This window comes from Oryctolagus cuniculus, chromosome 4 (assembly GCF_051225735.1).
Source record: "Oryctolagus cuniculus isolate XC-2025 breed Fujian yellow rabbit chromosome 4, ASM5122573v1, whole genome shotgun sequence".
NCBI classification, from domain to species: domain Eukaryota; kingdom Metazoa; phylum Chordata; class Mammalia; order Lagomorpha; family Leporidae; genus Oryctolagus; species Oryctolagus cuniculus.
This window is the reverse complement of record NC_142870.1, coordinates 83,864,521-83,935,202: the sequence shown is the minus strand read 5'-3', so window position 1 is coordinate 83,935,202 and position 70,682 is coordinate 83,864,521. Positions and strand designations below refer to the sequence as shown.

The window sequence follows — 70,682 nt, the reverse complement described above, 5'->3', positions numbered from 1 at the left end:
AGGAGAGCAGGTGGAGCCGGTGGTTGCCCATGAAACATGGCTGGATTTTTTCTCCTCTGTCCTGTCCACTGTGTTTGAAATTGTGCTGCTAAACGTTAGCATCTAACCTACTTGGTTTTGAAAGGACTTACAATTTTTTTCATCTTTTTTTTTATAAGATTTATTCTTTATTTATTTGAAAGGCAGAGTTACAGAGAGAGAGGGAGAGACAGAGAGAAAGCTCTTTTGTGCATTGGTCCACTCCCCAAATTGCCACAATGGCTGGGGCTGGGCCAATCCAAAGCCTGGAGCCAGGAGCCTCCTCCGGGTCTCTCACATGGGTGCAGAGGCCCAAGGATTTGGGCCATCATTAGCTGCTTTCCTAGGTATATTAGCAGGAGGCCGGATCAAAGTGGAGCAGCTGAGACTTGAACCGGCACCCATAGAGGGATCTGGTGCTGCAGGTGGCAGCTTTACCTGCTATGCCACAGTCCCAGGCCCCAAATTTTTCATCTTAAGGTTTCCCATTAATATGAACTTTGGGGGGTTGACTACTCTTTAAACAGCACAATTTAATATTTTAAAAGCCATTCACAAAGGAATCTAAAAATGAATCTTTACTGTGTCTTCTAGGCAACTGCACATGAATGAGGTATGGCACAGTCCTTATTCCATTGGCCCAGACAGCTTCACTGATTCTGACATCAAGATGCACATCTATAGTCCCCAACTCCTCCATGGCAAAATTCTGGATCCCTTTGAGGGCCTAAAGGGTAAACTTCTGGAAGCCCATTGCAGGGACATGCTGGTGAACATTGAGTGCATTCTCTGTGTACCACTTCTTGGGTAGTGGAACGGCTCTTTTCCTTTTTGCCAGCTGCTTTTTTTTTTTTTTTAAGATTTATTTATTTATTTATTTATTTATTTGAAAGTCAAAGTTACACAGAATCACTTTTCGGCCTTTTGGCTCAGATCAAGTGCAGAGTTACACAGAGAGAGGAGAGGCAGAGATAGAGATAGAGATAGAGATAGAGATAGAGATAGAGATAGAGAGAGAGAGAGAGAGAGAGGTCTTCCATCCGATGGTTCACTCCCCAATTGATTGCAACAGCCAGAGCTGCACCGATCCGAAGCCAGGAGCCGGGTGCTTCCTCCTGCTCTCCCATGCGGGTGCAGGGGCCCAAGGACTTGGGCCATCTTCTACTGCTTTCCCAACCCATAGCAGAGAGCTGGATTGGAAGTGGAGCAGCTGGGTCTCAAACAGGCACCCATATGGGATGCCGGAGACTCAGGCCAGGGCGTTAACCCACTGCACCACAGCGCTGGCCCCTGCCATCTGCTTTTGCCATCACCTTTCTGCTGGGCCTGTTACAAGGTTATGTCTGCTCTTGCCTGCTCTTCATCTTAAGCATCAAAACCTCAGTGTGATAGGTGAAAAAATGCTCCTCCAATCAGGTCCTAATAATCCCCGAAACCTGTAAATGTAAAATCTGGAAAAAGAATCTTTACAGATAGGATTAAGATCTTGAGATGGGCCGGCGCCGTGGCTCACTAGGCTAATCCTCCGCCTAGCGGCGCCGGCACACCGAGTTCTAGTCCCGGTCGGGGCGCCGGATTCTGTCCTGGTTGCCCCTCTTCCAGGCCAGCTCTCTGCTGTGGCCAGGGAGTGCAGTGGAGAATGGCCCAGGTGCTTGGGCCCTGCACCCCATGGGAGACCAGGAAAAGCACCTGGCTCCTGGCTCCTGCCATCGGATCAGCGTGGTGCGCCGGCCGCAGCGCGCCGGCTGCGGCGGCCATTGGAGGGTGAACCAACGGCAAAGGAAGACCTTTCTCTCTGTCTCTCTCTCTCACTGTCCACTCTGCCTGTCAAAAAAATAAATAAATAAAAATAAATTAAAAAAATTAAAAAATAAAAAATAAAAAAAGATCTTGAGATGGGCAGATTATTCTGGATTATGGAGGTGGGCCCTAAATGCAATCACAGGTACCCTCACAAGAGGAAGGCAGATTCTCTCTCTCTCTCTCTCTCTCTCTCTCTCTGTCTCTCTCTCACACACACACACACACACTCACACACACACACACGAAAGCTTTTTGAACACAGGGCAAAATAGATTAGAAGGCTGGAGTGATGTGGCTGCAAACCAAGCAATGCCAAAAGCTGGAAGAAATTAGGAGCTGATTCTCCCCTAGTGTCCCAGAGGGAGTGCAGTCCTGCCCACATCTTCATTCCCAATCAATGATACTGATTTTTTCATTCCTGGACTCAAAACAGAGAGAGAACAAGTTTCTGGGGTTTTAAGCCACCAGGCTTCTGATCACTTGTCACAGCAGCCTTAGAGACCAATATGACTACAAATGCAATGAAAGTCACCCTTGTTCTCTGACCCAACTGTGATCCCCTCCTTCCACTCTCTGGAAATAACTAGGACCTTGGATTCGGTATTTATTTTTCACTGAATTTCATTATACTTCTATTATATAGGTTTGCATTATAAAATAATGCTATTTTAAAAAGATTTATTTATTTGAAAAGCAGAGAGAGAGAGGTCTTCCATCTATGGTTCACTCCCCAAATGGCTACAATGGCCAGGTCTGGGTCAGACCGAAGCCAGGAGCCTGGAACTCCATCTGGATCTCCTACATGGGTGCAGAGGCCCAAGCACTTGGGCCACCATCAGCTGCTTTCCCCAGTGCATTAGCAGGCAGCTGGATTGGAAGTTAAACAGTCAGGACTTGGGGACTTGAACCTGTGCTCATGCAGGATGCCAGCATTGCAGGCAGCGGCTTAATCTGCTTCGGTACAATGCTGGACCCTGTCATTTTATGTGTAGTACATTACTGTATTCTTTGTATGCTATTTTTTGCTCAACTTGTTATAGACGATACGTGTTGATACATGTAGCTCTAGTTAGTTTTACTGTTGCAGAGTATTCCATTGTGTGTGTGCATGTACCACAATTTTTAAACCAATTTTTCTGTTGATGGACATTTAGGTTGCTTCCAGATCTTCAGTATTTCAAGCAGTACTACAGTGGACAATTTTGTGTGTCTCCTTCTGCGCATGAGCATAGGTGTTCCTAGGATGCTCATCTGAGAAGAGACTAGGTCATCCTCAGCTTCACCAGATATGGCCCAACTGCTCTGTGTGGTGGCTTGGAGTTTGACAGCAGGATAATTCAGTATGAGGAACGATGTAGATGATTGGTGCAGAGACAGCAGACACAGGGCGTGGTCATCAGTTCTCCTGGAGAAAGCAGTGGTCCTCAGTTGAGGCACAGGACCCACTAAGGGGAACGCTTTTGGAATCTTTGGCCCCTTTTGCCTCTCTCCCCATTCTGGGGTGTCTTCTCAAGGGACTGAGATAAGGGGATGATGGTGCTTTTGTTTTCTGGCAGGAGCCAGGAATGACTGCTCCTGCTCACAGCACAGTAGCCGGCCTCTCGGGTGAGCGTGTTGTGCCTTGGTTGGGAGCCTGAGAAAGAGCCAAGGGGGAAGAGGCAGGACAGCTGCACTGGGAGGACGGAGCTGCCCGGCCAGGGGTGCGCCTGTCAATCAGGGAGCACAGACAGTCTCTAAGCAGAAGCCGAGCACCTTCTCCCCTACAGGTACCCAGAGACGTCAGTAAGGCTTCAGCACCTGAAGGTTAAGAGACAGGGAACGTTTGCCTGATTGACCACTTGTATCAAGGGCCATGTTGTGGTGGCTCTTGTTCAAGTTCCTTCCCAACCTGGTTCACTGAGAGAGTCGTGTAACACAAGGAGCTCTTCCTCCTCCTAGGTGTCTGCCCGTACGGAGGTTGCTGAAGATCGGTTTAGGGGAGGCATGTTTATATTTTGAGTCTTATGATCAGACTAGGAAAGCTCGGTGTGATACTTCCAGGGCACTCATAGAACACAACCTGTAGTATGAGCAGAATGCAAATATCTCCACAGCAAGTCCCAGACAGCAGAACACCTATACCTTGACACAGTTCAGAAGAGGAAACAAAACAATGGAGAAGGCGGGTCTAATATACCAGTTGATGGCTTATTGTCCTTAAGACAACAAAGGTATACACACTCCTCCCTCAAGGTACACACTCTCTTCCCTCCCCCACACTTTTTCATTTATGTGCACAACTGTGATGTCACACGTGCTTGACCTGGAAGAGTCCCTAGAGAGACCTGCTGGACTCACTGGTGGCAGCTGGACCACCAATGGATCCCACTCCCTGCTTCCCTATATTTCCAAACCATTCTAATCACATTATTCTGCCTGAAAATGTTACATAACTCTTGGGTCTATTTTAATCAAAATAGTGATTTTTGCCTAAGTCTTGACCATATCTAACAAATATTGAAAATGATGAAGTTTCTTATATTATGAAAGTGAAAATTACTGCTTTTTTGGAGAAATCTGTTGGAAAATAATGTTTAGGCAACTGTGAGAATAAAATTTTTCTACATTCTACTAGGTATGTACAGAAGACTTTGTTTTTAGTAAGTAAGGGTTGCTCTAATACAGAAGTTTCAAACTACAACAGATCATGGCAGTATCTCAGATGAGTTATGGATATGATAGGATGGGAGAATAGTTCAGAGATGTATTTTTTAAAGATTATTTATTTGTTTTGAAAGTCAGGGTTGCAGAGAGTGAGAGGGAGAGACAGAGAGATATCGTTCATCCACTGGTTCACTCCCCGGATGACTGCAATGGCCAGGACTGGACCAGGCTGAAGCCAGGAGCTAGAAGCTTCTTCCAGGTACTCAATGTGGGTGTAGGGGCCCAAGCACTTGGGCCATCATCTGCTGCTTTCCCCAGGCACATTAACAGGGAGCTGGATCAGAAGTGGAGCATCCGGGACATGAACCAGTGCCCATAGGGGATGTTGGCGTTGCAGGCAGCAGCTTAACCCACTACACCACAGTGCGGCCCCCAGAAAGGCCTTAAAATCTGAGGTTGTTGTTAGAAGAAGAGGTGCATTGGGGGGCTAGTCTTCCCAGAGGGTCAGATTGAACTAAAATGAGGCTTCAAGGATCTAAAATTTTAAGGCTCCCACTACAAAAAGCAATAGCAAAAGTGAAAAAAAAATCATCCAAATTCCACCACCCTAACACATTAATTGCTTTCATTTTCTCTGTTCCCTTTTAGTCCTTGATTTTATGCCATTACTTCATGTAGCTGCTATAAATACAGCATACTTGAAATGCTACATTCTTTTTTTTTCCACTCAACTTGATATTGTGAACACTTTTTGTCTTGGGACTATTTTGGTTGCAAGGAACATTTACTCAGTCAAGTTAAAGTATCTCAGAGAAAAGTTTTGTGTGCATGTGTGTGTGTGCCTAACCTGACAGAAATCTAAGGACAGGAACCTAACGTAGCTAAGCTCCACAGGGGTAGGAGCTATCAGCTACAGAGGCTGCCCTGTCAGGCACTTGGCAGCGTGGGAGAGTGAGTCTCTGCATTTCTGCCGTGCACTCTCATAACTGCAGGTGCACGTCACTGATAATGGTCACCACAAACCACGCGACCTCACTGTTCAGAGCTTTCAAGCATCCTCTCAATCTCTCTCTTTTTTTAATTTTAATTTTTCATTTTATTTGAAAGAGAGAGAAGAAGAGAGAGAGAGAGAAATAGAGACAGAGAGAGAGAGAGAGAGAGAGAGAGAGAACACTTCCATTTGCTGGCTTATTCCCCAAACACCTGTAGCAGCCAGGGCTGGGCCAGGTTGAATCCAGGAGCCCAGAACCCAATCTGAGTCTCACAGGTGGGTGACAGGGACCCAAGTACTTGAGCCATCATCTGCTGCCTCCAGGATGTGCATCAGTAGGAAGCTGGAATTGGGAATGCAAGCAGGACTCAGACCAGGCTTCTGTCATGGGATATAGTCCTCAAAGCAGTGTCTTCACCACTGTGTTTTCCCGTTCTCTTCAGTCTCTTGAAAGTCAGATCCTGATTTATGTTTCCATCCAGGTAGGCCACAACAGCCAGAGGCTTCTGTTCGGATTGTGGGTTGGATGTCACTAGCTCAGGTGGCCACAGCTTGGTCCAGTAGGCGTGCCTGGGAAGGTGGGGTCACACCCTCCAGACTCCAGTGTGCAGGGCAGCAAGGCCATGGGTGCGGACCCCCTCAGCACTTGGGCCGTCACCCACTTCCTTCCCAGGCTGTTAGCAGTGAGCTCGATAGGAAGCAGAGCAGCCGGGACTCAAACCAGCACTTTGATATGGGATGCTGGTGTCACGAACTGTGGCTTAACTTGCTGTGCCATAATGCCAACTCCAAGAACCTTGAAATTTTTTTGTTTAAAAAGTATCTCATTTGCTAGAAATTTATGCTAAGACAGCCATGGGCACGTAACAGGATGTAACATGTGGGGACTTGCTCAAGGAAGAAAACTGGGTAGACGGCGGGTGACAGCTGAAGCGAGATTGGGGAGGAGTTGACTGTTGGAGCTGGCAATGGGTACGTGGGGTTACACTATGGACTACTGTCTGTCTCAGCTTGCCATTGACTTCCCATCTTCTCTCTCTTCCTCTACTTGCTGGATTACTTGTTGTTTTCCCCTAGATGCTTGGTAGCTACCTACTGCCCTCTGGATTCCCAAAACTTTTTCTCAGGTTCAATTATGTCTGACACCTGCTTCATGGGTTCCTTTCCCTTCTTTACTAAAATATTCGAGTCCCTCCATCTATCCGCCCATTCAGTAATGAATTCACATAGGCCTGTGTATTGGAAAAGACACTTTAAAAAATGGAAAGTGAGGGCCGGTGCTGTGGTGCAGGGGGTTAAAGCCCTGGCCTGCAGCGCTGACATCCAACATGGGTGCTGGTTCAAGTCCCAACTGCTCCACTTCCAATCTAGCTCTCTGTTATGGCCTGGGAAAGCAGTAGAAGATGGCCCAACTTCTTGGGCCCCTGCACCCTTGTGGGAGACCTGGAAGAAGCTCCTGGCTCCTAGCTTTGGATCAGCACAGCTCTGGCTATTACGGCCATTTGAGGAGTGAACCAGCAGATGCAAGACCTCTCTCTCTCTGGCTCTACCTCTCTCTGTAACTCTGTCTTTCAAATAAATAAAATAAATCTTTTTTAAAAAATGCGAAGTGAAGTCACTTTCGTTGTTTCTGACTTCACCTCACAGCTGTTAAGAGGAACGAAATCACCATTTATTCGCACCTTGTTGTAAAGGGCAGACAGCCAGCTTAACTCTCTTTGGAGTCACTGTGTGTGAGAAGAGGAGCCAGGTGTCCTGTGCTGGGGTGGGCCGTGTGATGATACAGAGGTGCAACTGCAGCCAGAGCTGGGAGAGACACTCTTCTGCAACCCCTCCCACCTTCTAAAAAGATTTATTTATGTATTTATTTATTTAAAAGGTAGAGTGATAGAGAGAGGGGGAGAGACACAAAGAGATCTCCCATTTGCTGCCTCATTTGCCAAATGACTGTAACAGCTGAAGCTTGGCCATTACAAAGCCAGGAGCAAGGAACTCCATCCGGGTCTCCTATGTGGGGAGCAGGAACCCACTTGACATCACCTGTTGTCTTCCAGGCACATTAGCAGGAAGCTGGATCAGAAGCAGAGGTGGGACTCGATCCTAGGCATTCCAATATGGGATACAGGTGGGTGTCTCAAATAGCTTAACACTCTGCACCACAACACCTGCCCTTCTCTCTCACCTTTTTGCCTGTTTTTTTCTTTTTTAGCTTCTTGGAATTTTAAATTGGAAGCTACATTTTTGAGGTCATATTTAGTTAGTTAAATGGAAATGATATGTACTATAGTTCTTGGAATTTTTATAACTTTAATATAAAGCAGGAAAGAGTCTTAAGTGCTCAAGGAAATTAATATTTTATGTTCATGCTTTAAAAAAGCAAAAATCTAATAAAATAGCTTAATTTTCTATTTATTTCCCCAGACCTTAGTGGATTATAAATGGTTTGTGAGCCAAGTAAAATTGTAGGGAGGTAGTTCTGAGGTCTTTCTGATTTTTAAAGTCACAATGTAAATAAAAAACAATTCAAGGTGGTTCCTGAGCACCGGTTGGAACTGGAACCATGCCTCCAGCTCCGTAACTGCAGCCCTGTGGTCACCTGGGTTGGGCAGGAGGTGGTGCTTCCTTATCACTCCCTGGCGCTCCCCCTGCCCCCACCCCTGCACTTGGCATCTTGGAATCCAAATGCATCTTTACCAGCTTGTCTCCCACATTAGCCTGTGAGCTTTGGCGAGAACAGGGATTCTGAAGTTTTCAGCATCTAGGGTACAGTTGGGCCTCGGTAAATATCAGTTGAATTAAAGGCCAAAAACAAAACAAAACAAAATATTGCCTTAAAAAAATCCCTACTGTCTCCCTCCAAGGTTGTCTTCTTGCACTGAGAAGTCTGTGGTTACAAAATGATCTCATTCTATCATCTGAGGGTGAAGACTCCTGAGGAGAAAGTAAAAGCTACTTCAGGGAAAACTTCCCAACAGAGACTGTGAAACCCCAGGAAATTGCCCCTAAACAGGGATCTCCTGCAGGCTGGGGGCCCCCAGATTCAGAACATGCCTTTGCCATTGGCTTCCACCTTCCAGAAACAGGATTTGCTACCTGACACTAGGACAGGTCAATGCTTAGTGTTTCTCCAGCACAACTGGCCAAGGGTTTACAACCAAAGCTTATAATTTAAAACTCACAATAATTGATCCGAGTCGGAGTCTACTGTGAGCACAGCAGGTCAGCAACACGTTTATTAGGAGGCCAGCAAGACAGCAGAGTGGGGCACGGCTAAGTGTTGGGGGCAAGTTTCCTTCAACTGCCCTTCATTGGCTCCATTGCCGTTAAGCCTCCCTTCTGGTATTCACACATGTTTGTCTGGCCGGGTGGTCTGTCCTTAGGAAGGGTAGAGTGGGGCAGGGGAAAGCGAAGCAGGAGAAGTGACATGGAGCAGGTGCAGCCTCCCCTTTGAGCCTCATTACTAGAACTCGGGGCAGTTCACCTGATCTGTGACAATCATCTTCTCAATGTCGATGTTATTGGCAGTCAGGATATCCTTCAGATAGGTCACTGTTTCAGGAGGGAGATAACGGTTTCTTCCCAAGATCCAAACATGATCCATGTGAAAAAGCCAGATGATTGTGGTACAGGAGTACACGAGTGCGTAGTTCTCATAGTCGGTGGCCAGGACCCAGTACGGGGCCGTTGGCATCACTGCGAAGGGAGACAGGCAGCATTAGGAGGGACCAGGGCAAGAGAGAAAGCTCATCTTCAGGATTCTGGAAGTTCTATTCCTTCTAGACTTAACTTGGCTTTGTGTGGGACTTGTGCAAGGACTTTGAAAGATACTAAGGGGATCTTCCCCACTCTTTCCTGAATTTGGAGGGGGTGGTGGTGGTTGGTGCTTTAAAAGGCTCATCAGTGATGCCAATAGGCAGCCAAAATTAAGAACCATCGTTGTGGTCCTTGTTCCTTGTAGTAGTGGTCTCCTGGGGGTAACTGGGAGCTTAGCTGAACCCCTGGACTGACAGGCTACACTTAGCATTGGTTCCATGGAGGTATCACTTAACCAAGTGGAGTAAAGAACATAAGGCCAGGAACCCCAGCCCTTCTGAGTATCAACCACGCAACTTCCTTTAGAAGCTGCCTCATGGAAGAGGCAGAAGCTAGAATTTTTGCTCTTGTTTATGTCTTCCTGAATAATCTTCAAAATCCTTCCATGCTTAAGAACACGGTAAGCCAGTTACAGTGTCATAGGCTCTTACTCATCAAGTGCCTATAAAGATTCATTGATCAGAGCTGGCGCTGTGACATAGTAGGTTAAGCATCCACCTGTGTGCCAGCATCCCACATGGGTGCCGGTTCAAGTCCCAGCTGCTCTGCTTCTGATGCAGCTCTCTGGTATGGCCTGTAAAGCAGTGGAAGATGGCCCAAGTCCTGGGGCCCCTGCACCCATGTGGGAGACCCAGAGGAAGCTCCTAGATCCTGACTTCAGATTGGCCCCACTCCGGCCGTTGCAGCCATTCTCTCTCTGTCTCCCCCTTTCTCTGTAACTCTGCTTCTCAAATAAATAAATAAATAAATAAATCTTTTAAAAAAGATTCATTGATCGACATCTGTAAAGTGTTAAAAGTCAAGATTAAGGGTGTCCTTAAGAGGAGAGATGGAGGATTTACCCTCTCCATTTGCATCTAAATACTGTGAACTTGGCCTCCACAGCTAAGGTCCAAGCCAAGGAAAACCCATAGCCCAACTTGTTAAGTAGAAGTTGCCCCCAAGTGGGAGAAAGCTGTGTGTTGATCCTCTAAGCACAAAAGATTTGGGCCCATATGCAGTCTCTAGTGATTTTCTTTCCAGTTTTTCAGTCTCCCAGCTCCTCCACTCAAAAATAATTCTTATCAGATCAGAACCAGAACTCAACACTTGTGAATGACCTGAGAAGCCACTGGCTATAGGGGACAGTGTGTGAGTGCTTAGAGCTTGGCTGGGTGTCAAGGGCCCAGCTGGTGTGCAGGACAACACAAGAGGGCTGGCCCAGATGACCAGCCACCAGGGCCGTTCCTGCCCCTGACTCTCTGCTTATAAATAGGGAAGGAGAAGGACACCTGGCAGAGTGTGGATGGACGCCTAGACTGAGTGGAGTTTCTGACTCCCTTTTATAGCACTGTTGGTGCCCTGCCTGCCTGCCTCACTCACCCTGATAGAGTTGTGTCCATCACTCATCTGCTGTCTGTAATCTAAAATGGTTTTGTATTCTCAGATGGCTGAGAGCTCTTTGGCACTGAGTGATTTTGGACAGATACCTTCAGCAGCAGCATCCCATCCCATCTGCATATCCCAGGCGTGAACACTCTGCTTCCTCTCACAGGGTCCAGCTCTCCAAAATACACATAGATATCTCCTCTTAGGCATGGAAAGGTTCCATCTCTCTCTTTACTAGAAGATGTAGGTCTCCTATTGCTTCCAGAAGAAATTCCAAACTAACATGGGATTCAAGGCACTCCCTAACCTCCTATTCCACACACCCTCTCATGAACCAGGCTTCTTTATCCAGCCCTTCTCCTGTGCCATTCCCTCCACTTGGAACACCCATCCCCATAATATTCCTTACAGGCTTCAAGGCCCAGTGAAAACTACCAGTCCCTCCAACTCGAATAAATCTCTCCCTTCTAGACCTCCCCAGCCAACAGCCCATGTCTCTCTTTTAATACCTGTCCCAGGTTTCCCTAAGAAGATTGGGCACATAACATGCAACCTGCATTGTAATACCTTCCCCTGATTCATGTTATGGGAGAAACGCTCAGTTGAGGGTGTGGGGGCCTGGATTTAAGACCCAGTCCTACAACTAGTTAGTTCAATGCCTGCCCACATCACTCAGCCTTCTTGCACACCAGCCTCCTTCTTGGTAAAATGAACAATCGAGGCGCGAGCAAAGCCCTCACGGTCACAGAGCAGGTGTTAGCCAGTAGAGGATCATAGTTACCCTGGTTGGTACCTGCCAAGTCAGTTGCCCTCAGCCTTGTGATTTCTTTTCCCTGCTCCTTTCTTGGTCTATAAGAACCTCCTCTCTGCTCCACTCTGGGGACTTGGCTGGTGTGGGGTGGGGGAGTGCGGGGTGGGAGTGGGGGTGGGAGGAGGAGGGAGTGCTTGCTCTCCCAGCTGGGGATTTCAGTGTCTGCCCTATGGGTGGGAAGAGGGGCTCCCTAGCGTTTCCATCATTAGAAAATCTCACAGCCCTGAGCTAAATTTGCTAGTGTATCTACACCAGCCATAAAACTAAGATTTGGTGCTTTCTCTGTCGCCTGTGTCCATTCCTCCGTTAGCTCAGATCTCAGAGGGCAGATGCTTGTGATGCAATATCTTTCAGGGTCTCCAACCATTGACTAGACAGTGGCAGAGCCAGGACTCACACTTGCCTTCATTGCTATCATCTCCTGCCTCCAGGCTTTTGCACATGCCATCTGTTCTACCAGTTTGGGGGGGCCTCGGGTTCCTTTGGGAAACAAGAGTGGACCAGGTCTCTGGCTGCTCATGCCTGTGCCCTTCCATGTGAGCCTCACCTACTGAAATGCTGACCACAGTTTTATGGCGAACCTGCTGGTTACTTATCCGTATCCACACTGGAGTGTACGATCCATAAGGACAAATGCTGGCTCTGCCTTGTTCATCACAGCATCCCCAGTGCCCAGCCCAGTGTGGGGGAGTGCAGGAGGCGCTCAACAAATGACTATGTTTTGAATCATTGTGGATACACTCCCAAGAGACAGGCATGCTCCAACCTACAGTTCCAACCTTCAGTCTTTATCTCCCATCCTCGAAACCTCACGCTAGGTGTGGGTACTCACACTGGAAAAACTTCACTCCCAACTTGGCGGGCTCCGTGAGGTTGCTCTGGGTGGCTTGGCCTTCAATTTGATTCACAGTTCCATCAGGTCTGCGATGAATTCAAACAAAACAACAACAAAAACAAAATTAAAAATCAACCTGAACTCCTGGAAAGCCAAGAATGAATGTGTGACATGGTGATATCATAAATATTTATTTAGTTTCTGCCCCCAGTTCCTGGCACACAGCTCCTAAATTTCTCAGAACGTCCAGAGTGATGAGTGTCTGTTATGTGCCAATGAGAAGACAGGTGGCTGGGGACCCCTCATATCTTCAGGATGGAGCTGATGGCCGGGAAGATCAAGGCATGATTAGAGGGCTGGGATTTTCAGCTCCAGGGAAGAGAGGCAGGACTGATCACCAATTGCCACTGATTGAGTCATTGCCAGATCATGAAGCCTCCATAAAAACCCTCAAGGACGGGGGTTCAAGTGCTTCCAGATTGCGAGCTCATGGAAGCGTGTGGAGGGTGTTGTGCCTGGGAAGGATGTGGAAGCCCCCACGTCCCTTCCCACAGACTCTGCCCTCCACCCATATCCTCTGCAATGTATTTTACAATACATGGGCAAATCTAGGTTCTGTGAGCTGCTCCAGGACATTGATAGAACAGAGGAAGGGGCTGTGGGAACTCCAGTTGGTAGATGGTCAGTCAAAAGCCCAGGCCACAGCTGGGGGCTTGCAGCTGGCATTTAAAGAGGGGACGGCCTTGTGGAACCAAACTGTTCACCTGTGGATCTGACACTATCCCCAGGTGGGGAGTGTCGGAACTGAACGACAGCGTTCCCAGCTGGTGCCTGCTGGAGAGCCGCTTTTTGGCTGGGAGAAATCCCCACCCATTCTGGTGACAAGAGGTGAAGTGTTCTGTGCTGTGTTGAATGTGTAAAAAGAAAGGCAAAAGACACCAGGGGCCCTGGCGGCTAACACTGTGATTTCTGCCCTGAGAGGCTCCCAAAGGCAGCCTAGACCCTGGCTCCGTTGTGGAATCACTTGATTTGGCCCTGCCAAGGCAACCACAGGCTGGACTTGAGATTCAATAAACATATAGCAGGCCAGTTTTTAAGTTGGTAATTTCTTATGGCCTGCAAATGGTGTTATGAGTATCCAAATGGCTCTTGGCAGGAAAAGGTTGCCCATCTCTGCCTCAAGTGGCTGCAACAGCTAGGACTGGGCCAGGTGGAAGCCAGGAACCAGGAACTCCATCCCGGTCTCCCACATGGGTGGCAGGGGCACAAGTATTTGGGCTGTCCTCCACTGCCTTCGCAGGTGCATTAGTAGCCAGCCAGGCTGGAAGCAGAGCAGCTGGGCCTCACACCGGTACTCTCATATGGGATGCCAGCCTCGCAAGTGACAACATGCTGCACCACACCCTGGTCCTCTTTTCTCTCTTTTGAATAAACAAAAGCTTTAAAGAACGAGAAGGGGCCAAAGGAATGAAGAAGGACTAATTTGGACAACCGAAAATAATGCGAAATAGAGAGTCTGGAGATCCACAAGCCTTCCCCGGCTTGGGGCCTCGGTGACATCCGCCCCAGCCGGGGGCCTGAGCGCTGAGGCCCCTTCCAGCTCAGCAAGCATCTGAGCGTGGGGGCTTTCTTCGCAGGCAGTGTGAGGAGACATTCACCTTATCTCAGTGAGTATCGGCTGCGCCCAGATCTCAGGGGCATGAAATGTACAGAAATGCGCACTTTCCATTTGATTCCACCCGACACCGTGGGCAGGGCCTTCTCTGTCTTCCTGCTACGCGAGATGGTCGTGTATCCTAGCAGCGATGGCCTTAGGTTATATGAAACATTTACACCCTCTCAAAGGGACCTAGTCACATTTCTGGATAAGTCCCAACCATCCCACGAGCCCAGGAGAGGGAAGAAAGGTCTGGAGAGGGGCAGAGAAGTGCGGGTGCTCAGGTATTGCGATGTGACACTCTTCCTAGCAGACTTGTGGAGGAGCTGCCTGCCCTTCCGTCCTCAAACCGCACAGGCAAATGAAAACTGGAGAAATCGTCCGTGTTAGGAAGTCGTTAGGTTAGTGCTGTACTTAGCGGTGCTGGATGGCCTAGAAACCAGAGGATGGTAGCAGGCCCGGGAGGTGGGGAAGCGGGCGCTCCCACTCCTGGCCACATCTTCTGTTTATTACCAGGCAGGTCTGGGACCTTGCCTTGTCCTCTCACCTAGAACTCAGACAGCTGCGGAAGACCCAGGGTTTCTGTCTGCACACGGTAACTTAGCAACAGGCCAGGCTCTGCCCATTGTCACCTGCATTATTTTCCAGAACTGTTCTTAAAAAAACCTCGCTCTGATCACAAACTCACACCATGTTCATGGGGAAAACACATTTGTATTTTCAAGGGTAGCAGCAGATTCCCAGTAACAGGCAATACTTACTCAATGATTATTACACACCGGACCCTGTTTTGCTGAGTGCTTCACACGTATTACCTTAGTTAACGCTCAAACAGCTCTGTGGATGTAGATTCTACTATCACTGCCATTTTACAGATGAGGAAAACTGAGGCCTAGAGAATTGTTACATTTAATCTAAGATCACAGAAGAAGAGGCAGAACTAGGATTTGAAACCAGGCAGCCTAATTCTAGAACCTGAGCCCTTCCTCTCCCAGCCCTACACCAGCTGTGTCGGGCCTCAGATTCTGCACTGGACAAGAGAGAAAGTTCCAGCTTAGCCCCCTGCTGTGCCCCCCACTCCTGCAATCCTCTGGAAGGACAAACTCACCATTTTCCTGAACTAACAAACTTTTTCCCAAGTGCCCCAGGGTCTGAAACCCGAGTAAGCCTGGAGGCAGAGCAACCTAACACTTGGGACACAGTGAAAGAGGACTCCTGGCCAGCTCCCCGGGAGAGGTGGGGGCAGGGGAGGGAGCTCCTGGGCTTCAGGGTCTGTGTCACTGGCACTTGTTCTTAGGATGTGACTAACTATGTGCAGTGGGGTTGTGGTAGCTGTGGCCCATCAAACTCTTGTGAGATCTTCTGGGGAATCTGTGTCTGGGCGCCTGCAGCCCTTCCCTGGGGGTCTGAACTGAGCTGGGTTTTTCTCTAGAGGTGCACAAGGCCTTTACTTGCTTCTCTGGTGTGTAGGGGGGCCTGGTTGCCACCCACTGGGGTGTGGCTCATAGGAAGGCTCCAAGGGGCCACAGAGAGCCTCTCGTGGCCTGGGCAGGCCAGACAGGGTCTCCTTGGAGTTGAACACAGTTCAAAGATCCTGTAGGGAACAGGAAGGACACCCTTCTACCCCAGCCTTTCTCTCATTTGTTTCCTGGTCTTTAAAAATGTTGGTAGGCACCAGCACTGTGGCGTAGTAGGTTAAGCCTCCACCTGTGGTGTCGGCATCCCATATGGGCACTAGTTCGAGTCCCAGCTGCTCCACTTCTGATCTAGCTCTCTGCTATGGCCTGGGAAAGCAGTAAAAGATGGCCCAAGTCCTTGGCCCCTGCACCTGCGTGGGAGACTCAGAAGAGGCTCCTGGCTTCTGGCTTCAGATTGGCCTAGCACCGGCCATTGCGGCCATTTTGGAGAGTGAACCAGCACATGAAAGACCTCTCTCTCTCTGTTTCTCCCTCTCTCTGTCTGTAACTCTACCTCTCAAATAAATAAATCAATCTTAACAGAACAGAAAAAAAAGTGTTAGTAATAGTACCTACCGCAGGGTGGTTGTGGGGATTAAATTGATGTGTATTACACACACACACACACACATACAAAGGGAGAGTGATGCCTGGCCCACAGGAAGGGCATAAAGGCCGGTTATTGTTGCTGAGATCTTTGTTGGAGGAGGGTAGGGAGGAAGGCACTCTTGCAGGGGCTTTTTAAAAATTGGCATTTGCTTGCCAGGGTGTAGATCGTTGGCTCATATGTTACTGTTAGAAGCCCTCTGTAATGGAAATCTGCACTTCAGGACATCCTGTTATACAACCCAGAATGTGAATGCACATCTATTTGGTTTCTGCTTGCAAAAAAACTAGGTAAAGCCACCTGGAGATGAGGTCACCTGTTATGGAAGGCAATGAACCCCCAGTTCCCGAAGTATCCAGCAAGGCTGGGCGTCCCCTGCCAGTCACTGATGTGGGAGGGGCTTCGGGCCTGGTTTGAGGTCACACAAGACGCTCCCTGAAGTCCTCTGTGAACAGAGTATTTATCTGCTATGATGGCACGCACCTGTCAGTCTGGGTCACCGTCAGGGTATACAGAAGGTGCTCAGCAAGTGAGTATGGAAATGAGGGAGTGGGCTCCGGTCCCCAAGGTCCCTGCCTGCACAGGATTGTCTCAGTGGCCACAGTGAGCAGCCGTGGAGACCCCGTGGTGTGCGCCTCGGCCCTGGACGCCCTCCGGGACGCCGCTGGCCACTCACCTCAACTCCTGATTCAGCACTTTGATGTTTCCATTCTCCATTAGTGAGTAGTTGGCCTGGATGCAGTTTCCTTTCTCAAAGCTCACCGGGATCTTCTCAATTTCGTACCATCGTCCGAGATACTGCAGAGACAACAAGAAGCAGAGCCAAGCCCCGTGCTGGCCGGGGACCTGCAGACTCTTCCCAATTGTGGTCTCTCAGAAGCAGAGCCCTTCCCCAGGGGAAACCAGGCAGAATGGGCTGCTTTGTTCCCCGCGGCCAGCGAGCAAGACACCGAGGGGATGGCCCATCTGTGAACCGGCTGTGCGGGCACCGGGTGAATGAATGCTACATTCTATTCCTAAAGGGCTCTTTCTTTTAGAGATGTTCTCAGTGTCCCTTTCAGCCAAAATCTGTGTGAAATCCCAGCCTCTGTAAAAGGAAGGGGTTGGCCTGGATGGCATGAGGCACCTTTCATCTCAAGCATTTTATGATTCGACAAGGCGACTTTGAGATGTCTGCAAAGCCACATGTGTGCAGTGTATGCAGGTTTCCCCCTACGACCCTGCACAGGGAGCGCTCAGTAAGTGTGTTATAACCCAGGTGATTAGGATGGCGAGTCCTGTGCCATCCCTCCGCTGGGGGCTTGCTCTCAGGCCGCAGCTTCAGGTATGTGGAGTTACCTGGAAGGAAGCTGCCACTGTGTTGGGGGGTGGGGTGGGGGAAGGGCACCCTCATGCTTCCTTCCGTGCAGGCCTGGCATGCAGACCGTACCAATTTACAACCTCTGAAGAGGGCAGCTTGGCAACACCCAGCGAGGCTAAAAATATGTATGCTGTTTGGCCCAGAAGCTTCGCTTCTGAGAATGCATCCTGATATAAGAAATGAGGTTATTTGTTGCAGTACTGCTGGTGAGCGTAAAAGTGAAAGCCACCTAAGTGAGATCAGGAGGGGGCCGGTACATAAATGCCAGCACATCTCTGCCATAGAGTTGCAGGCATCCTCTTTAAAAGAGAGACGTGCATTACCTCTAAGACATAGTTCACGAAAAAAGTCCAGCACAAAATAGCATCTGTAGCAAACTACTTCTTGTGTAAAAAATGGAGGAAAAGGTTGTTATATTAAGTTTCTATTGTTGTTACAACAAATTACCACAGATGTAAAGCACTATGGATCCCTTATCTTATAGTTCCATTGGTCAGAACCCTGACCCAGGGCTCACAGGGCAAAAATCAAGGCACTGGCTGCGCTCCTCTCTGGAGGCTCACTGAGCTGGGCTCTCTTGTCTGTTTGGGTCCCGGGGGCTGCCTGCTTCCCTTGGCCTGCCACCCCCTTCTTCATTTTCGAAGCCAGCGAAACCAGGTCAAAGCTTTCTCACACTGCATGTCTCTGATCAGTCCAGCATCACACATCTCTGAGCACAGCCAGGAAAGATTCTCTGCACTTCTGGAGTTATTTAAGGGTCACACTGGGCCCACCCAGATAATCCAGGCTAGTGTGGCCATCTGAAGGTGCATATCTTTAATCACATCCACAAAATCTCTCTTTCCACAAAAAGAAATATACCCACAGATTCCAGGGGCTAGAGCATGGACATCTTTGGAAGCCACTATCATGCCTACCACAATTATATTACACGTTTGTGCATGTATACATTATCTCCTGAAAGATACACAATTTGTTGATTGCTGGTTGCTACTGGGGAGGGAAACTGAGTTATAGAGGTGGGAGGGATGTTCTGGACCTCTAGAATTTTGAACCATGTGAATATTTCCCTAGTCAAAACATTAGTTGAAATTAGTATATACATTTAAAGATGTATTTATTCAACAAAGCAAAGAGAAACACTTTCAAAAACTCAGAACTTTGAAAGAGAGAAAACAAAGGCAGGACTGTCTCAATCACAAGTGTATACCTGTGTTTCTGATTGTACACTCCCCACTCGTTTACTGAGGACAACTCTCAATGAAAGCCACTGAACTCAGGACCAGTGCCTGGTGTAGCCAATGGGATAAGCTGCTGCTTGTGTCACAGAGAGTCCAGTTATAGAATCCAGAATATAGAAAGAACTCTTACATCTCAATAATTAAAGGATAAATTGCCCAATTAAAAGACGGGCAGCGCTGTGGCATAGTAGGTAAAACTACTGCTTGTGATGGTGGCATCCCATATGATGCCAGGTCCTGTCCTGGCTGTTCCACTTCCAATCCAGCTCCTTGCTAATGCACCTGGGAAAGCAGCAGAAGACGGCCCAAGTACATGGTTCCTGCCACTCACGTGAGAGACCTGGACAGATTTCCAGGCTCCTGGCCCTTGGCTTCATCGTGGCCCAACCTGGGCCATTGTGGCCATTTGGGGATGAACCAGCAGATTGAAGAGCTGTCTCCCTCTCTCCCTCTTTGTAACTCTGCTTTAAAAAAAAAAAATGAAAAAAGATGGGCAAAGGATTCGAATAGAAGATACACAACTAGTCAATAAGCACACTGAAATATGCTCAACATTCTCAGCCATTATAGAGATGCAAATCGAGCCCACAGTGAGATACCACTTCACAACCACTACAACTGGTTATAATCAAAGGCAACAATAGCCATCGTTAGAAAAGATATGGAAAGACTGGAATTATACATTGTTGGTTGGAATGTTAAATGGTGCAGTCTTTGGAAAACAGTGTGTGTGCCCCTGCCACAGCCCCGAGAGACCTGGATGGCATTCCACCCCTGGTTGTTGTGGGCACTTGGAAAGTGATCGCTCTCCCTCTTTCAAATACATAAAAATAAACACAAATATAAAGAAACCCTTCTAATGAGGACATGTCTTAAGGGTGAGACCGTAGGCCTGAGTCAGCAGCCGTGGGATCTCTTGAGTGGTGCCGTCCAGTAGCTATCCCTATGTGCTGCCTGCTTCTCTCCCTCCATCCTAAGGAAACAGATCATTTTGGGGGGAGCTGATGACGTTGATACTTGCAAAGCAGCCCTGGGCAGATTGGCAGCAACCCCACCTGGGGACAGTGTTTAGGAGGTGACAGGCCTGCAGCAGGGGCTGTCAGTGCCCTGTCCCATATCCCTGCAGCCCACACCTGTGCCACCGTGGGCAATTCCCACCCTCTGCAGGTTTCCCACCTGAGCTCAGCCAGAGGTCTGCTGGCCCCCAGCGAGGGCCCTACAAGCTGCACTGTACTCGCTTGCTTGCTCAGCAGATCCCCACCCGGGCTCCCTTAGGGCTTCCCGGCCTCACCCTCTCACCTTCCCGGCCCACACCCCACTCCCATACACCCTCTGCCCTCAGTCCTCAACGCAGGGTCTGGAGACCCCAAACAAGTAAGTGCATGTCCCCAGGCTTGCGGGGACGTGAGAGAGAATTGTGCCAGGATGCTTGTTCAAGAAAGAGACACGGCAGCCTCTGACCACACCTTGTGCACGTCGAAGTTCTCCTGCACGGGAGGGGTGGGGCACCTGCCCAGGTGGAACGCCTGCCCCTGCGCCACGGAGATCAGGCCGGCCAGCGCCGGGAGCAGCAGCAGCAGCTTGGGCGCCATCTGGGGGCCGGCGGCTGCACCGGAACCTGGAGCTGCGGAGGAAACAAAGCCGCTGGAGTTGTGAGCCTGCCGAGGCCGCGCAGCCCCGCCCCCGCCCCCTCAGCCGTGGGGACCCGTCCCCCTCAGGGGACCCCGGTTAACAGCGCAACCGTCAGGCCGTCCTCCCCTCTGGCACACTCTGCCGGGGTTTAGCGCGGATTTCGCTAACCCACCCCTATCCTAATTTATTAGGCCTTTCTCCAGGGTGCGGGTCTCCTCTGATTCACCCCCCACCCCGACCCGGGACCCTGGAATGTCAGACTCAGAAAGGAACAGCAGCGGCGTGGGGCAGCGGCAGGTAAAGCGGGCGAGAGAAGCCTTCCAGCAAGCCGTGAGAGGGAAAAGCTAAACAAACAAAATCGTGTGCAGGGTTTGAAGTCTTAGGCCTCCCTGTTGGCCAGCCTGAGAGTGGGCCTGGGACCTCCACAGGGAGCGGGGCGTGTATGTTTCGGGGGGGGGGGACCTCCAGGGTCACCCCGAATGGGCTTGAGTTCTGGCTCTGCTGCACAGTAGTGTCCTGGGTCTATCTGTGCCTCAGTGGCTGTCTGTGAAGTGGGACTAACACTCATAGCTGTGAGCAATCCATGAGATGACCTAGTACTTCAGTCTCAGTGCTCCGGGATCCCTAGTTGTTGTTGAAAGGCAGCTACAGATGATTGCATTATTGCATTTCCCAAACTTCCTTGTTTTTGACATTCTATTCAGAGTATTTTTCATAGACACTGGGCATTTAACCAGGGAAGGACCTTCAGCTGATGGGTGATTGTGCAGCCAAGTGTTCCAACCGGAGGGTCCTGAGGAGGGTTAGCCCGCTAGGGGAGGGAGATCATGCCCGGCCCCCAACCTCTCCCCCTCCCCCCACTTGCTGGCCTTGAACTCCTGCTTCCTCCCTTCCTTGTGGCTGCTTAGCCGGTAGCTGCCACGAGCTATTTCCAGCTCCTTGCCTCTCCCTGGATGAGGCTGACTGAGTCAACGCATGCACAGTGTTCTCAGATCTGAGCATTTAAAAGGCTGTGTCATAACAGGCATAATTATAACCACTTTATTACAAGCCTCGGAGCCTCCAGATAACTTTAATAATCAATAGCTTGTCTTCTGGAGGCTTCCTTGCCTGGTTTTCAAAAGAACGGTTATGTAATGAGGGAAAGCTACCAGCTGAGGCTGGTGGGGGAGGGGTGGTAGCAGAGCCCCCTCCCCCACCAGCCTCACCCCCCCCCCCCCCCAGTGAAGTCTGCCTGGCACCACCTTGCTTCCTCTGGGAGACTCCTTTTCCCCATCCGCTCCCACCACCAAATAAACGCCTCCTGTCTTTTAACCTTTTCAGGGATGATGGGCTTGCAGGAATGCAACCCAAGCCCACAGAAATCTGTGTTCATTTTCAAGAGATTCTCAGAACCTCGGCGGCTCATCTCAGAAGACCCAAGCCAAGTGCCCTGTACAGAGAATCTAACTGCAGAGGGTGGCCACTCTATGCATGTTCTGCAAGACTCCCCCCAACATGGACAGGGCCTTGGAGGGCACCTAGCCAGTCCCCCCCCCACGCTGTCTTCCAAGTGTGCGGATGGGGAAACTGAGGCCTCGAGGGGAGAAGCTGTGACTCCAGCCTCGGCCCCCGGCTTCCTCCTGTGCACGCTCCTGTGCTGTCTTTCCATGAGCACTTGCCTCTGTGACCTGAGACGAATGTGGCGTCAGCACGTGACAGTTAGAACAAAAGGCAGTTCTCCATCTGATTCTGACAAATGTCTTATTACAAAGCGTTCCTGGTGGGCTGGAACATATTCTTTAGCTCTGTGGGAGGATTTCAGAACAAGACTAATCCCCCTGATTGCACCTCTCCCAAAGATGCTTCTTGGCTGCAGTAGCTTAATTCCCATGGTCAGAGCTCCCTGTGAGATGCAGGATTGATAGCATCGCCAGCATTTTCCAATTCCCCTTCCGTGGGGGTCACCCAACACTTAGCGAGCGTGTTATTAAGGTATGCCTATGACCTTGGATGACATATAGATTACATACGACATACACTTATATTTTTCTTGCCCAAATGAGAGCTTTAAATACTTTCAAAAGGAGATAGAATTTATTGGATATTATTTTAAATTGAATATTAAATAACTAAAAAGTAATTCCACTATGGCAACACTGCATCTATCTTGGACCAGGCACTGCCTGCGAATCTCTGCATACACCCATTGATCTTCTTCATGTGAGGGCTTGGCATTAGTGTTTTAAGTGTGTTCTGCCCTGAGTCTCTACAACACCTCATCTGGAAATGATCTCTGCAGATATTCTCTTTGTCCTAATGGAGATAATGGCCCCAGTTCCTCCCCTTCGGTAAACCGCGAAGCCAGAATTTAAGCTCAGCTCTCCTAAGAGCCCTTGCTCTTGGTGCGTGGGGGTTTCTGTGGACACAGTCCTGTATCTCTGGGAGCTGCAGATTTTAAGGTTGCACATACAAAATAAAACATGTTGCCACAAGTAAATACATCTTTAAAAAAAAAAAACCCACTTGGCCACCAACTCCAACAAGAATGGAAGGAAATATTTCTATGCCATATTGTGAAGTGCATTTTCTATTCCCACAGTTAGTTCCAGGTTTCACTTAATTTCACTGTAATGCACAGTTGGATAACTCCATGAGAACTCATCTAGTGCGGTACTGGTGCGTGGAAAATTGTCTCATTGTTTCATTCACAAGGGGGAAGGCATAGCATAAACAGAAGGCTTGGGGTGAGTCAACATTGACTTTGGTCTTATCTTAGGCCTGATGCTTATCACAGCTGTGCCTCAGTATTGGCACCTGAAAAACAGCACTAATAATACCTACCTTGTATGTTAGTTTGAAGAAAAAGTGAGACCAAGTTCATAAAGCTACTACATAGGCCCTCGATCGGTGGTTCTGAATTTTAGTTGAAAGGGAACAATGAAAGACCATGACTGCTTCTATTTTAAGCATTATTTATCATAAATGAAAACTTAACTATGGTACATACCTTTTTTTTTCACCAAGAAGAGAGTGATGTCCACGAATTCATCCGACGTGAGATAGCTCTCTTGGTGACTGGCTTCTCCCACGTTATTTATAAGCTTCATTGGGTCATTAGGCCTTAATCTGCATGCATGCCACACCCCCTACAGTTCTGAGAGCTGGCCTAAAAGCCCAGCTCTGTATGAAACACAGATGGGATGTTGTGTCCATTCCCCTGCCCCCGGTTTCCTTCACAGCTGCTCTCCTAAGAAGAAACAAGGAGTTATTGTGTGTGCGTGTGTGTGTGTGTGTGTGTGTGTGTGTATGTAAATGAGACAGGGAGAGAAAGCACATTTTCATTCAAAACATCTTTTTTGCTACGTGGACTTCTTTGATTTAATTTTTTCCAGTCAGATGCACTTTTAAATTCCAGCAAGATGAGTTGCAGTATGTTTTCAAACAGCTGGTATTTATTTTTCATTTTCTGTAAATGAACAGTCAACAGTTCCCTTTTCTAATACAGAGTCTGGACTCCACCCCATGTGGTTGCTGGACCGGAGTGGGGCTCAGTTAGCAGAGAGGAGTAGGAACCAGAGCTGCTTTGCTGTGGTGTCCTGGGCAAACCCTCAGCTTCCCTAAGCCTCAGAGTCCTCTTTGTGCAGTAGAGGTGGTCACTTCTGTCCCCTCCTGAGCTGCATGTGGAAGGGAGGGAGGTACCAGCTCTGCAAGCCCAGAAAGCAGAAGGTGGCTCCGGTGGCTCCTCTTTCTGTGCCTTCAGGACTCTCCCAGCTCCATGTGCTAGGCAGCCCATCACTGCTGGGGGGGGTCCTGCAATTCACCCAAGGCAGAGTAGGCGCTGACACGTGAGAAATCCCGCAGAGCACAGGCATGCTGAAGAACAGGCGGCTAGGAGGATGAGTGCAGGGCCCATCCCAGATCCACTTCAGCAGCCTGCGGGGGAGGGGTGGGGGGACTGCCGAAGGGACTGCCTCGAGGGACGTGGTAAGCATCCCGGCCTGGGGGACACAGCCTAACTGCTCAGGTACAAGTAAGGACCCCTCTGTCCCAGGCATCTGTGATTTCAGAGCGGTCCCGTGTTAACAGTGCTAGCGTGTTAGGCACACGCCATGCTGTGAATGGCCACCCGTGGGCAGCAGCGGAAGGAAGGCTCAGGGGACTGGACACGGGCACTGGGAGGCCAGGCCTGGCTCAGGTCTCCTGAGACCTCGGGGACCAGGCAGCTTGTGCTGTCCTCGCAATGATGTGACCGCCAACGGGGACATAAGCCCTGTCTTATTTCAGCGTGGGTGTCCCAAGAGGCCATTACCACGTTATTGTCCACACCGAGGGAGTGATCCGCCAGCCTCTCCTGGGAGCTCAGCGTCCTCCTCCCAGTAGACCCATGGGAAGAGGGCAGGTCTGGGGTCAAGGCCCGAGTGTGCGAGGCCCAGGCTGATGATCATGTGGCCTTGGCCTTGGCCTGGCCCCCTTCTGCCAGGTCCCAGCTGCATCCTCTTTCTGGCCCCCTGAAAGTCCTGAGCATGTGCTACCTGGTCTGGAGGAGCCAGGACACAGGCAGGGCAGGGGAGGCAGAAGGGAGGCTAGGGGAGGCTCAGACAGGCGGGCGACCATCAAACCCTGCCGCCTGCCCCACTCTGCCAGCGCCCTGGTGTCTGAAGCCCACCAGCTGTGCTCCAGCTCCCAAAGCTCTCCAGGGCTGTGGCTCCTGGGAAGCCCAAGACTCCCTGGGTCCCCGTGTCCTTTCCAGCGGTGCGCTCACCATGGGCAAGGAGGGAGAGAGCCAGAGAGTGGGTGAGGAAGGAGGGCAGGTGGGGAAGGCGCTCCCAGCCTCCGTACCAGGAGGGCCCACTGAGTTGTCTTCAGGTGAAATTGTTTACGTGGAACTGAAATGCAAATCCTGGGCTCCCTGGTCTGCACTTGGTGGGTCTGCTGGGATGGCTGGTGGTTGAGCAACCCAGAGTGTGATTTTTTTTTTTAAGATTTTATTTATTTATTTGAGAGACAGAGTTACAGACAGTGAGAGGGAGAGACAGAGAGAGAGGACTTCCATCTGCTGGTTCACTCCCCAAATGGCTGGAGCTGTGCTGATCCAAAGCCAGGAGCCAGGTTCTTCTTATGGTCCCCCATGTGGGTGCAGGGGCCCAAGCACTTGTGCCATCTTCTACCACTTTCCCAGGCCATAGCAGGGAGCTGGATCGGAAGTGGGGGCAGCCGGGACTAGAACTGGGATGCCAGTGCCGCAGGCGAAAGATTAACCTACTGAGCCACGGCGCCAGCCCCCAGAGTGTGATTATTAAACTGACAGTCACAAAGCAGCTGTGAGGAAGCCAAGAGGCACAAACTCCCCGAGGCTGGCTCTGGAGGCTTTGCAAATTCCAAACAACTTTGCCAACGAACTGTAGTAACCCAGCTGCAGGCCAAAGAGGGCAAGCCTCACTCCAAGTGCATCCTGTCCTTGTGGAGCTGTTCTGACCCCAGATTTCTCGTATGTGTTGTTCTCATGGTCTGACTCCCACAAGCTTGACCCCACGCCACTTCCCGGAGCTGCCTTCCGCGCTCACATCCCGCACTCTTGTCTGCACACAGGTGATGGGAGAGGGTGGTGAGCAGTCTCCACTCGGAGCTTCCCCAGGTTAGGAGCGTCCACAGGCTAAAGAGCTGAACTGAGGCATAAAATAAGGAAGAGACCTGGGAGAGAGGAGCAGAGGAAGCGCACGCTGATTGGTAGCAGAATGAGCTTGGCCCTCGCTGGCTTTCTGCATTTTCCAGCAGTCTGCCCAGTCCAGGGGATCCAGGTGGGGCTGACTCCAGCCCCAAAGCCTATAGACAAGGCAGCACCTTTGGCGTAGACCTAGATTCCAGGAGAAAGTTCATTTGCAAATTTGTAAACAGGGTGAAGCTAGGAACACTGGGCCTTAGAAATAGTAAAGCCACCACAACCCCCAGTCACCACCCCGATTGAGTATTCCAGCCATGGGAGGGGTTACTTTGGGGCACTCTTCCCCCTTTTATCAAGGTCAGGGTTCCAGTTCCCACCTTGGCTCTGAGCCTCTGCTCTGATTCTGTAGCGCTTTCCCCTTGGAACTCCTCACAGCTGCCTCCCTCACCCCTTCCTGCTCAAATGCTTTTCTTTAAAGCGCCTTTCTGGCCTTACCAAAACAGCACTTTAGCTGCTTCATTATATCCTTATCATATCTTTACTTGAAATTATATCTGTATTTACCTGTTTCCTTGCTGATGGTGTTTCTCCCACTCGGCTGACTCCCTGCTGTACCCCGGTGGCTAGGGCACATGATAAGTGCTTCACAAATACTTAAAACTTGACCAGAAGCTGTCTAAGGAATTTAATAATGATCTAAGATATACAAAAGGATCTAAAAGTAATGGTCAAGAGCTTTCTATTTGCATTGTTTGCCCGGGAAAGTCCAAGCTCATGAGTTTGTACCGTTATCTTCATCACATTTGTAATTAAGAACTGCCACTGGGGCTGGCGTTGTGGTATGCTGGGGTAAGCCATCACCTTCAACACTGGCAGCCCATATTGGAGCACCAGTTCAAGTCCTGGCTCCGATGCTTCTGATCCAGTTCCCTAGTAATGCATCTGGGAAGCAGCAGATGACGGCCCAAGTAATTGTGCCCCTGCCTCCCACATGAGAGAACATGACAGAGATCCCTGCTCCTGGCTTCTGCCTGGGCCTGACCTCACCCTTGCAGCTATTTGGATAGTGAACCAGTGAATGGAAGATCTCTCTCTGTCTCCTCTCCTTGCTCCTCTGCCCCCATTGCTCTACCTTTCAAATAAATAAATCTTAAAAAAATTGCCTCTTTTTGAAGAAATGAGCAATTAGTCCATCTTCAACTTCACAGAAAGTTTGCCACGTGGCCGGCATTGTGGCGTAGTGGGTAAAGCTGCCATCTAAGATGCTGGTGTCCTATATTGGCATCAGTTCAAGTCCCAGCTGCTCCACTCCCAATCCAGCTCCCTGCTAATGCACCTGGAAAGGCAGCAGAGGATGGCCCAAGTGCTTGGGCCCCTGCACTCATGTAGGACAACTAGATGAAGCCCCTGGCTCCTGGCTTTGGTCTGGCCCAGCCTTAGCCCTTGTGGCCATTTAGGAAGTAAACCAACAGATGGAAGATACCTTCCTCTCTCCTTCTCTCTCTGTAACTCTGCCTTTCAAACAAATAAAACAAATCTTTGAGAAAAATTTTCCTGTACTCTGTCAAAAGACAACATTAAAGCAAATTTAAGGTTGCTTGTTATTATGATTCCAGACTCAAGTAACAGCTCATTCTGTGAAATAGAATGAGTATCCGGGTGAGCTGAGCAGGGAAGCTTGGCTAGATGGACAGAGAAGGACTGATGGGAATGGAAGCAGCGAGAGAAAAGCAGGCTGGTCATTTCAGAGTCGCTCTCCTTGTAATGCTAATCAGGGTGGCTTTCCTGACCATGCTGACCACAATCTCCCTGTTTGAGGATTTGCCTAGTTTCTTTCTCCTGATTTCTTGGAAAGTCAGAGAAACAACTCAGTTGTAGCTTAGTGGCCTGGAACCTGAGTGGATAACTCCATTTTGGATTGGTCTATTGGGCCTAGTGTAGGCGCTCAGTCCAAACCAATGGTCCCTATAAATTTTATTTCACAATTCTAAGCAGTATTCCACAGGGTAACATTCCAAGGATCTGTAAATGGGTGAGTGGTAGCTCCATGTATCCGTGTGTTTTATTCCTCAGTGTTAACCAGTACCCGCGGAGCTGAAGATGCAAGTCTAGGAACATAGCATGAGAAAAATCACATCCTTTTAGGCCTCAGTTTATTTTTTCCTGTAAAAGTTGGAAAATGATACAATCTAAGGAAATCCTGTCTTTACAGGGTTCTGGAATGTAGAGCCAACCACAAATTTCTAAAGTTTCTAAAACCAATCAGACTAAACAAGTTCTAAACAAGTCTATTTCTTAATTCCAAAATAATACACACTTATCCTAAATAATTAAAATACTACATAAATGTAGGACTCAGAACATGTATGTACACCATAAACACACAGCTCAGATAACACTGTGTTTCATTTATTCTTCTAGGACTTTCTGTATGGACTCTACCATAACAAGAGGCAACACCACCCAGCATTCTGAGAGTTGCCTTTTTGACCTTAACAGTGTATCTTTCTCTATCCCTGCACACAGATCTGCCTCCTTCTTTCACCTGCTGGGTAAGCCTGGTTTGACCTGACAGCACAATTCTTTAAGGAGACGGCGGGTAGCGGTTTCACGGGAAGATCATTCTTCAGCTGGGTGGTCTTGCATCATGCAGGTGATTGCCTCATGGCTTCCCTAGGGGACCCACGGAAAAGAGAAAAGTATTTTGGTGGACGCTGTGGCAAAAAGACAACCACTCCATTTCTTTTAAAAAATACTTGTTTTCCTGATGCAAGCTTCTGTATTTCTTAATAAGTGGTTCTTTCAACCACCAGTCATTCTGTATGCCCTTCTGAAGGGATTGATTCTTTTGTCAGTTAAAACAGAGTTTTGTCAGTTAAAATGCAACTGCATCTTTCCTGTGAAAACCCAGACAGTGAGGTTTCCATGACGAGTAGTTGCTCTTCAAGACTCAGCCCAAATGTCCACTTTCCCCGGTCTCTACCCACCCTCTGCTTCGTGTTTGCACAGCACCTGCAGCCCTGTCCTCAGCTGGTCACACTCTGTGGGCTTGGCTGTAACCCTCATCTCCTCCCGGAGACTGACAGGCCCTTCAGGATTGGCTTGTCTTTTCATCCCAGGTACTTTAAAAAGGATTCATTTATTTATTTGAAAGTCAGAGTTGGAGAGAGAGAGCGAGAGCGAGAGAGAGAGGGAGAGAGAGAGAGAGAGAGAGAGAGAGATCTTTATCCCCTGGCTCACTACCCAAGTGCCTGCAACAGCCAGGGCTGAGCCAAGCCAAAGCTAGGAGCATCATCTGGATCTCCCACATGGGTAGCAGGGGCCCAAGCATTTGGGCCATCTTCCACTGCTTTCCCAGACAGAGAGCTGGATCAGCAATGGAGCAGCTGGGATGAGAACTGGTGCCCATAAGGGATGCCAGAATGGCAGGTCGGGTCTTTACCAGCTATGCCACAACGTTAGTCCCTACCCCAGGTATCTCACACGAGGCCTGGCACAAAACCAGCGTGTGCTAAAGGTTATTGAATAATGGTTGGATGGATAGTAGAATGCTTAATCCACAAAATTTGCAGGGACCATTATTGTGAAATGAAGTAATTAAGACGAAGCCTTTCTAAGTAGAGTCAGGAAGTTGTGAGAGGTTTGCACCCACACCTGCTGTAGGCTAAACCACAGAAGGTCCCAGTGGACTTGGATGAACAATTGAAGTCAGGATCCGCAGCCCTTGGACATCTGTCAGCTGGAGGACTTGAATGAACCAATCAGAACGGTGTCGCAATCGACGGTTCCTGCCTGGCCAACAAACTGCCTCTGAAAACAGCTATCTTGGAAATGCACATTTTAAAAACTTCTCCTATGTTTGCATTATGGAACACTGTTCATGGCTGTCCTGATTTAGCGTCCCCAAATTGCAAATCTTACTTTCCCAGATAAAAACTATTGGCCGGCGCCGCGGCTCACTAGGCTAATCCTCCGCCTAGCGGCGCCGGCACACCGGGTTCTAGTCCCGGTCGGGGCGCCAGATTCTGTCCCGGTTGCCCCTCTTCCAGGCCAGCTCTCTGCTGTGGCCAGGGAATGCAGTGGAGGATGGCCCAGGTGCTTGGGCCCTGCACCCCATGGGAGACCAGGAAAAGCACCTGGCTCCTGGCTCCTGCCATCGGATCAGCGCGCTGCGCAGGCCGCAGCGCGCCGGCCGCGGCAGCCATTGGAGGGTGAACCAACGGCAAAGGAAGACCTTTCTCTCTGTCTCTCTCTCTCGCTGTCCACTCTGCCTGTCAAAAAAAAAATGTTTTTAATTTAAAAAAAAAACTATTTCCTTGGACCTTAGTGTCAGTCTTTTTTTCTTTCTTTCTTTAAGATTTATTTATTTATTTGAAAGGCAGAGTTACAGAGAGAGGTAGAAACAGAGAGAAAGAAAGGTCTTCCATCCATTGGTTCACTCCCCAATTGGCCACAATGGCCAGAGCTGGGCCGATCTGAAGCCAGGAGCCAGGAGCTTCCTCCGGGTCTCCCACATGGGTGCAGGGGCCCAAGCACTTGGGCCATGTTCTTCAGTGTCTGTCTTGTTGGCTATTAGACACTTCACGGCTTACCCGGAGGCTTTCTTCCCTTCCCTTCCTGCCCCCTTGTGGCCACTACCTTTATCACTTGGAGTTGGAGCCAACTGAGGGTTGAACAGGGCCAAGCATCTGGTGTACAGGAAGACAGCAGTCGCACTGGTGGAAACAGCAACTCCATGCGGTACACCAGCCAGGACAATGAGCTGGCAGGCAGGAGCCTAGCTTCTAGTTAGGGTCTGTTTCTAGTTCACTAATCCATTCCTTCAATCAACAACATAGGCAGCAGAACACGCGCATACGTAACAACAACATTTTGGAATGCTGTGCTAACCCCTGCAGATATGGTGGTGACGGGAAAGCAATGTCCCAGCTCTGGCAGCACTTGCCTTCCAGAGCCAAGTCACAGAGGAAAATACCCAAGGAGGTCGGGTGATATGGCATGGAGCTGGGGGGCCACTCCTTGAGCACTGGCATCGCAATGGGGGTGGTGACGATAAAAAGGAGCCAGCTCTCAGGGGTCACAGGGCAAAGACTTCCAGGAAGGTCCTAAGCAGAAGTCCTAAGATGGGAACAGAATTTAGGTTTATGAGAGACAAAAAGACCCGTGTGGCTGCCACAGAGAAGACAAAGAACAAACGAGCTTGGAAAGGTAGGCATAAACCTCCCTTATTTTTTAAAATGTATTTGCGTATTTGGAAGTCAGAGTTACTGGGGCTGGTACTGTGGCATAGCAGGTAAAGCTGCTGCCTGTAGTGCTGGCATCCCACATGGGTGCTGGTTTGAGTCCCAGCTGCTCCACTTCCAATCCAGCTCTCTACTGCGGCCAGGGAAAGCAGTAGAAGATGGCCCAAGTTCTTTAATTTTTAATTTTTTAAAAGATTTATTTATTTGTTTTGAAAGTCAGAGTCACACAGAGAAAGAAGAGGCAGAGAGAGAGAGAGAGAGAGAGAGAGAGAGAGAGAGGTCTTCCATCCACTGGCCCAGTCCCCAAATGGCCACAACGGCTGGAGCTGCACCAATCTGAAGCCAGGAGCCAGAAGCCCCCTCCAGGTCTCCCACACAGGTGCAGGGGTCCAAGGACTTGGGCCATCTTCCACTGCTTTCCCAGGCCACAGCAGAGAGCTGGACTGGAAGTGGAGCAACCGGGACTCAAACCAGTGCCTATATGGGATACCAGCACTGCAGATGGCAGCCTTACCCACTACACCACAGTGCCAGTCCCAGCCCAAGTCCTTGGGCCCCTGCACCCATGTGGGAGACCTGGAGGAGGCTCCTGGCTTCTGGCTTCAGATCGGTGCAGCTCTGGACATTGTGGCCATCTGGGGAGCAAACCAGCAGATGAAAGAATTCTCTCTCTCTCTCTCTCTCTCTCTCTCTCTGTGCCTCTGCTTCTCTGTAACTCTGCCTTTCAAATAAATAAATTAATAAATAAAAAAAAGAGTTACAAAGAGGGAGAGACGGGGGAAAGAGAGTGAGGGAGGGATAGAGAGGAAGTAAGAAAGAGGGAGAGAGAAAGAGCTAGAAGGGTCCCATCTGCGGGCTCACACCCCAGATGGCCTCAACAGCTGGGGCTGGGCCAGACCAAAGCGAGGAACCAGGACCTTCCTCTGGATCTCCTACGTGGGTGCAGGGACCCAAGCACGTGCGTCATCTTCCATTGCTTTCCCTGGTACATTAGCAGGGAGCTGGGAAAATGAAGCTGGGAAGTGGAGTAACTGGGACTTGAACTTACACCCATAAGGGATGCCAGCACTGCAGGCAGTGGTTTTACCCACTATGCCACAGCCCCGGCCCCCAGATTATATCTTGCTTTGAGGAATCTGGATTTTATGTCAAGTAAAATAAGAAACCATTTGAAGGCTTTAAGCAAGAACATCATGGGGTTGTTCAGGCGCCCTGTTAAGAGTGGTCAGTGGGGATCAGCTGGAGACTGATGCAGTCTTTCAGGGCACAAATGATGGTGGCTTGGACTCGAGTGACCATAACAACATTGCAGAGAAGTGGGTGAATGTTGGACGGCGCTTTGGAGATAAAGTGAGCAAGAGTTGCTGAGGGATCGAATGTGGACTCTGAGGAAAGAGGGGAATCCGACCTCCTGGATGGAGGTTGGGCAATCCAATGGACACGCATCCATTTGCCACAGCTAGGAAGCCTGGGCAAGGAGCAAGATTGGGAGGAAACTGGAGTTCTCTATGGATAGATCAGGTTTGAGTTGCCTATCAGACACCCAAGTGAAAATGCTAGGAGGCCAGGTGGATGTTCAAGTCAAGTTTTGAAATCAGGGGAAATCAGGGCTGGAGACACAGATTCGGGCATCATCAGAACGTAGCTGGTCTTCAAGGCCTGGGTACTGTGTGGTGCACCAAGGAGAGGCGCACAGAGAACAAGAGAAGACGCCCAGCACGGATCCCTGCTTCCCTATAACCTTTAGAGGTCGAACAGAGGAAGAGCCAATGAAGGAGACAGAAGGAGAAGAGGCCAGGGCTATGGCGGAGCCGAGGGCAGAAGTGTTCTGGGAAGAAGGGAACAATCAACTTTTGCGGACAGGTCATCAGAGTGACCACTGGCCAGGCTGGAAGGCAGCAGTCTCTGCAGAGTAGTGGGGACACTCGTTCTGAGTGGGCTGCAGAAAGGGGGGACAGAAACATCTCCAATCTGAAGGAAAGTGGAGAAATTGGCGGCTGAAAGGAGACATGCAGAGAGATGCTGAGAGCATGCAGAGGGAACAATCCAGCAGAGGAGAAATATTGAGTAGGAGAGGGCAGTGGAGACGGCAGGAGAGAGTGTGGTAGGAGAGAAGGGAATGGGATCCAAGCACAGGAGGAGGCGCCGGCTTGTGAGGGGAGCAAGGGTTCCGTGTCTGCAGTGAAGAGTTAAAAAAAAAGTTAAGCTTAAGCTTACAGGTTTAAACCTTCCTGGTGCAGCTGTGAAAATAAGACAGAGTGAAGTAGCACCTTGACAGTAGGGACTCCATTTTGGAGCACTTGAGACTCCATTCTGGGAAAGCACCCCCCCACCATGATACTCTGGTCTGAAACTATGATCTCAAATAGTCGGACAATAGCAGTGCACTACATCACCCTTGGCAGAGCACAAAAACCCCCTAGCATGATTGCTCAAGCTTAAAAGTAGAAAGGTTGCACCTGGGTTACCTTGGCTAATAATGAAGATGTGATTTGTCTGTGTCTTAAGATCATAATTGCTGATTGTAAGATTTTAGCAACCACTTAGCAACCGTGTATTCTCTCCCCCCTCCCGATTTTGCGGTTTTTGCCTTTATAAACCCTATACTTTAGTTCCTCGGGGCTCCTCTGTCCTTGTATGTTCAGAGAGCCCCAACATGTTGGATCAATAAATATTTAACCCTTTGCTGGTTGCATGAGAGAAAAGTCTCTTGGAGTCGTTCCTCAGGCGGTGGGCGTTTTCGGACCCTAACAGCAGGAATGAGGGAGAACCAAGAGCAGCACCAGGTGCTGAGAGCTACATGGATTAGCTGGCTAGGAGAGGAAGGATCTTCTCGTCACTTAATGTGCAGAGATGCATTAGAGAAATGGATCCGCTCTGGGCATGGTGGGTGGTCTTCTCTGAACACACCTACCTTATGTCTGCTTTATTGGTAAGGTGCAGGCTTCAAGCTAGAACTAGTTGGAAGAACAGCTCTTAACTATAGAACACTACACAACAGGGGCTGTGTGCTTTCTATGTTTTAGCTCTGAAATGCAGGTATTACTACTCTTCCCATTAGAGAGATGGAAAAACAGGGAGAGGGACGGGGAGATGGTCTAGCAATTTTACTAAAGTGATGCAGTGAGATGTAAACCTTGATTCAAATCCATACTTTTTTTTTTTTAAGATGTGTTTACTTATTTGAGAGGCAGAGGAAGAGAGAGAGAGAGAGAGAGAGAGAGAGGTCTTCCATCCACTGGTTCACTGCCCAAATGTCTACAATGGCTGGAACTGTGCTGGGACCAGGATCTTTTTTTTATTATTATTTTTTGACAGGCAGAGTGGACAGTGAGAGAGAGAGACAGAGAGAAAGGTCTTCCTTTGCCGTTGGTTCACCCTTCAATGGCCGCCGCGGCCGGCGCACTGCGGTCGGCGCACCGCGCTGATCCGATGGCAGGAGCCAGGAGCCAGGTGCTTTTCCTGGTCTCCCATGGGGTGCAGGGCCCAAGCACCTGGGCCATCCTCCACTGCACTCCCTGGCCACAGCAGAGGGCTGGCCTGGGACCAGGATCTTTTTCCAGATCTCCCACATGGGTGCAGAGGCCCAAGCACCTGGGCCATCTTCCACTGCTTTCCCAGGCCATTTGCAAAGATTTGGATCAGAAGTGGAGCAGCCGGGACTCGAACTGGCACCTCTATGGGATGCTGGCATTGCAGGCAGAGGCTTAACCTACTATGCCACAGCATCAGCCCCCAAAGCCATACTTTCAACTCCTACCTTCTATTGCCCAGCAGGGAGAGAAAGAGATGAAAGGGGCCATCTACGAGATTGACCAGGGGTTAAATACTTGCAAACCTTCCCAGCAAAGCCAGGGTGACACCAGCTGCTCACTAGTTGCTCTGGAGCACTGAGACTAGCGTTCCAGATTCCCTGATAGAGACGACCAGAAAGCAGAGGAATTGGACCCATTCACTCAGCCCACAACTCAACACTGTCATCCATCAAGTTCCGGGAGCTGGGACAGCTGCTGTCCCCAGGATACTGGCAGAATCTCTCAGTCCAGCTATTGTGGCCTTAAGCTTTTCCAGATGTTTACCAGGAAATAATGTTTGTCCAGTTTTGCAATCCTGTATGAGTGTAAACCAAGGTCATTTCTGTTTTAAGAAGTGTTTGTTTGTTTGTTTATTTTCATTTTATTTGAAAGACAGGGAGAGGAGAGAGAGAGAGAGAGAGAAATCTTCCATCTACTGGTCTACTGGTTTGCTCCCCCAGCAGCCAGACCTGGATCAGGTCAAAGTCAGGAGATTGGACTCAGTCCAGGGCTCCCACGTGGGCGGCAGGGGACCCTGCCCTTGAGCTTCCTGCACATGAGCAGGCAGCTGGGACAGAGAGCAGAGCCAGGATTCCAATCCAGCCAGCCTGAGTGGCAACGTCACCAGTGTGCCTGAAGCCTGCCCAAGGCCAGGTCATCTGAACACCCACCCGGCCAGCAGGGCTCCCCCCACACTCCCCATATGGACAAATGGCGGGACACTGTCATGCAGAAGCGTGGAGAATTCTCTTCTTTTTCTTGCTTTTCTGAAACAACATGTAAGTTGGTGGCAGAGCTCAGGTCCAGGGGTAGGGAGAGGGGGCTCTTGCCTTGGCTCTTCACTGACCTGGTGACCGGCAGAGCAGCAGTGGGGTGGCACTCCGAGGCTCCCAGGTGAGACAGTCCTACCTTTAATGAACATGGGAGGGGAAGAAGAGGAGGAGGAAAGCAGCTTTTATCCAGATCAGGCCGGATGGTGTCCACGTACTGGCCAGGCCCGCCGCGTGTTGATTCCTGTTCCATCAGCAGCCCTGTGCGGCGGCTTGGCCCTGTCTTGCTCTCCATGGGATCACTTTCCTCCAGCCCCGGCGTGCTGCTGCCCTCCCTATTGGCAACATTCGATGTGACACGAGCAGGTACAAGTGTCCCTGAGTTTATACCACGTCACAGTCTTGGAGGAAGCTGAGTTTGGACCTGAGTCTTGGCTTCAAGGGACTTTTCTATTGAGTCAATGATCTGAGCCCTACGGAGAGTCCCCTTCGATTCCCATCTGTCTCTCCCACGCCCAGCCACAACCTTTGACCTGTCCTCAGGGATCAACTTCTTCTTAATAGAACAAATATTATCTGAGTACCCAGTAAGGATCAAGCATTTTGCTAGCCAGGAAGAGGTGATGTACGACATAGATTCCTGGTTGTGGAGTTGGCTTTCCCTCGCTCACTCTAGTGTCCTGCCTGCAGCCTAGCTAATGACCCCCCTGTCACCTGGAGCAGAGGATTCCCCAGGGACTTGCAAGCCAGAGGTAGACATGGCTGGGGACCAAACTCTGCAGGAATTCCACATCCTGTGCTGAAGGGGCTTGGGCAGCTCTGCTCTGCCTGTCCAGGGCCTGCAGTGGTCTCTTATGTACTCCCCACCTCCAGTCAAGGGGAGGACAAAGGCCAGTGACCTTCAACATCCCAGAGACCCAGGCCAGCCCTATGTGCCCAGGACCCGGCAGGGACCCCCATGTCCAGGACAAAAAGCCTATTGACCTGAAGCAGGCCAGAGGCCCCTCTGATCCCAGTGTCCTGAGCTTTCGATTACACATGACTTAACATTTTCCCCTTAATGATCAAATGTCTGTTTCTCTGGTACATTCTGTTTTTTTGAACTGGGCTGCTTTGATGAAGCTAGAAATAACAAAAATTTAGGAAAACAAACAAAGTCAATGTTTAAAAAGCAAAGGATTGAAAAAAAATTGGCTCAGCAAATCTGCTTCCAGTGAGGGAAGTTTCAACCATGCATAGGAACTTGTCATTCTCTTGTGAGGGACACGGAGGGGCTCATCTGGGGAAAGCTCCTGGGCATGCGGGATGTTCCCACTGTAGCCCTTGGAAATGAACATGAACTTTGCCTGTTTTGGTCTGGGATGGTCTTTATGTTGCCATAGTAACCAATCCAGGTTGAGAACTTCACTTCCAGGCAGATTCACCCTGACTCCTGCAGATGCAAGTTACTGACCCCCTTTACCCATCCTGCACTCTGCTCCTTCCAGGAACCGGGATCAGGGCCATGGAATTCCCCAGAGGCTGAGGCCTCCAACCAGGGGAAGTGACAGCTTTTCTAGGGCCCTCCACCATAGCAGAGTTTGTTTGCAAAGATGTGTGTGGCCTGCTGAGGGAACAATCGCAGGTTCTGTTGCAGAATTCTTGGGTGGGCTGCCTTCATCTGAGGCCCCAAAGAACTGAATGCATGATGGGGGAAGGAAATGTTCAAAAACCAAAAACAAAACCAAAACAATGGTACAAAGGCGGCACTGTCCCTGTGAGCGGAGGGAGTGGCAGGGTCAGCCCAACCCAGGTCCTGTGCCAGGTCTCCCACAGCATCTATGGCAGCTGGGCGGATGCACATCCCTGGTCCAGGACAGCGTGGGTGTAGAAGCCACAGGGATAAGTGCCCACAAAAGAACATCCTGCAGAGACACCCATGGGACTGTAGATTTGGAAGCTGAAGAGTGCAGGGCACACCCCAGATTTACTCTACATTTAAAAAAAAGATTTGTGTATTTATTTGAAAGTCAGAGTTACAGAAAGGGAGAGACAAAGAGAAAGGCAGAGAGGGAGGGAGATTGATCTTCCATCTGCTGGTTCACTGGTTCACTCCCCAGATGGACATAACAGGTAAGGCTGAGCAAGGTCAAAGCCGGGAGCCAGGAGCTTCATCTGCGTCTCCTATGTGGGTGGCAGGGGCCCAAGCATTTTGGGCCATCTTCTGGGTTTTTCCCAGGCCATTAGCAGGGAGGTAGATCAGAAGTGGAGCATCTGGGGCTTGAACCGGCACCCAGATGGAACGTTGGCCTCACAGGAAGAGGCTTCACCCACTACGCCACAGCACTGGCCCCCAGATCCACTTTGGCAGCCCTGTAGGGGGACTGCTGAAGAGACCGCGTCAAGGCAGGTGGTGAGCGTCCCCACCTGGGGGACACAGCCTAACTGCTCTCAGCTCAAATTCACCGACCACAGCCGGCGCCGCAGATCACTAGGCTAATCCTCCACCTTGCGGCGCCGGCACACCGGGTTCTAGTCCCAGTCGGGGCACTGGATTCTGTCCCGGTTGCCCCTCTTCCAGGCCAGCTCTCTGCTGTGGCCAGGGAATGCAGTGGAGGATGGCCCCTTCTGCTAGGTCCCAGCTGCATCCTCTTTCTGGCCCTTGAAAGTCCTGAGCATGTGCTACCTGGTCTGGAGGAGCCAGGACACAGGCAGGGCAGGGGAGGCAGAAGGGAGGCTAGGGGAGGCTCAGACAGGCGGGCGACCATCAAACCCTGCCGCCTGCCCCACTCTGCCAGCGCCCTGGTGTCTGAAGCCCACCAGCTGTGCTCCAGCTCCCAAAGCTCTCCAGGGCTGTGGCTCCTGGGAAGCCCAAGACTCCCTGGGTCCCCGTGTCCTTTCCAGCGGTGCACTCACCATGGGCAAGGAGGGAGAGAGCCAGAGAGTGGGTGAGGAAGGAGGGCAGGTGGGGAAGGCGCTCCCAGCCTCCGTACCAGGAGGGCCCACTGAGTTGTCTTCAGGTGAAATTGTTTACGTGGAACTGAAATGCAAATCCTGGGCTCCCTGGTCTGCACTTGGTGGGTCTGCTGGGATGGCCAGTGGTTGAGCAACCCAGAGTGTGATTATTAAACTGACGGTAACAAAGCAGCTGTGAGGGAGCCAAGAGGCACAAACTCCCCGAGGCTGGCTCTGGAGGCTTTGCAAATTCCAAACAACTTTGCCAATGAACTGCAGTAACCCAGCCACAGGCCGAAGAGGGCAATCCTCACTCCAAGTGCATCCTGTCCTCGTCGAGCTGTTCTGACCCCAGGAGATTTCTCGTGTGTGTTCTCATGGTTGACTCCCAGGAGCTTGTCCATCCTCGATGGAGTGGACACGTGAACAGGGAGGTCTGTAACCCCAGCACAAAATAACCACTTGGTGGGGGCTGTAAAGGCCCATGATGGATTCTTCTATCAAATTGTAGAACAGGGGTGTGTGTGCATGTGTGCCTGTGTGTGTGTGTGCCTGTGTACGTGTTCATGACTGTGTACAAGTATATATGCCTGTATGTGTGTCTGTGTGCGTGTACCAGTATGTATGTGTACCAGTGTGTGTGTTGGGGGCGGTGCTGATCAGGTGAGACTAGAAGCCCTGGGAGCCCAGGGGAAAAGCAGCCGTTCGTGATGAGTCTGAGTGGTCAGACCAGAACCAGCCCTGGGGTGTGGGTGACAGCCCTGAGCCAGCTGGAGAGGGAAGAAGCAAGGGCCTGGGTGGTCCTGAACAGAGGCTGTTTGGTGGGGACAGGAGGTGATCTTCCGCAGCCCAAGGCTTCGTCATTCCGGCCTCAGCCGAGGGCTGGCCCTTTCTCCTCCTCCTTGAGCCTCTCAGCAGTGAGGGTCCCCTTCCTGGCTCTCCTCTGTCTCCACCCGCACGCTACTTCCCGGGGCTGCCTTCCGCGCTCACATCCCGCACTCTTGTCTGCACACGGGTGACGGCAGAGGGCGGTGAGCAGTCTCCACTCAGACCCTCCCCAGGTCGGGAGCGTTCTGGGCCTCGCAGGCTAAAGCAGCTGAACTGGGGCATGAAACAAGGAAGAAACCTGGGAGAGGGGAGCAGAGGAAGACCACGCTGTGACTGGTAGCCAGAATGAGCTTGGCCTTCGCTGACTCTCTGTCCCTCCTTTGGGAAACTTCTCTTTCTACAGTCCATAGCAGTCTGCTCTGCCCATGTGGTTCAGGTGGGCCTGACTCATCCCTATCCCTCCACAAGGGGCAGGTACTTGACTCAGGCTTGGACCTCTAGAATCTTCCTTTCTGAACAAGCCTCCATCTGGACTCAGGAATCCTTCCTGGGATGTGTGCTAAGCCTTTCAGGAAATAGTCTCATTTTCTTTGTTAGGTCGCTATGGTAAGCGCCATGTAAACTCAAGGCTTCCAGAGAGTTCTTAGCACTGTCTTTCAGTTCGAAACTTTTTTGCCTGAAACTTAGCAGAGGAAGCGTGGACCTGTCATTTAAAACTTGGTTTTGTCTGTGCCTAAGGCAGCTCTAAGCCTGAAGCTAACGCAGATGTAGAAGACAGAGAAGTCAATCTCTTCATTGTCGATGCTGACAGTAACTCGGGGCAGAAGAGCTGGAGACCCAGGAAAGCTCATGGTGAGATTCAGTCCAGGCTTGAGGGCTTCAGAAGCAGGAACCCTGACGTGCAATGGCAGGTAGCAATGGATGTCCCAGCTCAAGAAGAGAGACAGAAAATTTGCCCTTCCTCCACCCACAGACTGGCATGGTACACCCACATGGGAGAGGTGATTTTCTGTACTCAGTCTTTGGGTTCAAGTGGTAATCTCTTCTAGAAGCATCCACACACACCCAGAAACAATGTTTTACCAACCTTCTGGGCATCCGTTGGTTTAGCCAAGTTCATGAATAAAATTAACTATCACAGCAAGTATGGAAGATTAAGATCACAGAGTTTGAGAGTTACCTTTTCTAAATTTTCCTCCTGTCTTAATTCTTGGCAGGGGCAGGGAAGCCACTTATAAAGTGAGGAAATAATCAAGGAAGAACAATGATATTTTGGAATATTGTGTCCTTTTGGTTTGCCCTTGAAATTAGTTATTATCAGGGCTGGCATTGTGGCATAGTGGGTTAAGTCACTGCCTGCAATGCCAGCATCCCATATGGGCACTGCCAGTTCATGTCCTGGCTCCTCCACTTCAGATCCAAATCCCTGCTAATGTGCCTGGGAAAGAAGCAGAAGATGGCCCAAGTACTTGGGCCTCTGCCACCCACGTGGTAGACATAGATGGAGATCCAGGCTCCTGGCTTTGACCTGGCCCTGTTTAGGCTGTTGCAGCCAATTGGGGAGTGATCCAGTGAATGGAAGATCTCTCTCTCTCTCTCTCTCTCTCTCTCTAACTCTGCCTTTCAAATAAATAAATAAATATTTTTTAAAGATTTATTTATTTGAAAGGCAGAGTTGCACAGAGAGAGGAGAGGCAGAGAGAGAGAGAGAGAGAAGAGAGAGGTCTTCTGTCCACTGGTTCACTCCCCAATTGGCCGCAATGACCGGAGCTGCACTGATCTGAAGCCAGGAGCCAGGAGCTTCTTCCAGGTCTCCCACATGGGTGCAGGGGCCCAAGGACTTGGGCTATCTTGTACTGCTTTCCCAGGCCATAGCAGAGAGCTGGATCGGAAGGGGAGCAACCAGGTATTGAACTGGCACCCATATAGGATGCTGGCACTCAGGCCAGGGTGTTAATCTGCTGCACCATAGTGCCGGCCCTGATAAATAAATATTTTTTAAAACATAAACTATTCTTAAAAGGGTTTAAAGGAAAAGGAAGAACTTTATCGGTAACTGAAATCCAACCACATCTTACAAAGGAAGTTCTTCCCATGGGGTACCTCAACTGTGGCTAAGTCAAAAGTAGCCATGAGAGAGTTGGTAGAATTGGATTATTTATTCATTCATTGGCAAACAATAATCACATATGTTTATGGAGTACAACGTGATCTTTTGCTATATGTTTACAGCATGGAATGACTAACTCAGGCTAGTTGACAAATCTGTCACCTCACATACTTATTTTATGTGTGGGCACATGGTGAAAAATGTCTGTAATCTGTATTGCAGCCATTTGGAAATGCATGCCGCATTGTTGTTTATTACAGTCACCATTTGTGCAGTAGAGCGCTAACCAAACCTCGATTCCCGCTAACATCTGCCTTTCCTTCTTTCACCCTCCACTCCTGGAATCCTGTTGAACTGCCTTGTTCTGTCTACTCCAAATCTACCAGAATTAACTCCCACATTCAGAGAAATTCCAGTGGGGACTCCTCAAGTGATGGAGCTCAGAAGAGAAGAGAAAGGAATGCTGCTATCGCACCAGAATTTGTGCAAGACCTTATGAGGGAGCCGTGGAGATGCTGAGTTGGCTGAGCCTGGAGCCCTCCTGAGACTTAGCTTTGGGGGTTTGGTCTAAGCTACCTTGGGGCACCGGCTGGCTTTGGTTTGATGGCCTCAGATCCCGGGGTATCTGAGGCCCATGCAGGTTTCCAGCAGGCCAAGGCCTCTCTGGGGTTTGCTCTGCTTTGTTGGTTCCCACGCAGACCTTGAGGAAGGGCATGAATAAAATGCTGCTAGGTTTTCTTTCCCATCAGGATTCTTCTCTTAGCCAGGGTTTAATCCCTGAACCAGGAGCCTTGTTCTCAGCATCCAGGCTTCTCGCAGTTGACTTAGAATTGTAACATTTGCTCCACTGTTGCAACAGCAGTTCTACAGTCTGCTTCCCCGAGGCATGTTGCAAGAGACAGAAATACTGTTTTCCCTTTGTTCCACTTCACGCTCCTTTATGCTAAATGTACCAAGTGAATCCTTGATCTAGCCCTCAAACCCTGCACAAGAGAAAAGTTTCCATCCTCTGCATTTCCCAGCGACTCCACACAAGTCCGTTTGACTTTGGGCCAAATCCATTCAACATTCATTCCATGAAAATCTTACTTTCACCGGCATGTGGCAGCCATCGCTCCCGGGCATACAGCAATGAATAAAGCAGCGAAATTCCCGTCCCCCCTGAGCGAGCATCCAGGGGACCAGATGGCCATGTGCCCTTGCTGTTGGCCCAGTTCACTCACTCATGCACGCATCAATTCAGTGAGTCCTGAGTGCCGACTGTAGAGACTCTGTGCTATTGTCAGCTAGGCCGGCTCCTGTTTTCCAGAACTCCCTTTCCTGTTAACTTAGAGGGGTCCATGTTAACTTAGAGGGATTGTTGAGTGCCAGCTGGAAGGCAGACGTGGAGCAGCAGCCTTCGTGGCTCACACCCACTGTCACTCACCTGCTGGGCCTCATCCTTGCTGTGAAGCAGAGGCTGGGCCTGCAGCTGCTCCATCCTCCCCGGCTTCCTCCCTCAGCGGCTCCAGCTCCAGGACCAGGGTGGGCATCTCACTCCCTCACCAAGGGCATCCTTGCTTGGCTTCTTTCCATTCTGTTACACTCTCCAAAAACCCCAGCCTTGCTTATTCCCGATGCTGCTGCACCCTGTGTCTCACTTGTAATTAGCCATGGAAGCCACACTGTACCACTCGTTATGAACATTCTCCTTTGCTCCTTATTCATTCAGCAAAGTCCTAACCAGGCTCTCCTGTGGCCGGTGCTTTGCTAAGCACTGGGGGACCATAGGGGAACAGAACGGATGTGACTTCTGCCTTGATGGGGCTTTCAGTCCAATGGGGCAGACAGACCAGAAAAAAGTCAAGTAAACAAACATAGAAATAAACTAGATTTTTAAAAAATGAGTGGGGTTATTTGTGTAGAGACAAATGGGTCTGAGTGGACAGATAAGAGAGACAGGGAAGGCCTGCCCAAATGTTTTTGTAAATTTTAGAAAGTCAAAAGGAAATGGGCCCATTAAGAAGCCATTTTTCATAGAAGTGTTTATTCATTTGAAAACACTCTGTGGAGGGTAAGTATCTTTTTTCAAAAAAGATTTATTTATTTATTTGAAAGCCAGAGTTACACAGAGAGAGAGAAGGAGAGGCAGAGAGAGGTCTTCCATCCACTGGTTCATGCTCCAATGGGCTGCAATGGCTGGAGCTGTTCCAATCTGAAGCCAGGAGCTGTGCCGATCCGAAGGCAGGAGCCAGCTTCTTCCATGTCTCCCACGCGGGTGCAGGGGCCCAAGGACTTGGGCCATCTTCTACTGCTTTCCCAGGCCACAGCAGAGAGCTGGATAGGAAGTAGAGCAGCAGGGTCTTGAACCGGCGCCCATATGGGATGTTGAGCTGCAGGCAGAGGCTTAGCCCGCTACGCCACAGTGCCAGCCTGGGTGTTGAGTACCTTAGCATGGCTATCAGCAGAGATGGGAAGCCAGCTGAGAAGCCCATGTTCAGGTGAAGGGAGCATCACACAGACACTCAGCAGGGAGAACTGGAGACGCTTGTGTTTTTCTTTCCTGTTCTGCCATTGAAAGGAAAAACACATGGAAAACAATTCTTTCACCCCTTATTTATTAAGAATTATTTACTGAGGGAGGGGCATTTGGCACAGCAGCTGAAGCACTGTGTAGGACACTTGCATCCCACATTGGATTCCCTGCATTTGATTCCTGGCTCTGGCTCTGGCTCCTGGCCCTCCTGACTCCAGCTTCCTTGGGTCCCCGCCAAGACTTAGATTGAGCTCATGGCTCCTGGCTTTGGCCTGGCCCAGTTCTAGCTGTGGTGGGTGCTGGGGGAATAAACCAGCAGATTGAAGATCTCTCTCCCTTCCTCTCTCTCTCTCAAATAAACAAATATTTACTGAGATCAAGTCTAGGCCACGCCATCAGAATCTTCTCAATTGAGGTTGAAATTGGGGCAGGTGTTTGGCCTGGTGGCTAGGACATCTCGTGGGACACCCAAGGCCCCCATCAGAGCGTCTGGGTTTGAGTCCCCAGTCCAGCTCCCCAACCCCACCTTCCTGTTCACACACATCTTGGGAAGCAGCAGTGATGGCTCAAATGGTTGGGTACCTTCCACTGACATAGGAGACCGGGACTGAGTTCCTCTCCTGGCTTCCAGTTTCAACCAGGCCCACCCCTAGCCGTTGTGGACCTTTTTTTTTTTTTTTAATTTGAAAGTCAGAGTTACACAGAAAGAGAAGGAGAGGCAGCGAGAGAGAGAGATCTTCCATCCGCTGGTTCTCTCTCCAGATGGCTACAGTGGCCAGAGCTGCGCCGATCCAAAGCCAGGAGTCAGGAGCTTCTTCTGGGTCTCCCACACAGGTACAGAGTCCCAAGCACTTGGGCCATCTTCCACTGCTTTTCCAGGCCACAGCAGAGAGCTGGATCAGAAGTGGAGCAGCCGGGACTCGAACCGGCACCTATATGGGATGCTGGCACTGCAGGTGGCGGCTTTACCCGCTACGCCACAGCGCCGGCCCCCTATTGTGGGCCTTTGAGGAGAGAACCCATCAATGGAGTGTGTGCTCGCTTGCACCCCCCAACCCCATGTTTCACATAAATAATAATCATAAAACGCAGCAGTCAGGTGAAGGATCAGGGATGCAGGGTGGACTCTGAGAGGATACACAGGACAGCAGAACATACTTGAGACAAACAGCTGGGGTGTTGGCAGCACTTTCCTATCCAGAATCCTACTAGACTAGCCCTTTTCTGGGGTGACGTGCCAGGTGATGGCTCTGCTGGGCTGTTCCTCCACAGTCAGGACCCACTGCTGCCTTCACACACAGGCTTAAAGTTGGGGGTCTGAAGTGTGGACTCAGGGCACAGACACCCCAGTAGGGACTGGTGGATCTTCTTCTACTGTTTCTGATGATGACGCAGACCCGGTCTCTGGTCTCGGATCCAGAGGGCTATGCTCACACATGGAATCTCACAGAATCAAGGAGCAGCTCACAAAGGCTAAGCGACAAGCGGGTGTGATGAGCGACAGACTAAAGCTCGCCTCCACAAGCACTCAGCCTTCACAACTAGACGGGCACCGTGTTTTGGAAATCCCACGTTCTCCTTACCGTTTCGCTCTCAGGGAGGTTTCAGTAAATAGGAGCCCAGTCAGGCATTTCAGCTGCTTCTCCAGCTTTGCCTGGAGCTCCTGAAGCAAGGTGCCAGCAAGCTGATAGGTTATAAAGAAAACGCAGGAAGAAAATCCAAGCCACAGCTGGAACGTTCGTGGCTTGCCCTGGGATCTGACGTTCCCTTCGTGGTCGGCATGCCCAGAGTTTCTGTGGTTTATTTACTCCAGGGAGACCAAGTTCCAAACATTTCACAGGTTTCTGCTCCCTCGTCACCTTTCACAACAGTGTTCCTCTCCCTTGCAGTCTGGTCACTCTGTCAGCAAAGATGGACATATCGCGACCTTGTCACAATCTGCTCACTTTGGCCTGGCATAAAGCGTGAACCTGCGTGAACCTGGGGAGCGACAGAAGCCATGGGAATTCAAGCTGCGGGGAAGAAAATGCAAAGGTTTAACTCGAGGTCACCCGCTCTAAAGCTGCTGGCTAGAAAGTGTGTTGTAATCTTGACTCCTAGGAAGCATTGCCAGTGAAATTCACGCTAAGCACCAGCAGTAAGGTGTAGCTTTCCAGAGGCCCAGGGGAGACCCTACCTCCAACACCAGGACACCATGTGGTTTCCCTCCCCGACGCAGGCCGAGGCCTGGAAGCCCCTGGGTTCCCCACCCGGCACTGCAGCCGCCACTCAGGGGGTTTAACTCTAAGCCCACTGCTTATTGCAGGAAGCACTATCTAAACAGTCTTTGTTATTTAAAGCCTGGGCCAGGAGCCTGGGGAGGATTACAAAGGCATGCTTCCTGCCTTCGGCTTGTTTCTTAGGAAATCGCCTCCAGATCGGCTGGAGTCACAGGGGCCCCGCAGGATCCTGTTGGTGCCTTCAAACAAGGAACGTCTCAATAGAGCTCATGGCTTTTCCCCAGATCTGGGAAGGAGAGATGCCTGCCCTGGTCTCTCGGCTGCCCTGATGGGACCGTGCCAAGCTGCAGTGGCACAAGGCCTGAACCACAAGCAGGCGGCGTCACTGCTTGCTTCCACTCCCTCCTTCACACGTTGGGTGGCCCCGTCAGGTGAGGACCATGGTCCTTCTGTCCGGGTGCTCGGCCTTCACCCTTGGTTTGCTGCCACACTGTTCCTTCCTTTCTGCTTCCAGCCATCCATCTGTCCAGGAACCCACTGACTATGCAGCCAACCGCTGGTCTTTGAGCCTCGCCTCTACCCATTCATCAAGTTCAGCGACTTACCATCTGCCAAGCTCTTTGCTAGTCACTGACTCAAAAGATGAGCAAGAACCACCCTGGGGGTGAGGCAGGCGCCTGTATCAGGATCTGTAATTTGGCACAGAGATGGAGGGGCACAGGAGACCAAGGCACTGCAGGCGTTCAGAGGAGAAGCATCCACTGCCACTGTGCCCTCCCCAGGGGCACTTTCTCTTACACGTGTGTAAGCTGAGTGTCCATCCCTGGAGAACTGGGGGGCAGCCCTGGAGGATGCACACTTGAAGCTACGCAGGGTGAGCAGCAAAGGGTTAGGTGCCTGTGGAAAAACACAGCACGGAGTTTAAAAGACACTAAATAATATAGGAATCATGCTAACACTTTTCTAACTAAAATCTACTTGTGGAGGCCGGCGATGTGGCATAGCAGGTAAAGCCCCAGCCTACAGTGCCAGCATCCCACATGGGTGCCAGTTCAAGTCCTGGCTGCTTTACTTCTGACCCAGCTCTCTGCTATGGCCTAGGAAGGCAGTGGAAGATGGCCCAAGTCCTGGGGCCCCTGCACCCATGTGAGAGACCTGGAAGAAGCTCCTGGTTCCTGGCTTCAGATCAGTTCAGCTCTGGCCATTCAGTTCAGCCATTGCAGCCATCTGGGGAGTAAACCAGTGGATGGAACACCTCCCTCTCTCTCTCTGCCTCTTCTTCTCTCTCTGTATATCTCTGTTTTTCAAATAAATAAGTAAATCTTAAAAAAAAAGAAAAAGAAAAAGATGGCCCAAGTCCTTGGGCTCTTGCACCCGTGTGGGAGACCTGGAAGAAGCTCCTGGCTCCTGGCTTCAGATCAGTTCAGCTCTGGCCGTTGTGGCCATCTGGGGAGTGAACCAGCTGATAGAAGACCTCTCTCTCTGTCTCTACCTCTCTCTGTAACTCTGTCTTTCAAATAAATAAAATAAATCTTTTAAAAAATCTACATGTGAGGGTTCCTCAAAGACTAGTGGAAAATGGAGTTAAAATATAAGTTGGTTTTGGCGCAAAAGTTTTTAAAATCCATCCATACAAGGGGTCTTCACAGTGTATTCATAGCATGCCTTTCCCATGAACACTTTGAAGGCCTCTCATGTGCGTCTATTTCTAAATTTTGCACCAAGGCAGACTTATTTTTTAATTCTATTTTTTCTCAAACTTTTTGAAGTACCTTTCATATAAACAATTAAATACACTTTATGAAAACACAAACACAGGGGCCGGCACCATGGCTCACTTGGTTAATCCTCCGCCTGCGGCGCTGGCATCCTATATGGGCGCCCAGTTCTAGTCCCAGTTGCTCCTCTTCCAGTCCAACTCTCTGCTGTGGCCCGGGGGGCAGTGGAGGATGGCCCAGGTGCTTGGGCCCTGCACCCACACGGGAGACCAGGAGAAGCACCTGGCTCCTGGCTTCGGATCAGTGCAATACTGGCTGTAGCGGCAATTTAGTGGGTGAACCAACAGAAGGAAGACCTTTCTCTGTCTCTCTCTGTCTATAACTCTACCTGTCAAGTAAAAAAAAAAAAAAAAAAAAAAAAAAAAACACAAAGATCCACATTAAACCATAAAATAATTGCCTATATAGGAGGCAGAGGGAGGACTAAAGGCTGAAATTCAGAGAACAGTGAATTATATATAAGTCCCTAAGAGGGGGACTTTCATGTACCCGTGGTGCAAACACACCCTGGACTGGAGAAGGCAAAGGGCATCTCCCCGGTGGGCCCCAGAAGGGATTCCAGCCCTGCCGACTCCTGGGTTTTGTCCCTGTGAGATTCATTACCGATTCCTAACCTCCGCAACCATATGGAAATAAACTGATGTGATTTTAGGCCATTTTAAGTTTGTGGTACTTTGTATGAGTAAGTTCAAACAATAATTATATTAAATACATTACAGGAGCTATTGAAAAAGGTGAACAATCTACATAAATAGGAAATTCCAGCAAACACATAGAAACTCTTGAAAATAGTCAAATGGAAATGTCGCAAGAAACAACATCAGACATTAAGACTGACTTACCAAGGACCAAATGGACACGGGAGACAGAATCAGTAGACTTACAGACAGGCCAAGAGAAATCATACAAACTAAAACCCCCCGAGGAAAAAAGGTACATCAAGCGTCCGGTCCAGTGCGGCTCCTCCGCGTGCAGAGGAGCAGCACACAATGTACATGTAAGAACTCTGGAGCAGTATCAAACGGGCTACTGCACCTGTCCCCAGCACTCCAGACGAAGACACAACGGAAACATTTAAGAGAGAATAGCTGGGAACTTTTTAAAGTGAATGAAAGAAAAAACAAACAGATGAAAGCCCAGGATGCAGAGTCAACAAACAGAAAACCGGAAGAAAGATTGGCACAAGGAAAAACACAGCTACAAGGGACATCGGAGTCAAAACAATGAGAACGGCAGAGGGAATCATGAAAGAAATCAGAGAAGACAGAGAGAAACCAAAAACCAAGGGACCAGAGACAGACGTCCCAGCCTTCTCACCAGGAGTCTGCAAGCTGGAAACACTGAAGTTGCATCTTTAAAGGTCTGTAATTTAAAAATCTTTCAAGTAAACATTATGTACCTAGTGACAATATTAACATTAAAAATGACTCAGATATGTAGGTTTAAGCAAACCAGTTTACTACTGTTTCCTTCTTATTTTAGCTGTTTGGCTTTTTCTTCTTCCTATTTTCTTCTTATTTTTTAAAAAGTTATTTATTTATTCAAAAGGCAGAGTTACAAAAAGTAAGAGGCAGAGATAGAAAGAGAGAGAAGTCTTCCATCTGCAGGTGGCAGCCTTACCTACTCTGCCACAGTGCCAGTCCTACTGTTGAGTACTCTCAGGGCCAGAGTTGTGGCACAGCGGGTTAACGCCCTGGCCTGAAGCGCTGGCATCTCATATGGGCGCTGGTTTGAGACCTGGCTGCTCTACTTCCAATCCAGCTCTCTGCTGTGGCCTGGGAAAGCAGTAGAAGATAGCTCAAGTCCTTGGGCCCCTGCACCCACATGGGAGACCTGGAGGAAGCTCCTGGATCCCGGCTTTGGATGGGTGCAGCTCCAGCCAATGCGACAAGTTGGGGTGTGAACCATAGGATAGAAAATCTCTCTCTCTCTCTCTCTCTCCCTCTCCCCTCTCTGTGTAACTCTGACTTTCAAATAAATAAATCTTTTTAAAACTTTTTAAAAAAGATTGAGTACTCTTTGTAATTCCATTTTATTGGCTTACTATATTAAAATTATATTAAATATAGGTGGTGTGCTATGGTTTGGGTTCCAATATAATGGTACTGAAAAGTGGTGAGAGCTTTGAAAGAATGAAGTCATGAGAACTCCACCATAATGAGTACATTCTTATCTTTCTCAAGAGGCTAGCTTAGGTCTTGTGAGACAGGACCAGGACTCACAGGAGTGAGCTGCATCTCACAGGACTGGGCTAGTTATCGAGAGAGTGGGCCACTGGGAAGCACGTTTGCCCTGTGTCTGTCTCTGCTGCGTGTACTTGCTGGGTATTCCTGTACCTGCCACGTCACGTGATACCATCCACCACAAGGCCCTCAGCAACAGCTGAGCAGACGCTGGCTCCATGCTCTATTGTCTATCTGTGTGCGTGTGCGTGCGTGTGCGTGTGTGTGTGTGTGTGCATGTGTGTTTGAGGCGGATATAGAGATCTCCCTTCCTCAAACACCCACAACAGCAGGGGCCTGGATCAGGTCTCCCGATTACTTGAGCTATCACCTTTTGCTTCCAGACTGCATACGAGTGGGAAGGTAGAACTGAACAAGGAGCCAGGACTTGAACCTTGTCACTCTGGTAAAGGATGTGGGTATCCCAAGTGGCATCTTACCCTCTACACCAAGCACCTGCACCTGGCACCATGCCCTTGAGCTTTCCTGTTTCTAAAACTGTGAACTTCTTGGGGCTGGCACTGTGATGCAGCTGGTTAAAGCCCCGGCCAGCATTGCCAGCATCCATATGGGCACTGGTTCTGCTCTACTTCCGATCCAGCTCCCTGCTGTGGCCTGGGAAAGCAGTGGAAGATGGCCCAAGTGCTTGGGCCCCTGCACCCACATGGGAGACTCAGAAGATGCTCCTGATTCCTGGCTTCAGATCAGCACAGTTTCGGCCATTGCGGCCATCTAGGGAGTAAACCAGCAGATGGAAGACCTTTCTCTCTGTCTCTACCTCTCTCTGTAATTCTGTCTTTCAAATAAACAAAATAAATATTTAAAAAAGAATTGTGAACTTTATAAATCTCTCTCTCTCTTTTTTTTTTTTGGACAGGCAGAGTTAGACAGTGAGAGAGAGACAGAGAGAAAGGTCTTCCTTCTGTTGGTTCACCCCCCTAATGGCTGCCATGGCTGGCGCACTGCGCCGATCTGAAGCCAGGAGCCAGGCATTTCCTCCTGGTCTCCCATGTGGGTGCAGGGCCCAAGGACTTGGGCCATCCTCCACTGCACTCCTGAGCCACAAAAGAGAGCTGGACTGGAAGAGGAGCAACCGGGACAGAATCTGGAGCCCCAACCGGGACTAGAACCCGCGGTGCCAGTGCAGCAGGTGGAGGATTAGCCTAGTGAGCTGTGGCGCTGGTCTAAATCTCTCCTCTCTATACATCAGCCAGTCTCATGTATTTTTTTATAGCAACACAAAATTAAGTAAAACATGGCCTAAACAATTCAATTAAAATACCAGGGTTGTCAGATTGTATTTAAAATTAAGACCTAAGGGCTAGTGGTGTGGCCAGCAAGTTAAGCCACCACCTGTGAAGCCAGCAACCTGCCCTGAAGCACTGGTTTGAGTCCCAGCTGCTCTGCTTCCAACCCAGCCCGAACACATCTAGGAAACAGCGGAAAATGGCCCAAGTACTTGAGGCTCTTCCACCCATGTAGGAGACCAGATGGAATTCCAGGCTCCTGGCTTAGGCCCAGCCCAGCTGCTGGCCATTGTGGCCATTTGGGTAGCGAACCAGTGGATAGAAGATCTCCCTCTCTCTCTTTTAAATATTTATTTTATTCATTTGAAAGCGTTGCAGAGAGAGGTAAAGACAGAGGGAGGTCTTCTATCCTCTGGTTCACTCCCCAGATGGATGCAACAGCCATATATTGGAGCCTCTGCTATCAAACCCCACTTCTGCTTCTGATTCAGCTTCCTGCTAACGTCCTGGGAGGCAGCAGATGGCGGCCCGAGCACCGGAATTCCCACCACCCACAGGAAGAACCAGGTGGCGTGCCTGGCTTCTGGTTTCAGCCTGGCCCAACCCTGGCTTTTGTGGGCATCTGAGGAGTGAACTATGGAATCTTTCCGTCTGTGCCCCTCTGCCTTTCAAATAAATAAATCTTTCAAAAAAAATAATAAAGAAACCAAACCACACTTCAGCCCCTTATTAACAAGAGTTTTTAAAAATTGTGAAGTAGATTGATGCCCAAAAATATTGAATAAAATAACCACCTAAGAATCGGCCTCTCTGTTTCAGCAATTGAGCATGCTACCACATTCGCTTTAGACCTTTAACAGACGACGGAAACCTCCACGCACCCTCTCCACACTCCCTCCCTCTCTCTCCCAGGGAAAGCAGCATTAGAGGCTTGGCCTTTGTCCTCCCCAGTCGTGTTTTTTATTTGTCTAAATGTATGAGTCAGAAAGGAACAGGCAGCATTGTTTTCCGTGTCTCAAGTTCGTACACACACTGGCGCGCTGGATGTGTCTGTCTGTAACTTACCTGCGCGGATTCATTTCAACTGCTAGGGAGCAAGCTCTGAATTTCCCACAGTGCCTGGATTCACACCCCAGGCCATGGGAGTTTCGGTTGATTCCAGTTCTCCCCGATGCAGCCAGTGCTGCAGTGGACTCCTGACTGTGACACCGTATACATGGGGTGGGAGGGGACTGTCCCTCGAAGGGCAGTGGCTGTGACTGGGTGAGTGTGCATCGTCCCCTTTACTACTTTGTACATTCACATCGCCACCTACCGACCTGAGCCGAGCTCACGCTCAGCAATCTCGTCACATAAAATCCCATCAAGAGAAGTCCTGTTTTTAAAGAGCCAGTGTTGTACTGACTTCCTTTACGTGCTGCGCACCCACCGTGGGCATTCAGAAAAATGGCAGGTCCTTTGCCTGGGAAGAACTTCCGAGTGTCTGAAGGCAGAGCAAGGGCAGGGCTGGGTCTGCAGACGTGGTGCCCTCCCTGCTGCGCTGCACCTGCTCATGAGAACGCCCTGATGAGACCGCGAAGTTCCCACCTGCCGCCTGGGAAGGCGGGGGTGAGGGCTGGGGGGGAGAAGGGGAGCCGTGAGCCTACACCACGTGCCCCCCAGCGTCTGCCCGCCGCGACTGCTCCTTCAGTTTGCTAGCCGGTCGTGCTCGGGTGGGACTTCCGAGCCTCCGAGGGCCCAGCTGAGATGCTGGAGTCAGGTTGGAGAAACAGTGCAGGTCAGCCTGAGGAGACAGCCAGCCTGGAGACAGCCAGCAGTGGCCTGAGCTGGCTGCTCGGCAAGCTTCTGGCTGCTTTTTCTCTCTCTCTTTTATAGATTTATTTATTTATTTATTTATTTATTTGAAAGTCAGAATTTCACAGAGAGAGGAGAGGCAGAGAGAGAGAGAGGTCTTCCATCTGATGGTTCACTCCCCAAATGGCCACAAAGGCCAGAGCTGCACTGATTGGAAGCCAGGAGCCTGGAGCTTCTTCCAGGACTTCCACATGGGTGCAGGGGCCCCAGGAGTTGGACCATCTTCTACTGCTTTCCCAGGCCATAGCAAAGAGCTGGATCGGAAGGGGAGCAGCCAGGTCTCGAACCAGCGCCCATATGGGATGCCAGCGCTTCATGCCCTCTGCGACACAATGTCGGCCCCTGCTGCTTTCTCTTACCACCCAACTTCCGAACTTACTATAAAACAAAAATAGTCAGGGTCAGCACTGTGGCATAGTAGGCTAAGCCTCCGCCTGTGGCACCAGCATCCCATATGAACACCGGTTCGTGTTCTGGCTGCTCCTCTTCCCATCCAGCTCTCACTTATGGCCTTGGAAAACAGTGGAAGATGGTCCAAGTGCCTGGGCCCTTGTACCCATGAGGGAGACCCGGATGGAGTTCCAGGCTCCTGGTTTCAGATGAGCCAAGCTCCAGCCATTGCAGCCATCTGGGGAGTGAACCAGTGGATGGAAGACCTCTCTGTCTCTCCCTCTGTCTGTCTGTAACTCTGCCTCTCAAATAAATAAATAAAAATCTAAAAAAAAAAAAAAAAGCATTGAGGGAAAGAACAGACACACAGGTGAAAGGAAGACTGTAGAGCCCAGAAAAGACCCCCACAAATCCAGCTGACTGAGCGTCAGTAAAGGAGCAAAGGCAAAATCAATGGAGTGGGGAAATGGTACTAGAGCCACTGGACATTCGGGGCAGAAAAATTAATCTAGACACAAAGCACTGCGCCTTCCACAAAACTAACTCCAAGCAGGCAATAGACCTCATTGTAACATAAAAGCTTGACATTTGGGAGGACAACAGGATAAAATCTAACTGTTCTTGGTTTTGGCAATGACTTTAGAACACAACCCATGAAAAAGAAAACTGATGTTGGATTTCATCAGAATAAAAAAATCCTGCCCTTCAGGGTTGATTTCTTCTGTTCAGAGAATGAAATAACAAGCCACAGGCTGGGAGAAAAATGTTTGCACAACACATATCTGATAAAGGACTGAATCCGGAGCACACAAAGAACTCCTACAATTCAACAATTAAAAAAAAAAAGCCAGTTAAAATGGTTGAAATATCCAAGCAGAAATATGATGTGCAGATGGCAAATAAACATTTAAAGAAGCAGGCCAGGTCCTGTGCTATCGGGAATTGTGAATTAAAATGATGAGATACCACTGTGTACTGATTACAATGGAAAAATCATCACCATCGACAACGCAAACGCTGGTGCGATGGGGAGCAACAGGAACGCTCCTAGGTAGCTGCTGGGAGTGCAAACTGGTACGGCCACGGATGTGTTTTGCTAGGGCTGTCGTAACCAAATCCCAAAGCCTGAAAGTTATTTTCTCACAATTCTAGAGGCTAGAAGTCTAAGATCAATGTTTCGGCAGAGTCGATTTATTCTTTTTAAAGGTTTGTTTGAAAGGTAGAGAAACAGAGGAGGGAGGAGAGAGAGAGAGAGAGCTCTTTCATCTGCTGTTTCACTCCCCAAATGGCTGCAACAGCCAGGGCTGGGCCAGGCCAAAGACAGAAGCCAGGAACTCCACCCTGGTTTCCCACGTGGGTGGCAGAGGCCCACGTACTCAGGCCATCTTCCGCTGCCTCCCTGGGGCGTTAGCAGAACGCTGGATGGGAAGCAGAGCAGTGCCGTGATACGGGATGCCAGCTTCCCCTGCTCACCACACCGGCCCCAGAGCTGAATTCTCCCGAGGCTTTCTGCTTGACTTGCCTTCCCATCAGCTCTCCGTGCTCTTCCCTCCGTCAGACACTCCTCTGGGGCCAACTTTCCTCTTCCTACAGCAATGCCAGTCATAGTGGACCAGCCCCACCCTAACGGCCTCATTTTCCCTTACCCCTCTCAAGGTCCTAAATCCAAATATAGTGCTCTAAGGCACGGAGGCTTAGGACTTCAGCGTACAGATTTTAAAGAGATACAATTCAGCCCAGAAGGGGTTCTTACAAAACTAAATGTGCTCTTACCATAAATCTGATCCAGCAATCAGGTTCAGTATACACCCAAATGAGCTGAAAACACTGTACACATGAAAATAGATACACAAAGGCTTATAGCCACTTTATTCGTAATTAGAAGCAGTCGAAACGTCTCTCAGTAGATGAATAGATAAATAAACCGTGGTATGTATGTATGTGTGTGTGTGTGTATATATATATAAAATAGATTTTGCTTACTTAAAGGTGACTAATAGTCTCTACTGGGCTGCATTATATTAAATAATTTTAATCTTTAACAATTTTTTTCTTAAGTTGGCATTGTGGCGCAGCAGATTAAGCTAATGCCTGCTACACCAGCATCCCATATTTGAGTGCTTGTTCAGGTTCCAGCTGCTCTGCTTCTGATACTGCTCCCTGCTAATGTGCCGGAAAGGCAATGGAAGATGCTCCAAGTACTTGGGCCTATATCACTCAGGTGGGAGACATGGATGGGGTTCCTGGGTCTTGGCTTCAGCCTAGAATAGATTTGACTGTTGAGACCATTTGGGGAATGAACTAGCAGATGGAAGATCTCTCTCTCTCTCTCTCTCTCTCTGATGCTTTCCTTTCAAGTAAAAAATAAATCTTTAAAAAAATAATCTATTTGAGAAGCAGAGAGACAGAGAGAGCATGCGAGCCCTTCTACTTGCTGATTCATTCCTTCAAATGCCTGTAAGAGCAGGTGCTTGGATGAGGCAGAAGCTGGCAGCCAGGAACTCAATACCGGTCTCCCATGTGGTCGGCAGGACCCCAATTATTTGAACGACTATGGTGGCCTCCCAGGGTCTGAGCTAGCAGAACGCTGGAGCCAGGAGCCAGAGTCAGGACCTGAGCTCAGGAACTCTGATGTGAGATGCAGGTGTCTAACAAGCCTCTTAACCACTAAATTCCCACCCATCTATTGAAGAATTTTAAAATTCAATAATGTGAGAGTAGAAACACTTCAAAAATTAAAACCAAGTATGAACAGCAATTTCTTTTTTTTGTAATAATTGTGAAATGTATCTTTTTATAAAAGGTATTTATTTGAAAGTGAGAGTAGGGAGAGGAGAGAGAGAGTTCTTTCATCTGGTGGTTCACTCTCCAAGTGGCCACAACAGCTGGGGCTGGGGAGGCTAAAGCCAGGAGCCAGGTGCACCATCTGGGTCTCCCACATGAGTGGAGAAACTCAAGCACTTGGGCCATCTTCCACTGCCTTCCCAGGTGCATTAGCGGGGAGCTGGGTTGCAAATGGAACAGTCAGGACTCAAATCCGCTCTCTGAAACGGGATGCTGGTGTTAGAAGTGGCAGCTTAGCCCCTGCGCCGCAACACTGGCCTCAACTCAGAAACTTCTTTCAAAGACCTCTGCCAGTGTTGTTACCCCCTACTCTCACTCTCACTTCTTATCCTGAAAATACCTCCATCCACCCGCCTCTTCCATGGGAAAGAACTTCTTACTGAGTTTTCAAGGAAGACAGGTCATTGTCGTAACCACTGTGTGAGACGCGCAGTAGCAGTATTAGCCTCTCATGTAACTGACGGGAAAGTTTTGCTTTCCCCCAGTCAGTCACAGGGAGGGAAGCTCTGGCGCCACCTGGCTCCTTGCTCTGACAGAGGTCGTTCTGCTCTGAGGTACAGGGGATGCAATCACGGCACACCTGTGAGAGGGCTAGCAGGTGCTTTCCCCAGGTACCCATGGCTCCCGGCAGTGCGCTCCCTGAGGCAGGTTTTGAAAGAGATGAGGGCTGGGGATGGCAGCAAGGGAGGCTGCACACAGTGAGACAGGGGTCTGAGCAGCCAGGCACCAGGTGGGATTGGGGGTGAGGGGTGCAATATTGACCCTCCCGTGGCCCGAGGCCATCCCTGAAAAGCCAAAGTCACAAAGGTGTACTCTTGAGTCTGGCGCTGTGGCTTAGAGGGTAAAGCTGCCGCCTGCAGCGCCGGCATCCCACATGGTGCCGGCTGCACCACTTCTGATCTAGCTCTCTGCTATGGCCTGGGAAAACAGTGGGAAACGGCCCAAATCCTTGGGCCCCTGCACCCGTGTGAGAGACCTGGAAGAAGCTCCTGGCTCCTAGCTTCCAGCATACAGCTCTGTAACTCTGCCTTTCAAATAAATAAATAAATACATACATACATAAATAAAAAATAATAAAAAAAAGATGCTGCTTGGGCTGCCTGCATCCCATATTGGAGGGCTTGGGTTCATGCCCAGTCTCTATTTCCAATTCCAGCTTCCTGCTCATGTGCACCCTGACAGGCAGCAGGTGATGGCTCAAGTAATAGGGTACCTGCCACCTGCATGGGAGGCTCAGATGGGAGTTCCAGGCTCCTGGCTTCAGCCTGGCCCAGCCCCGGCTCTTGGGGGGCATTTTCCTGTGAACCAGCACATGGAAGATCTGTCTCCCTTCTTATTAAAACTTAAAAAGTTCATAGAAAATGTATATTATGAAAAAATTATTCATGGATTTAAAAATGTTTGCAGCAAAACAAGCTTGCCTTTTGACTCCATTTTCCATAAACTTTTGGAGCGCCCTCATAGGAAGAAGGGCGTCCCGCCTGTGTTCAGCCCGGCGCTGCCTCTCCTGGGCGCTGCCTCCCCTGGGAGCCTGATGCACTCAGCCTCTGCGCCAGTGCAGCGCCTTCCCACCCGCGGCTTGGCGGCCCGGAGCCAACCTCCCGCCGTGCCTTCTGTGGCACCCGGTCTGATGTTGGAGAAGGGCGACCTCTAGCGCTGTTTCTGGAAGAGGAGCAGCGGCTTCCTCCTGTGGGAACTGTCCTGCCCAGCAGTGACAGGCAGAGACCGGTGCAGGGAGGTCAGTCCTGTCCCAGGCAGTGCCTGAGCCTTCCAACACCAGGAAGGCACTGCGTGGCGGCTGTGACTTTTGGGGGCCCCACCATCTTTGTCCACCCCATTCTTTGAGATGGAAATCACCTTTGTCCCAGCGTCCGGCAAAGTGCCACTCAATGACGTCCCCAGGCCTTTTCCTTCCAAGCAGCTTGCCTTGCTTAAGCGGCTCCTAGAAGGAATTTTGAGCTGCAGTGATTGGCCACAGGACAGGACGCCCACAGTGCTGAGGAGGCAGAGACATCGGGAAGTAAAGTGACCCGGGACTGCCTGGTGGGAGATGCACACTGTCCCCTCCTGGTCAGCAGGTACACTCAGAAGCACTTTTGTTGCCACGTCCTATGAACTATTATCTATCTCCAGCTCTGTGTGACTCTCCCAAGTTTAATGAGACCCAGTGTGGCACCAACAAGGTTCTACCAAGTGCTATTTGAATATGACTTTTGCCAAGGTCCCATTGTGTGCTGTTTGAATGTGACTTTTGTGCCCATCCACCCAAGTTTGCTTGAGATCGTCCTGGTTTGCATCTGTCACCCTAATGTGTTAATAACAATGTTCTCTTGCACTGTGAAGGGGGCCTCATTTGTGTGGCAAATTACACAATCACCCAGTTCGGATGGCCTCCGTTAGCAAGTGCTCAAGCCTGAGGATTTAGGGGTGTGGGAGGTAATGGTACCAGGAATTTGAGATTTATTGATTACCACAATCTTGTCATGATTAGTTCCACGCTTCCTGGCATCCAGACCAAAAAAAAAAAAAAAGCGTGAAGGGGTAGGAGTTGACTCTGTCTTGTCACATGGCACATGTTCTGTCTTCTGGAGGGACGTGTTTACCAGCCACTGTTAGGAGGAATTCTAAATTGCTGTATAAGAGACACTAAACAACACAAGGGATGTCGACAGAAGTTTCTATGCGGCCAGGTTTCACATTGGTTTTCAAAAATGTGCGTTTCTCATCATCAGTGAAAACGGTGGAGGGAATAAAAGTGATTCCACAGGGACCCACTGAAATAGTGTGTGTGCAGGTGCCAGGTGAACTCTGAGAGTCAAGACGTTCACCCTTTCATTCGTATTATCCTGTCTAGATCTTAGCCCTATTGATGAGGGAGCCGAGGTCCAGAAGGGACACAGCTTCCCAGAAGCAAAACCGGCACAGGCCTTGCCTTGGCTGGATCCTAGTCAAGGTGGCCCCGAGACCCATGTCAAAGGTTTGGCCCCTGAGGTGGTGGAATCTTCAGGAGGTGGGACTTAGAGCTCATTGGGGCATTCCCCTGGAAGGTAGTTCTTCTTATTCTTCCTCTTCTTCCTCTTCCTCTTTTCCTTCTCTTAAAGATTTATTTATTTATTTGAAAATCAAAGTTACACCAAGAGAGAAGGAGAGGCGGAGAGAGAGGTCTTCCCTCCACTGGTTCACTTCCCAATTGGCTACAACAGCCAGAACTGCACTGATCCAAAGCCAGGAGCCAGGAGCTTCTTCCAGGTCTCCCACATGGGTGCAGGGCCCAAGGACTTGGGCCATCTTCTACTGCTTTCCAAGGCCATAGCAGAGCAGGATCAGAAGCGGAGCAGCCAGGACTCAAACCAGTGCCCATATGGGCTGTTGGTGCTGCAGGCAGAGCCTTAAACTCTTATGTCACAGTGCTGACCCCACCCAATTTAATTTTGTTCTGAAGAAAGAAAGACAATTATGTCTCTGAAGTCTATGACTGGTTTCCAATTAGAATAAATCAAAAGCACCCTTTGTTTTATATTAAGTGATACATAAAAATTATACATATTTATGGGGTACTATGTCTATGCTGTCACACGTCATGTAATGGCCAGTCAGAGCCAACAAGTGTAACTTCTCCAACACGCAGCATTTACTTGTGGTGAAGACATCCGGAATCCTTTCGTTCAGCTTTCTTTCCAAGCACAGTACATTATCGTTATCTATCGTTGCCATTCCATGCGACAGAACCGCAGAACTTCTTTCTCCTTTCCAACCATAACTTAGTACCGTTAGTCAACCCTTCCGCCCCTCCCCGCCGAGACCACAGCCCGCAGAGTGAGAGCCAGGGGACCTCCCACCCCTTGAGCCTCCTGTGCAGAGCAGCCAGGCGCTCTGTCGAGACTGCCAGACAAAACCACCCAGAGCGACCGTGCGGCACACAGCACAGGTGCCACTGGCCGCTGGATGTTTTGAGCCAACATCGTGTGCCAGGGCTGCCGTTTCTGACCAGGAGGTGTGTGAAGAGGCATTTCGCTGACCTGAGCCGCCACAGATGAACCAGGAACTCCTCTTTCTTCCTTAACCAATTAACTGCCACATCCCACTTCACCCCTTGTGCCGCTCCCCGAGAATATCTTTGGTGAGAGCTGTGCAGGGAGTCAGGTCTGAGCATCGTCCCTGACTCCTTGCTCACACACCTTGTAATACACTTCCTGTCTGGAAGAGACCGTGGCGTCAGCATGTGGCCCTCTGCTGCCAGCAGGCCAGCGGGCTCATCTGGTCCCAGTAACTCTGCTCTCCCCAGCCTCAGCCAGCCACCATCCCTCTCTCGTTGCCTGTGAGATCAGCTGTCTTAAATCGCACACATGGCGAGATCATCGCTCCGTACCTGACTCATTCACTTCGCATGAGGAGCTGTAGTTCCATTGTGCAGATGGCCAGACTACACCTGCTTATGACTGAGTAGCACCTCGCTGTGTGCAGGCACCACATCTGTCCATCCGTTATCGGCTGATGGACGCGGGTTGTCCCCATGTCTTGCCTCTCGTGAATCGTGCTGCATAAAGACCGGCATGCAGAAGCCTCTTCCACATACCGATTTGCTTTCCTTTGGATAGATCCCGAGCAGCGGGACTGCTCGTAGCTCTGTGCGTAGTTTTTTTTTTTTTTTTTTTGAGGAACCTCCATGCTGTGTTGCACAATGACCATACTAAGTTACATATCCACCAGCCCCATTTCTTTTTTAAAGAACAATCAGGTCTGCAGGAAGCATAAAGCTGTATGTGTGCAGAATGTAGAATTCTGTGGAAAGTGCTCAGATCAACTGCTGTTCTTTCTACAAAGAGTTTTTTACATCTTCAACTCAGTAGAGTTTATCTGAGCCCTAAAGAATATTAACTTCTCAAAGAATTTTGAAAAAAACATTGTTTTACCTTTACCTACTCAGAGCAGTGTTTGGTACAGATTTCTCTCCACGGGGAAAAGAATCCTCAACTCCTACCCCCTCCCCAACTCCCCACCATGGGATTTTCTTCTAGAAATAAACTACAAAGGAAATGAAAAGAACTCTGGCTGGATAGACCGCAAGTCACCAGCCCTGCTGTCTTCCACCGCAAGTGAGCTTTCTGTTCTGCTCAAGGCACTCTTAAACTTTCTTCCCAATGCGGCTTGCGGCTTGCGGCTGGGACGGCTGGGGCGGCTGGGGCCTACCCTACTCACATCACAGCGGGCGGCCACGCGGGGGCGCTGACGCGCCCTCCATCTGAGCCCTGCAGCAAGGCTTCGTGGCTGAAAGAGAGGGCAATAGACGGGAGGGAGAGCAGGAGAGGAGTAGCAGGTGGAGACAAGTGTAAGTGAAAACCTGTGATTTTGAAATTTACTGGACCTGATGTGGACGTCACCAGCTCCTGCCTAGTGAGCGTTCCCCTCCTTTTTTTTTTTCTTTTTTCTTTTTTTTTCTGCAACACAGCTCTTCTACACTCTAAAGCTTTGTCAAGATTCTCAAACTGTTGTAGGATCCTCAACATCCTTGCAAGGTGCACAGCAAACCAACGGCTGACACCTGGGGGAGGGGAGAAGGCGGTGTTTGTTTGCAAGGCACGGAGCAGGGAACCGCGGAGTTCTCACCACATTCCCAGGCTCCCCGAAGGCTGGGGTAAAGGTTCTTACACCCAGAAGTCGGGGTTGAGAGGTGCCTGTTTTGCCCACGTGCAGGTCTCTGATTAGTCCACGGTGCTCGCACCCGTCCTTTGATTGGTCAGGGATTATGTATTCTTTGGGGAATTTTAATGATGCCAAAGTTGACTTGAATCAGGCAGGTGGGAGTTTGCTCAGGGCCTGGGGTTCCTGGAAAAACAGTTGAGGCAAAGCTGACTCTCAAGCTGTTATCTTCAGAGGAGAGAAATGAGCCTGTGCCTCGTGATCAGGGGCCCTGTGGGGCCTCAACCTAGTGAGTTAATGTTGGTAAGAGGTTGGTACAGAATAACCCCCCAAACTGGTTGGGGTGTCGCTGTAGAGCCCCCCAAACCTGGGCCCATTGGCCTGTGCAGAAAGCCCATCACTGACATCAGGGAGGTGGAAGAAAGGAGGTGTTTATTGCAAAGGGAAGAGCAAGGAGCTGGGCAGCTGTTGCTTAATTCCTGGGCTCCCCAGAGAGTTAGGGGTGAAGGTTCTTACAGATTGAAATCGGGGCTGAGAGGGGCGTTATCAGCTTGTGTCCAAGTTCCTGGTCGGTCAGTGGTGCTCGTGGCCTTCCTTGGATTGGTCAGCGGTGCCCTGCTCTTTCTGGAATGTTTGGGTGGCCAGGTGGGCCACAGTTGGTCTGGGGGCTCACGTCTGCCCCAGACCTGGAATTCCTCTAAACAAACCAGTGGCCAACAGGGTTTTGTCTGTTGGAGAAGCAAACGACTTCCGGAGCCCAGCTGCATCGTTCTCTCGATTCAGTGAACTCCTTTTCATAAAGGACAGGCGAGGACACCATGGGCCCGGGGAGACAGACGAGAGGCTGGGCCTTGCCTTTCCATTACGGGGGTTCAGTCTCGGGTTGATTTGCAAAGGAACTCCAAGCGCAGGGAGGGAGGCTGACCTGGAATCCACATCAAGCCGTCTGTCGGGGTTGGTTCCAGAGCCGAGTTCTTGTCCTTGCACAGCCACTCTTGGCAGGGGAGTGATGCGCCGTGAGAAAACCAGTGGAAGCCCACAGGTTGTGCCCCAGGGTAAGAAAACCTCAGGAGCAATTGCGTGGATTTCACAAAGAAAGCCCTTTTCCCAAGAGGCAGAGGGAGGGGGAGGAGAGACTTTGAGAGCGGGCCCCTGAGCCGTGTAAGCCCCAGTCTGATTGTAGGCATCTGAGGAGCTGCTGCCCGTCGGGCTGGCGGATTCGGGGCCTCGTTAAACCTTGCTGCCTTGCTTGCCGCTGCTCTGTCTCACGTCTGAAACTCTGTCCTTCCAGGAGCACAGGGATTCTCTTCCAGCTGGTTCTGCTACTGCAGCCTCTTTCTTAGGACTGGACCTCACACCTTGCCTGGCACGGCTCTCAGGGGCGAGGCTGACTCCACGCTGGCTTCTGGAAGCACAGAGGCAGTGTCAAAGGACAGCAGGGCAACAATTTAAAGATCTTAATTTGGGGCTGGGGCTGGGGCTGTGGTGTAGTGCCGGCATCCTTTATGGGCACGGGTTCGAGTCTCTGCTGCTCCACTTCTGATCCAGCTCTCTGCTATGGCCTGGGAAAGCAGTAGAAGATGGCCCAAGTCCTTGGGCTCCTGTGCTCACATGGGAGACCCGGAAGAAGCTCCTGGCTCCTTGCTTCAGCCTGGCCCACCCCAGGTCACTGTGACCATTTGTAGGAGGATGAACCAGCAGATAGAAGATTCTCTCTGTGTCTCCACCTCTTTCCCCTTTAACTCTGCCTTTTAAATAAATAAATAAACATTTAAAAAATCTTAATTGGCTTTCTTTTGTTTATTAAGGATTTATTGATTGATTGATAGGAAGGGATAAAGGGAGGGTGAGAAATAAAGAGGTCTTTTCTTTACTGGTTTGCTCCCTAAATCACCACAATGGCCCTGCAAGGATCCAGGCCAAAGCCAGGAGCTGGGAACTCCATCCAGGCCCCCCACATGGCTGACGGGGGCTCAAGCTCTTGGGCCATCTTCCGCTGCCTTCCTAGGCACATTGGCATGGAGCTAGATCAGAAGTGAGGACTCGAACTGGCGCCCACAGGGGATGCTGGCCTTGCAAGCGGCGGCCTAACCTGCTGCACCACGATGCCTGCCCCACGGGCTCTGTTTTCAGCTCTAGACTCAGGCAACACCTCTTCCACAGGAGAGAGTGCACGCTCTGAGGGCCGGGGCACAGGAGGCTGGTTTACAGACAGACAGCGCTGAATTAGCAGAAATAAAGAGCGAGCAGCACACCGGTCACTCAGCCACTCCCCATCGGAGGGCACCAGGGCACAACAACCCTCCTACAACTGACCAGTTACCACCAGCTCAGCTTTGGGTGAAAGGGCCCACACTGGCTCTTTTGAGAAATTGGCTCTTAGCTCCCTTGTCCCAGTTTCTCTTGGGAGGTTAGAGAAACCATTTTGTCCCAGCTTGGTGACCAGAATTCTAGCGTGAGTGACTTGACTTTAGTCTGGTGTGCACAGAAGTTTTGTCCAAAGCAATGACCTTCCACAGTTTTTATTTAGTGCAGGGCAGAGCCCATGCTGCGTGCTGAAATGCAGGACCCTGGCAGGTGGTGGTGGAGGAATGAAAGGCGCAGATACACAGTGTGAGACCAGCAGAGACACGGGTGCCCGCTGGGGGGGGGGGGGCAGGGGCATGGGGCTCACCAAAGCGGCCAGGCATGCTTGGGCGGGAGGGGCCGCCCCGTCGCTAGGTGGGTGAGGTGACCACAGAGCTGGACTCCACGCTGTTCAATAAAAGTCTTAGGAGGCCATTGTTTTGGACTAAGCTCCTGTACACACTGGGTGAAAAATCAAGACACACTCGCTCATGCTGAAGCTCTGCCTCAGCGAACTGAAACCACGCTGCTTATCGAAGCTCCCCAGACAAACCAGGATTAGAGACACACAGCGAAATTTCCCAGTGGGCTGATAGCGGAGTGCCCTCTGCCCTAATCCCCTCACACGCAAGGCAGCCTGCAGCAGCCTGTGCTAACCAACCAGTTATTCTGGGAGAACTCTTCCAGCTCCCTGTCCCTGCCTCACGAGGAAAGCAGCTTTGCAAAGACCAGTCGCCTACTTTTGGCTTCTTCTTTCTTCAGCCCCTTTCCATCTATTAAACCGACCTTTGCTCAGCCCATCAGGGCACCCATTCTGTGTTATGGAATGAAGTGTTGCTCAATTCCAGAACTGAAAACAGAGCCAATCAAGATCTTCAAGCTAAATTGCTGTGATCGTGTGCTTTGACCATAATGCATGGGGATGATTGCCCCTTCCCCCCGACAAGGAACAGAGGCTGGGTGGAGGCACTCACCTGCCAGGTGCCACGGTGACGGGCAAGGTCAGGGCCACAGCCCACACAGCTGCCGCTGCACCTACAGCCAGAGAGAGACAAGAGCAGAGCCGCAGGAGGCCGGGGGCCCCAGAGCAAAATCAAAACACAAAACCCCGTGCTTGACTTTCCGACTGAGCCAGTTTTCAGATCTGAAACCGTCTACTGAAGAGGCGGCTGATCTCCCGGAGAAACAAAAGCTCTTCGATGCTGTAGCAAGGACACAAGGCAACGATCCCACCAATCTTTGGCCCACGGCCACTCTCCTTGGTGACGTACAGTGAGGAGAAGGGAGCACCCAGCTATCTGGAGAGCTTTTGGACATGGGGTCCGAGTTGCAGTTGATTCCTAGAGACCCAAAACGTTGCTGTCTCCATATTAAATGGGGACTGGGAGTTCACGGGCCAGGTAAGCAGTGAAGCCCTTCCTAGGATCTGGCTCTCGAAGGTGTGAGAACGGCCCGGAAGAGACGGTCAGGAGCAAGAAGGACGTCTACTCCAGGAGATAAAACAGTCACCCCCAGAGAGTGTTGCAGGAACATAAGGGGCCATGAGGGCGGGGAGGCAGGGGACCAGAGTTTTCCTCTCTTATCTTAGTGATCTCTATTTCCTAAATTTTTCTAGAATAATTGTTCAACATGAAAGCAAGCAAGTCATCAAGAGTTTCTCAACCGTAGGTGGGCATGTGGCTTAGTGGTTCAGACACCAGTACCTGGGTTCGGTATCTGGCTCTGGCTCCCGACTCCAGCTTCACACTAATGCAGACCCTGGGAGGCAGCGGTGATGGCTCAAGTAGTGGAGCTTCTGCCACCCACACGAGAGACCTGCGCGGAGCTCCCAGCTCCCAGCTTCGAGAGCCTGGACCCAGCCCCAGCTGTTGTTGCTTTGAGGAGTGAACCAGCAACAGTCTATCCCTCTCTCTGTCTGTTCATCTCTCTCTCTCTCTGCCTCTCAAGCATACAAATAAAAATGAAACAAAACCCGAGTTCCTCATCTGACTTTGCAGATGCCAGCGATTCAGGAGCTGCTTGCTGCCAGCGTGGTCAGCCCCACCATGTCCTTGGGCATCACCATAGAGGGCAAGTCCTTGGGCAGCACCTCCTCCGAGGGTGGGGACATCACATGCTGTGGCAGCACTGGCAGCAAATCCATCTACAGAAAGGAATTTGGTGATGAGAACCTTGTTCGGAACCATGTGGGTCTGCATTGCCGATATTGAATGGTTGAATGGCAAGCATATGGTCTTTGGCAAGGTGAAAATGGGCTGAGTATTATGGAATGCATGCAGTACCTAGGGTCCAGGGATTGCAAAAACTGTTTAGAAGATCACCGTGGCTGAGTTCGGACAACGTTAATACGCCTGACTTGTGTTTTACCTTAACCACCAGCCCTTTCCTTCTGCAGCCCAGGAGAGCTCCCCCTGCCCCATCATCTGCTCCCCTTATCCTGAAGTCTTCGTGCTACTTCCTTGGGTTCTTATCCTAGTTCTTTGGGATCCATGTTTTCCGTATTCCTCTCCAATTCTAGCTGTCTTGCAGAGTGAGTTTATGATTATCAAATAAAAATTAAACAGCAACACCAAAAGTGAGTTCCTCATCTGGTGAGTTTTCCTGGCTGCAGGGTGCAGACTGAGAGAAGAGGGACCCCTTCAGAGAGCTGAATGGTCAAGACCCAAACAAGTGAGGCATAGGCAGGAGGTGCCCTGGGAAGAGAGGACACGCTCTGATGCCAAATTGGTGTCAATGTGCCATGCACTGCACAGAGCCCTGGGGGTGCAGAGACGAAGCCTACCTGGTCCCCGAGGCCTAGAAGCCCCACCCCATAATCAAGAACTAGCCGTGGAGGACTTCATGCCAGGGTAGAAGCCATCTCTTTGGGCCTCTCATGGAACAGGGCGTTGATATTTACTCACTGCTGGGAAGCGTTGACCTTTGAATTGTTTTCTCAGTCATTGGAAGTCCTTTGATCCACTTTCCGCATAGGTGACACAGGCTGGGCCTGCGGAGCCCTGGACCAGCCAGGTGTGGAGCAGCAGGTAGAGGAGCTGTTGACCTGCTGGCCAGGTCGGTAGCTTTCCAGGGAAGTACGTGAAGCAAACACACGTCAGTTCATGCCTTCTTTTCTCCTGGGTTTCTGCTGGGCCCTGCCACCTTGGAATGAAGAAGGAGAAGTAGCTGGCAGCAACTGGCTGAACACAGTGCTGCTGCACTGAAATGGAGCCTCTCAGGTGTGCAGCTGTGCTGCCCAGTGCCTAACACAACACCTGCATGTGGCCATCACTGACTGAGGCTAGGCTGTTGCCAGGCATGCTTGAGAAATTTTATTGAGTGTATTTTTGTTATTGTTTTATGAACGTAATAAGTGCTTGTTGAATCCAATCAGCAGCAAAGAGTGAAAGCTTCCCCACCAATCCCTGCTCTTACCAAGTAGATGTAACACCTCTCAAGTTTTTGTAATTCCTTCTGGAAAATTCCCTATCAAATGTGTGTATATGTAGATGAATACATAGGTGTGCACACATGCAGTTGATCATACTATGGGGAGTCTCCAGAAATTCATGAAAAAATATATATACTATGAAAAACTATGCATGTATTTCAAATGCTTTTTGCACCAACACAAGCTCATGCTATCTTCGTGTACATGTCTGAACAGGTTATAGGCACTAAGAATGAGAAGATTTCAGCTTGAAAAGAACTTTAATTAGAGCAACATGTATTCTGCTAAAATGGAAACCAGAATAAACATCAGATTTATGGTGAAGACTGAATAGAAGAATGGTTGAATCATGGCTGCTCTACAAAAAGTTTAAGTCAATAATTCCCCAAAGAAATCAGCAGTTTGCAAATGGGCAAGTCATTTTAACAAGGAATGAGACAGCACTGGAAATGAAGCCCATAGCAGCAGACCATCCACATCAATTTGTAAGACAAGATTGATGTTGTTCAGGTCCCAGTTGAAGAGACTTAGTCAACAGCATGAACAACAGCCAATGCCATGCACATAGTGACTGGTTAGCTTACACAATTCCGACTGAAAAGTTAAAGTTGAGCAAACTTTCTGCCCTATGAGTGCCCAAACTATTGCATCTGGATCAGCTGCAGACAAGAATAGATGGTTTCCATGGAAATGCTAACAAAGTGGGATCCAGATCCCAAGGCATTTCTTTGAAGAACTGAAGCAACAGATGAAACACGGCTTTCTAGGGTGATCCGGAGCACAAGACACAATCAAAGCAATGGCTACCAAGAGGAGGAGGCTGTCCAGCCACAGCCAGAGAGGACCAGTCAAGAGCAAAGGTCATGGCAACAATTTTTTTTTTGGATGCTCAAAGTACTTTGCTTGTTGACTCCCTAGAGGGCCAAATAAGGATAGCACCTGCTTATTAAGAAAGTGCTTTGAGAAAGTTAGCTTAGCTAATTTAGCAAAGCTTTAGCCGAAAAGTGCCTGGAAAACCTTCACCAGAGAGTCCTTATCCACCACCACGGCAGTCCTCATGCTCATTCCTCTCATCAAACATGGGCAATGTGGGGCCCAGTGCTGTAGTGCAGCAGGTTGGACTGCTGCCTGCCATGCCAGCATCCCATGCAGTGCCAGTTTGAGTCCTGGTTGCTTCACTTCTGATCCAGCTCCCTGCTAATGCACCTGAGACAGCAATGAAGGATGGTCCAAGTCCCAGCTCCTGGCTTTGGCCTGGTCCAGCCCTGGCTGATGTGGCCATTTGGGGAGTAAACCAGTGGATGGAAGATCTCCCTTTGTTGTCTGTCTCTCCCTCTTTCTCTGTAACTCTGCCTTGCAAATAAATAAATAAATCTTTAAAAATTATAACAAAGGAAGTTTTGTGAGAGTTTCTATGAGAAATAAGCAGCATTCACCTTCACAGTCTTGATTTGGCTTCTTCTTCCTTTTTTTTTTTTTTTAAAGATGTGTTTATTTTTTTTGAAAGGCAGAATGACAGAGAGATCTTCCATCTGCTGATTCACTCCCCAGATGGCCACACCAGCCAGGACTAGGCCAGGAAAAGGCAGGAAGCTCTGTCCTGGTCTCTCACATGGGTGGCAAGGACTCAAGTACTTGGGCCATCATCTGCTGCCTTCCCAGGGGCAGGAAGCTGGAGTGGAAGTCCCACAGCTGGGACTTAAAAGGCACTGAGACAAGGGATTCTCCCACGGCAAGAGGTGGCTTAATGCACCACACCACGACATTGGCCCCTGGTTTGCCTCCTTTGGAACTGCTTTTGTTTCCTAATTTTGAAAAGTATTTAAAGGACATGAATTTTTTTCTCAGGTAGTAATTTAAAAAAGACTATTACCATGATTAAGTTCCCAGGACCCTCAGTTCTTTAGGAGTGGCCTACATAGCTGGTATCATTATTTAAATGTCTTTGATTTGAAGGAGCCAATGTTGAGAAATACAGTTTATATTTTTAATTTTTATCTTTTAATTCCACTTTCTGTGAACATTTTAATCTCCCTCATATATCAGACCCATAGTTTTCTTTTCTTGCTTAAAAATATACGTTGAATATCCTTTGCATTAGCCAGTCCTACATAATTACTGCAAAATATATTGTATTGCATGTGGGTATGATAATTTATTACTCTCTCACCATTTGGTGGACAGCTCTACTGCTTTCAGCTTCTTTTTGTGTAGTGTTACACTGAATGCAATTGTGTGTACAACACTGGACACGTCTACAGGTAAATTTAGATAATACAACTGAACACTAGGACTGCCAGGTTGAAATTTGCAAGATATTACCCAAATTTGAAACAACTAATGTAGGAACATGCCTGTTTCTCTGCATCTAGAACCACCTGTGGACCCTGGCCCCTCTGCAGGGGGCCCATTCTGGCGCCCCTCTGGCTGTGCCTCTCCCTACAGGAGGATGTGCCCACCAGGAGCCTGAGCCCTCCCCTAACTGATTACACTCTGGGGGCTGGGACCTCAGAATTTCTTTGCCAAAGAAATTCTTGCCAAAGAAATACCTGCTTCTATGGTCTGCATAGGTCTCATGCCAAGTCCATCTTTCAGAGTGTATGTGGCTGGCACACTCATTTGCACTCCAGTTTGGCCA

General features: G+C 49.9%; 1 protein-coding gene and 2 long non-coding RNA genes across 6 annotated transcripts; 1 reads left to right on the top strand and 2 right to left on the bottom strand.

Annotated features, from left to right (window-relative positions):
- Positions 1–8,658: 8,658 nt before the first annotated feature.
- Positions 8,659–23,279, bottom strand: APOD (apolipoprotein D; the record flags this gene model as incomplete). Its single annotated transcript, NM_001082258.2, is given in 5 exon segments — positions 8,659–9,148; positions 12,280–12,368; positions 16,680–16,801; positions 20,071–20,230; positions 23,227–23,279. Coding segments are annotated over 4 exon segments (570 nt in total). The 3' UTR covers positions 8,659–8,915.
- Positions 23,280–43,621: 20,342 nt separating this feature from the next.
- LOC103350491 (uncharacterized) lies at positions 43,622–52,747 on the bottom strand. Of its 4 annotated transcripts, XR_016233177.1 has the most exons (6): positions 52,606–52,747; positions 48,132–48,399; positions 46,899–47,190; positions 45,658–46,054; positions 43,987–44,106; positions 43,622–43,875 (listed from the first exon to the last, which is right to left on the bottom strand). It is a non-coding gene; the product is annotated as an uncharacterized LOC103350491 (long non-coding RNA). The 4 variants fall into 4 exon arrangements; XR_518499.4 differs by lacking the exon at positions 48,132–48,399 and having other exon boundaries at positions 45,658–46,086; XR_016233175.1 differs by lacking the exon at positions 48,132–48,399 and having other exon boundaries at positions 43,987–44,101; positions 45,658–46,086.
- On the top strand, positions 49,271–69,417 carry LOC138849312 (uncharacterized). Its single transcript, XR_011387984.2, has 2 exons — positions 49,271–49,431; positions 68,261–69,417. It is a non-coding gene; the product is annotated as an uncharacterized LOC138849312 (long non-coding RNA).
- The last annotated feature ends 1,265 nt before the right edge of the window (positions 69,418–70,682 follow it).